Source organism: Coturnix japonica, chromosome 28 (genome assembly GCF_054131305.1).
Source record: "Coturnix japonica strain WE chromosome 28, WE-NBRP24, whole genome shotgun sequence".
In the NCBI taxonomy this organism is placed as follows: Eukaryota; Metazoa; Chordata; class Aves; order Galliformes; family Phasianidae; genus Coturnix; species Coturnix japonica.
Genome location: NC_140690.1, coordinates 6,761,606 through 6,833,489, shown reverse-complemented (window position 1 = coordinate 6,833,489; position 71,884 = coordinate 6,761,606). Strand labels below are relative to the sequence as shown.

Genomic DNA, 71,884 nt, shown 5'->3' with positions numbered 1-71,884 from the left:
AGGCACGAACTGCTGGGCTGAGCTGCTGCGCCCACGTCAAAGCCGGCGTGGCCTATGGGGTCACAATCCGTTGTTGCCTGGTGATGTCTCCAACCATGGCATGGCCAAACTGCTGGGCGTCACCTTCGCTTGACCTTCGCTTGGGTACATCACTGCCCGTCTCACAGCGATGCCGCAGTCCACTGCTGGCTCATCACAGTGAGCCGTCCTCACCCGCAGCACGTGCTCCAGCCCCAGCTCAAGTTTCTGGGCTTTTCCCAGTGCCGCTGCCCTCTCCCTTCCCCACATCTCATGTGCTTGGCATGGGTGTTTCCTACGAGAGTGGGGCCTCAGCCATGTGATCCCATGATCCCCCTCAGGTCTCCCTGGCCATTACACACATGCAAAACACGTATGGCGTGTAGTATTCAATAAAAGTTCATGTTTGTCTCTGATAGATGGACGTGATGATCTTAGTGGCGATTTAACACGTCATGGACTTCGAGTGTCCTCTGTTTTCACGCACGTAATGTTCTTGTGTGATCAGTACTTTCTGTCTTTTGTCGCATCCATTTCATTTGTCAAAAGAGTTATTAATCCCTCTGAGCAATCTAAGTGTTGCATGGATATGCTATTTGAATTTTTTGGGTGCAATCATTATATTCCTTGTAGAAGGACCATGTATTGAAAAATTTAACTTGAAAGCCATTTTTGCAATTACTGTTAATATACACTGTACCAAGTTCTGATTAGATTTAAATGGAACCAATAGTATATGTGGATATTATTTATGAATACTTTAGATATCACATCAATTGACGCTGTGAAGTAGAGCTCATGTATTTGTTGCCCAAGGCATGCATTTGCTGGGTAGTGTTAATATCCATCTTGTACTCCTGAAGAGCTCGCTGTTTACAAATGGCACCTGTTCTACTGCTCTTCTGATGGTCTAGAAATGGAATTCAGCTAACTGTAAAGACTGCAAGTACTGCAGTGTTGCAAGGATCGAGTTGCAATGCTTTAATGTAGTAGGTGCCTTCTCTCTGACAGCCTTAAAGTATTTTCTTGTATGTATGTGTCATCTTCTTTCCTGAGAGTTTAAGCTCTAGGGTACAATGTTTTGGAGGTCTTGATGCTCTTTGATACAGATTTGAGAGGGTTTTTGACATTTATTGTTTCTGAAATGGTTTGATCTTGTCTTAGAGAGTCGAATGCCACAAATAGGTAAATACTATCTCCTGTTGCTGAATCAGTGCAACATTTATGGCATCCTGCTGGTTTTTTATTTGTTTTTTAATTTCCTGATTGATCTATACATTATTGCTGCATATGAGCTCGCAGATGAGTTAACAGGTGATGAGAACTCTAATGCCGGGCAGGGCATGACTGCTCTTCGTCTTGTGTAACAAAACAGGGGCTGCTACTGTGACCTGATTTTTAAAGGATATGTTGAGTGAATAAAAAGATGCCTGAAGTTGAACCCAATAATTGTGAGGAAATAGAATGTATTTTTTTTGTTAATCATCTCTTCCTCTTTTTATGAAGGGTATTGGTTTGCCAGATATTTTCAGATTCATTTCAGATAAATGATTTTGTGCTTCTGTCATTTGGTGGGTTGATCGCACAATTTGTTTTGGGGCAGTGCCTTTGCTGAGGGATGGTGAGAGAAAGCACCTCTGGTACTATGTGTTCGTGCCACCTGGTGGCTTTGCTGGGCAGCCTGGGCTTCAGATACACAGTTAAAAACACAGGTGTAAAGTGTCTGTAAAATCCTCTACATTCCAGTACTGTAGTTTTTTTCTACTAACCCAGTGAGAGTTAAACTTTTAGTATATGCAGATCGACTTAAGCTGGTTCTTATCTTTGTTAGCAGTTTTTAGCTTGTGGTTCTTTTGATCTGATATCAATGACATAAGTCAGAGCATTTGTAAATACAGATTCTGAGTGGAATGCACAGATGGTTTGTCTCCAGAACAAAACAAGCCTTCAGTAAAAGGATTTTGTAGGTATTTATAGATAACTATTATCCTGTTGCTAATTACATACTGTGAATTTAAAGTGGAAAATATTCTTTCTTGTCTCACTTAGAATACAAAGAGGTGCCTAATGTTGTGCTGTTTCCCAGCTTCATTAATTGACTTTTTTTTTTTTTTTCCCCAGGCGTCAGTATAGGGGTAGGTCCTGTTTAATATCTTTATTGATGATCTGGATGGGGGGATTGAGTGTATCCTCAGTGAGTTTGCAGATGACTCCTCGCTGGAAGGAAGTGTTGATTTGCCTGAGAGTAGGAAGGCCTTACAGAGGGATCTGAATTGGCTGGATCAATGGGCTGAAGGCAATTGTATAAGCTTCAACAAAGTCAAGTGCCAGCTACTGCACTTTGATCACAATATCATGCCACTCCATTTTGCAGGCTTGTGGCTAGAATCTAGATTCTGGTGGTGTTCGTTGACAGCCAGATGAATGTGAGCCAGCAGTGTGCCTGGTAGCCTAGAAGGCCTGGCTTGTATCAGAAATAGTGTTGCCAGCAGGACCAGGGAGGTGATAATCTCTCAGTACTTGGCACTGGTGAAGTTGTGACTTGAGTACTGTGTTCATTTTTGGGCCCCCTCACTACAAGAAAGACCCTGGCACATGTTCATAGAATGCTAATGTGGCTGATGTGGGGTCTGGAGCATAAGTCTTGTGAGGAGCAGCTGAGAAAGATGGGGGTATTTAGTCCGGCGAAGAGGAGGCTTGGGGGGAGACCTCATTGCTCTCTACAACTTCCTGAAGGGGGGTTGTGGTGAGGTGAGGTTCAACCTCTTTTTGTGTGTAACTAGTGACAGGACAAGAGGGAGTGGCTTAGAGTTGTGCCAGGAGAGGTTCTACTGGATGTTCGGAGAAACAACTTCTCAAAAATAGTCATTAGGTATTGGAAAGGTTTGCCCAGGGTGATGGTGGAATCACCATCCCTGCAGACGTCCAAGAAACGTGTAGATGTGGCTCTGAGGGACATAGTGGGCATGCTGGGAGTGGGTTGATGGTTGAACTAGATGACCTTCAGTGGTCTTTTCCAACCTTAAGTCACAGAATCATAGAACCATAGAGTCATTCGTTCTTCTAAGAACCAGCTACACTCTGAAATGCTATACAGGTTGGTTGGTCCTTCTGATCCTTCTCATTTATGGCTCTGTATTATCTTATCCTCAGTGATCCTGCCGTCCTTCAAGAAAGGTGCTTTAGATATACTTCTGTTATACTTCAGCTTGATTGCTTTAAGTGTATCTCTCAATACCACAGTCCAAGGAAATGTGTGTGTACATTCTTCCGGCTAGATAAATAAATAAAAACACAAAGCATCTCTGAAGCTCGGACTCACTGTGTTTATTAAATGTTTTATTAACTTCATAATGACTCACAAAGAAACATTTTAATTTTGATTGTGTGTTTCTGTCTATGCTCTGATTTCTGTTAAAATCAGCTTTTGGATATGTAGAGGGAGAATTTTTTCGGTGAATAAGTGTGTGTTTAGGGCAGGAATGGATGATCCTTGATTTCACATGGTAGATGTTCTTTACCTGCTCTGTACTCATTTTACAAATCATTTCATGCTGTAACAGTAAACAAATGGTGAATTCTTCATCAGATACGTCTGCTACTGTAAGGTCTTTGTCTGATTTCAAAGTTAAAGTCAGGAGTCAAACTAAAAGAAGAAAAAACTAGTTTGATAAGGACGTATAGAAATTCTGCCTTTCTGTAACACAGCTTTGTTGGAAGTAACCGCGGGAGCCAAGTCTCATGCTATCATGGTCAACAAGTCTCGTTTATTAGGTGTTACAGCATCTCATTTATACAATCAGTAATAAGTTCATGCATATTGCAAAAGTAAAGCTCAGGATTGGTGGGTTACACATTACTTCATCTGACCTTTGTGGTTAGTCTTATGGATACTTTTTCTTTGCAGCTCTGTCTACACCTTGCTACACATCTTGCTTTTCCCTCAGGCCGTCCTTGCCTCTAGATACATATTTCGTCTTTAGCTACATACCCTGTCTTTTCACATCCTGATTTCTCCATAGCTGCTTAGCCCGTGATCGGCCCTAGGATAGACCGTCTTTGTCTTTAATCGCGTTCATTCTTTTACAATTTAACTAGTGGAATCTCTTCATGTCCTTTCTCATGAAGCCATTCTGCATAAACATTCTCCACATAGATCTGACCCACATCAGACGCACAGCAGCTCCGGCCCCAAAGATCTGACCCACATCAGCCCCAAAGAAGCTCCTGCCCCATAGATCAGACCCACATCAGCCAAACAGCAGCTCCTGCCCCATAGATCGGACCCACATCTGCCCCACAGCAGCTCCTGCCCCATAGATCTGACCCACTTCAGCCCCACAGCAGCTCCTGCCCCATAGATCTGACCCTCAGCAGCAACACAGCAGCACCTGCCCCACAGATATGACCCACATATACCCCACAGCAGCTCCTGCCCCATAGATCTTACCAACATCAGCTCCACAGCAGCACCTACCCCATAGATCTGACCCACATCTGCCCCAAAGCAGCTCCTGCCCATAGATCTGACCCACATCTGCCCCACAGCAGCTCCTGCCCCATAGATCTGACCCGCATCAGCCACACAGCAGCTCCTGCCCCATACATCTGACCCACTTGCGCCCCACAGCAGCTTCTGCCTTATAGATCAGACCATCATCAGCCTCACAACAGCTCCTGCCCCATAGATCTACTCCACAGCAGCTCCTGCCCCATAGATCTGACCCTCATCATCCCCACAGCAGCTCCTGCCCCATTGATCTGACTCACATCTGCCCCACTGCAGCTCCTGCCCCATAGATCTGACCCACATCTGCCATGTAGCAGCTCCTGCCCCATAGATCTGACCCATATCAGATCCACAGCAACGCCTGCCCCATAGATCTCAACCACATGAGCCCCACAGCAGCTCCTGTCCCACAGATCTGACCCACATAGGCCCCATAGCAGCTCCTGCCCCATAGATCTGACCCTCAGCAGCAACACAGCAGCTCCTGCCCCACAGATCTGACCAACAACAGCACCCCAGCAGCTCCTGCCCCATAGATCTGACCAACATCAGCTCCACAGCAGCACCTACCCCATAGATCTGACCCACATCAGCCCCACAGCAGCTCCTGCCACATAGATCTACCGACATGTGCCCCACAACAGCTCCTGCCCAAAGATCTGATACCCATGTGCCCCACAACAGCTCCTGCCCCATAGATCTGACCAACATGTGCCCCACAGCAGCTCCTGTCTCATAGATCTTACCCACATCAGCACCACAGCAGCTCCTGCCCAATAGATCTGACCCTCAACAGCCACAGAACAGCTCCTGCCCCATAGATCTGACACACATCAGCCCCACAGCATATCCTGCCCCATAGATCCGACCCACATCTGCCCCTTAGGAGCACCAACCCCATAGATCTGACCAACAGCTTCTCCTGCCACATAGATCTGACCCACATCTGCCCCAGAACAGCTCCCGCCCCATAGATCTGACCCTCATCAGACCCACAGCAGCTCCAGCCCAGTAGATCTGACCCACAGCGGCTCTTGCCCCATAGATCTGACCCACATGCACCCCACTGCAGCTCCTGCCTTAAAGATCAGTCCCTCATCAGCCTCACAACAGCTCCTGCCCCATAGATCTACCCCACAGCATCTTCTGCCCCATAGATCTGACCCTCAGCAGCAACACAGCAGCACCTGCCCCACAGATATGACCCACATATACCCCACAGCAGCTCCTGCCCCATAGATCTTACCAACATCAGCTCCATAGCAGTACCTACCCCATAGATCTGACCCACATCTGCCCCAAAGCAGCTCCTGCCCCATAGATCTGACCCACATGTGCCCCACAGCAGCTCCTGCCCCATAGATCTGACCCTCATCATCCCCACAGAAGCTCCTGCCCCATTGATCTGACTCACATCTGCCCCACTGCAGCTCCTTCCCCATAGATCTGACCCACATCTGCCCCATAGCAGCTCCTGCCCCATATATCTGACCCATATCAGCACCACAGCAACGCCTGCCCCATAGATCTCAACCACATGAGCCCAACAGCAGCTCCTGTCCCACAGATCTGACCCACATAGGCCCCACAGAAGCTCCTGCCCCATAGATCTGACCCTCAGCAGCAACACAGCAGCTCCCGCCCCACAGATCTTACCAACACCCGCCCCACAGCAGCTCCTGCCCCATACATCTGACCCACAGCAGCTCCTGCCCCATTGATCTGACTCACATCTGCCCCACTGCAGCTCCTGCCCCAAAGATCTGACTCACATATGCCCCACAGCTACTCCAGCCCCATAGATCTGACCAACATCTACCCCACAGCTACTCCTGCCCCATAGATCTGACCAACATCTACCCCACAGCAGCTCCTGCCCCATAGATCTCACTCACATGTGCCCCAGAGCAGCTCCTTCCCCATAGATCTGACCCACAACTACCCCACAGCAGCTCCTGCCTCATAGATGTGACCCAAATCAGCCCCACACCAGCTCCTGCCCCATAGATCTGACACACATCACCCCCACAGCAGCTCCTGCCCCATAGATCTAGCCCCCATCATCCCCACAGCAGCTCCAGTCCCATAGATCTGACCCACATCTACCCCACAGAGGATCCTGCCTCATAGAGCTGACACACAGCACCCCCACAGCAGCTCCTGCTCCATAGATCTGACCCACGTCTTCCCCACAGAAGCTCCTGCCCCATAGATCTCAACCACATGAGCCACACAGGAGCTCCTGTCCCACAGATCTGACCAACATGTTCCCCAGAGCAGGTCCTGCCCCATAGACCTTACCCACATCAGCCGCACAGCAGCTCCTGGTCTATAGATCTGACCCACATGTGCACCACAGCAGCTCCTGTCCCATAGATCTGACCCACAGCAGCTCCTGCCCCATAGATCTGACCAACATGTGCCCCAGAGCAGGTCCTGCCTCATAGACCTTACCCACATCAGCCGCACAGCAGCTTTTGGTCTATTGATCTGACCCACATGTGCACCACAGCACCTCCTGTCCCATAGATCTGCCCCACAGCAGCTCCTGCCCCATAGATCTGACCCACATCTGCACTACAGCAGCTCCTGCCCCATAGATCTCACTCACATGTGCCCCAGAGCAGATCCTGCCCCATAGATCTGACCCACAACTACCCCACAGCAGCTCCTGCCCCATAGATCTGACCCACACCAGCCCCACAGCAGCTCCTGCCCCATAGATATGACACACACCTGCCCCACAGCAGCTCCTTCCCTATAGATCTGACCCACATAAGCCCCACAGCAGCACCTGTTCCGTAGATGTGACACACATCAGCCCCACAGCAGCTCCTGCCCCATAGATATGACCCACCTCAGCCCCTGCCTCAGAGATCTGACCCAGCTGCCTGGTGGTCATGGCGGGCCCCCTCCTCCTTCTCACTCCTAGGGCCCCCAGCTCCATCCTCCCGCCTGAAACAGGGAAAACTTCTACCCTAGCCCTCTTAGCTGCCGACATGGCTGCTAACTGCCACAGCTGTCAGAGGCGAGTGCGTTGCGCGCGGCAGCGGTGACCAAGGTGACGTGGAGAGGGTTCTAAAATGGCGGCCGCACTGCTGGCACTGGTGTTCCACATAGGATGAGGAGGGGGCTGGTAATAGCAGGACAAGGGGAAACTGATTGAAGTTGAAAGAGGGAAGATTTAGGTTGGATGTTAGGGGGAAAGTTGTTTACTAGCAGAGTGGTTAGGCCCTGGAACGGGCTGCCCAGGGAGGTTGTGGATGCCCCGTCCTTGGGGGTGTTCAGGGCCAGGTTGGACAGGGCCCTGGGCAACCTGATCTAGTAAAGGTGTATGTTTGGTGGCCCTGCCAGGCAGGGGGGTTTGTTCTTCATGATCCATGAGGTCCCTTCCAACCTGGGTCATTCTGTGACTCTGTGATACTGGTGTGTGGCTGTTTGTTCCAGCGCGCTGACCTTTTGTCTTCAGGTTCACCAACAAGACTGTAACTGATTTATGGAGGAGGCAAGTGATGGGTGCTACTGTGTGACAATCAACATCACTTTGTGGACATTTGAAAGCACCTTCCTCCAGAGCTGTTCACCTCCAGAAGAGGGTGCTCAGAAGTGTTTACTGGCAGAAGATCTGGCTCCAGCTTGGTATGGGAAAACTGGGGAATGATACCATCGTGTCCGGTGAAGAACAAGAAGCAGGTGGGCGTCCCTGCTCCCTCTTGTCTGCTGGCAAGGTCCAGATGAAATCCCAGAGCCAGAAGCTGCCATTCCAAGGAGAGCTGACTCAACCATTTTGGATTTGAGCTGTCACACCAAGGAGAGCTGACTGAACCACGTTGGACTTATTTGTAAGTTTATACAATCATTGGAAACTGTTGCCGTGGTCACAGTCATCGTCAGCGGAACAACAACTCCTGATGACCCACCACTACTGAAGATCAATGACTGAACTACTAAACACGTCAGATCCATGGTGGTGACTCTCTCTCCCTCTTGCTTCCTATAAAGACTCCTTGATTCTTTTTCCTGTCTTTTCTATTGCCCGCCTTCCCTTCCTAATCACCCTAAGTCGTAATAGCGTCCGTCCTCCAACATTTGAACCATGCTCAGGCATACACGTATGGACCTCCTCTCCTTCCTATAAATTGGAGCAGGACAGAGAACCACAAGGATTGTCAGCTCCCAAGTCATGCAAGTATTGCACACAACACAGATAACTTCATCTGTTGGCCCCGCTGTCTCTGCATACCACCAAGCGAGGACCTGCAGTGCCCAGGCGAGACGATGTGCCTGGCAGTGCAAAGCCAGCCCACGTGTGTGCAGATGGCAAGGAGCGTGTGGCACTGTGCACCGACAGCCCTTGCCTGCCCAGGACTGCGTGTGGAGGGCGTTCTCCACTGCAGCCCTGCCCAACAGTCAGTAGGGGTGTGCGGCCATGATGGCAGTAATGAACAAACTGCTGCTTCACAAAGATCTTGGCCCGATTAGAAATCTTTGAGTAGTGCTGTTACAGCAGACAGAATGTGATAAGCGCAAGTAGTCTCCTACACTTCACATCCTTGCTACTTCATTCTGGGTGTTGTCACTGAGCAGCATCTAACACAAGTTCTGCCCTGGTCAGCTGGCTGCCTTAGCTTGAGCCCTGATGGCAACGCCGTGACGTGATGTTAGTATTGCTGTTTTCTCCTCGTCAGAATACTCTGCCTTTTGAAGGAAGCAGCTTCTTGGTTATTTTGTTTTGTTGTTGAACTTTATTGAATTAATTTACAATATCTATATTCCATATAGTTATAGATGTTTTGAATATGATCATCTGTGGTGCAGAGAATTTTTGTAGAAAAGGTATACTCAGTTCAGAAGGTGTAATAAGGATGTTAAAGAAAGAAGCCCCTGTTGTGTTGACCAGTGATGATGCTCCCACCACCTGACCAATGGTGGAGAGGAGCATGAAGAGAGAGGTGGTGCTGGGGGGATCTTGGGGCTGCTGGGCCTGTCATACTTTTTCCAGGCAGAGGTTTTACAGGTGTTGCCCCCATGCCGACCCTGTGGGGGGGGGCACTCCCACATCCTGAAAGATGGAGGAGAGGAGCGGGAGGGCAGAGTTGGTGCTGTGGGGGGCTGGGAGCTGTGGGGCCTGGTATGCTTTCCCCTGGCTGTAGTTTTCTGGGTGTCGGATGATGCCCTCAAACTGCCACCCTGTGGGGGCTGCTCCAACCTCCTGAAGGATGGTGAAGGAAAGTTGGTGACAGTTCCTGGGGGGGACAGGGGGCTGCTGGGCCAGTTGGCTTCCCCCAGGCAATGGTCGTCCGTCTCTTGGATGATGTCCCCAGGTCTATACTCTGCTGGGGTCGCTTCCATCCCCTGACGGATGGTGGAGGGGAGGGTGAGGGCAGAGATGGTGCTGGAGGCTGACAGGCCTCTCAAGCTTCCCTGAGGCAGTGGCTGCCTGCGGGTGACACTTTGAGGGAGCCACTGCCAACCCCTGAAGAATGGTGGTGGGGGACAGGAGGGTGGTGTTGATGCCAGGGTGCTGCTGTTTGGGTGCCAGCCGATGACTGCAAGCTTCCAAACCAGGTGGGTCCCTCCTGTCCCCTGAAAGAGGTGTTGATGCCCAAGGTGGATAGGGGCCACTGGGCATGATGTACTTCCCAGGGGCCACGGAGCCTGGGCTGGTGGGCTACGGGGGCTGCACTGGGGGCAGCTGAGCCCGACAGCCGTCAGGCCTGGCAGGGGCCGCTCTGGTGGTGCTCTGCGGCTGGTGGGCAGATTGTCACTGCACAGGCACCGGTTGTTTGTGCCACGTCTTTTCTGTGCGGCGCACTGAGGCGAGCAAGCTGTTTGTCCAAGCGTGAGGTTGCTGCGGGCAATATGCTGGACTGCAGCATCTTCAGCAAGGCGCCTGCAGGGAGAGAAACGTGCTGAGGGCACAGGAGAACCCCCTGCTCTCCTTCCTCACAGTGCATGATAGAGCCACCCTCAGCTCCCGGCCTGTCTCAGGCCCAGCAGTAAGAACATGCAGCAGGAATGGCGAGGCCAGTTAAACGTCTGACAGTGTCAATCTCAGACAGTGTTAGGCAACAACTAACTGGCTTCTCTATGCTGCTTTAACTAGAAATGCCTCCTTGCTCACAGGATCCCTATAGTAAAGAGAGGGGGCAGGATGGGGTTGGGGGTGAACAAGAACTCACTGGTTTATCTGCCTCCGTTGTCGGACAAGACGATAGCACGAAAACATTGCCATCAGCATGGTAACGAAGATAGCCACACCAAATCCCAGGCAGTACTTCTCGATAAAATTATTGTCTGCGGCATTTGCGTGTTCCTCACCATCCGCACCTGGAAAAACAATGTGGATCTGTTTCACCAGCTGCTGCTTTGAGGGACGTGGACAAGAACAACCATAGGAAGGATCCCTGCTCTGAGGCAGGGGCTGAGGTGGGTCATATCTATGGGGCAGGAGCTGCTGTGGGGCTGATGTGGGTCAGATCTACGGAACAGGTGCTGCTGTGGGGCTTATGTGGGTCAGATCTATAGGGAAGGAGCTGCTGTGGGGCAGGTGTGTGTCATATCTATGGGGCAGGAGCTGCTGTGGGGCTGGTGTGGGTCAGATCAATGGGGCAGGTGCTGGTGTGGGGCTGATGTGGGTCAGATCTATGGGGCAGGAGCTGGTGTGGGGCTGATTTGGTTCAGATCTATGGGGCAGGAGCTGCTGTGGTATAGTTGTGGGTCTGATCTATGGGGCAGGATCTGCTCTGGGGCACATGTGAGTGAGATCTATGGGGCAGGAGCTGCTTTGGGGTAGATGTTGGTCAGATGTATGGGGCAGGAGCTGCTGTAGTGCAGATGTGGGTCAGATCTATGGGGCAGGAGCTGCTGTGGGGTAGTTGTGGGTCAGATCTATCGGGCAGTATCTGCTCTGGGGCACATGTGAGTGAGATCTATGGGGCAGGAGCTGCTGTAGTGCAGATGTGGGTCAGATCTATGGGGCAGGTGCTGCTGTGTGTCAGATCTATGGGGCAGGAGATGCTATGGCGCTGATGTTGGTAAGATCTATGGGGCAGGAGCTGCTGTGGGGTAGATGTTGGTCAGATCTATTGTGCAGGACCAGCTCTGGGGTATATGTGTGTCAGATCTATGGGGCAGGAGCTGCTGTGGGGCACATGTGGGTCAGATCTATGGGGCCAGAGTTGCTGTGGGGTAGATGTGGGTCAGATCTATGGGGCAGGAAATGCTGTGGGGCTGATTGCGGTAAGATCTATAGGGCAGGAGCTGCTGTGAGGCAGATGTGGGTCAGATCTATTGGGAAGGATCTGCTGTGGGGTAGAGGTGGGACTGATCTATTGGGCAGGAGCTGCTGTGGGGCTGATGAGGGTCAGATCTATGGAGCAGGAGCAGCTGTGGGGCACATGTGGGTCAGGTCTATGGGACAGGTTCTGCTGTGGGGCTAATTGGGGTATGATCTATTGAGGCAGGAGCTGCTGTGGGTCAGATCTACGGGGCAGGAGCTGCTGTGGGGTTGCTGTGGGTCAGATCTATGGGGCAGGAGCTGCTATGGGGCACATGTGTATCAGATCTATGGGTCAGGAGCTGTTGTGGGGCACATGTGGGTCAGATCAATGGGGCAGGAGCTGCTGTGGTGCACATGTGGGTCAGATCTATGGGGCAGGAGTTGCTGTGGGGCAGATGTGGGTCTGATCTATGGGGCAGGAGCTGCTGTGGGTCAGATCTATGGGGCAGGAGTTGCTGTGGGGCACATGTGGGTCAGATCTATGGGGCATAACCTGCTGAGGGGTATATGTGGGTCATATCTATTGGGCTGGAGCAGCTGTGGGTCTGATGAGGGTCATATCAATGGGGAAGGAGATGCTGTGGGTTAGATCTATGGGGCAGAAGCTGCTGTCGGGCATATGTGAGTCAGATCTATGGGGCAGGAGCTGCTGTTGGTCAGATGTGGTTCAGATCTATGGGGCAGGAGCTGCTGTTGGTCAGATGTGGTTCAGATCTATGGGGCAGGAGCTGCTGTGAGGCTGATGAGGGTCACATCTATGGGCCAGGTATTGCTATACATCTGACTCACATATGCCCGAAAGGAGCTTCTGCCCCATAGATCTAACCCACAGCAACAGCTACCCCATTGATATGACCCACATCTGCCCCACAGCAGCTCCTTCCCAATAGATATGAACCACATGTGCCCCACAGCAGCTCCTGCCCCATAGATCTGACCCACAGCTTCTCCTGCCCCATATATCTACCCCACAGCAGCTCCTGCCCCATAGATCTGACCCACATCAGCCCGACAGCAGCTCCTGCCACATAGATCTTACCCACGTCTACCCCACAGCAGCTCCTGCCCTACAGATCTGACCCACATCAGCCCCACAGCAGCTCCTGCCACATAGATCTGACGCTCATCTGCAACACAACAGCTTCTGCCCCATAGATCTGACCCACATCAGCTCCTGACACATAGATCTGACCCAGATCAGCTCCAGCCTTAGATGTCTGACCCTCATCAGTCCCACAAGAGCTCCTGCCCCATAGATCTGACCTACATCTGCCCCACAGCAGCTCCTGCCCCATAGATCTGACCCAAATCAGCCCCACACCAGCTCCTGCCCCATAGATCTGACCCACATCAGCCCCACACCAGCTCCTGCCCCATTGATCTGAACCATATCAGCCACACAGCAGCTCCTGCCCCATAGATCTGACCCACATGAGCCCCACAGCTACACCTACCCATAAATCTGAACCACATGTGTCCCACAGCAGCTCCTGCCCCATAGATCTGACCCACAGCAGCTCGTGACCCATAGATCTGACCCACCTCTGCCTCACAGCAGCTCCTGCCCCATAGTTCTGACCGACAGCAGCTCCTGCTCAATTGATCTAAACACCATCAGTCCCACAGCTGCTCCCTCCCCATAGATCTGACCCACATGTGCCACAGAGAAGCTCCTGACAAATAGATCTGACCCACATCAGTCCCACAGCAGCTCCTGCCCCATAGATCTTACACCAATGAGACCAACAGCACCACCTGCCCCATAGATCTGACCCACATCAGCCCCAAAGCAGCACCTTTCCCAAAAAACTGACCCAAATCAGCCCCAGAGCAGCTTCTGCCCCATAGATCTGACCCACAACATCTCCTGCCCCATAGATCAGACCCACATCTGCCCCACAGCAGCTCCTGCCCCATATATCTGACCCACATCTACCCCACAGCAGCTCCTGCCCCATATATCTGACCCACATCTACCCCACAGCATATCCTTCTCAATAGATCTGACCCACTACTGCCCCACTGCATCTCCTGCCCCATATATCTGACCCACAGCAGCTCCTACCGAAATGATCTAACCCCCATAAGCCCCAAAGCGGCTCCTGCCCCATAGATCTGACCCACATCTACCCCACAGCAGCTCCTGCCCCATAGATGTGACCCACATCAGCCCCAGAGACTCTCCTGTCCCATAGATCTGTCCCACAGCAACTCCTTCCCCATAGATCTGACACACAGCAGCACCTGCCCCATAGATCTGACCCACATCAGCCACACAGCACCTCCTGTCCCATAGATCTGCCCCACAGCAGCTCCTGTCCCATAGAACTGACTCATATTTGCCTGACAGCAGCATCTGCCCAATAGATCTTACCCACATAATCTCCACAGTAGCTCCTGCCCCATTGTTCGGACCCACATCTGCCCCACATCAGCTACTGCCCCATATATCTGACCCACATCATCTCCACAGCATCTCCTGCCCCATAGATTTGAACCACAACATCTCCTGCCCCAAATATCTGACCCACGTCTGCCCCACAGCAGCTCCTGCCCCATAGATCTGACCTACATCAGCCCCCAGCAGCTCCTGGCCCATAGATCTTACCCACATCATCTCCACAGCATCTCGTGCCCCATAGTTCTGACCCACATCTGACCCACAGCAGCTCCTGCCCCATAGATCTGACCCTCATCAGTCACACAGCAGCTCCTGCCCCATAGATCTGACCCACATCATCCCCACAGCAGATCCTTCCCCATTGATCAGACCCACATCTTCCCCACAGCAGCACCTCCCCCATAGACCCGACCCACATGTGCCTCACAGCAGCTCCTGCTCCATAGATGTGACCCACATCAGCCCCACAGCAGCACCTTCCCTATAGATCTGACCCACATCATATCCACAGTAGCTCCTGCCCAATAGATCAGTCCCACCTCTGCCCCACCTCAGCTCCTGCCCCAAAGATGTGACCCACATCTGACCCACAGCAGCTCCTGCCCGATACGTCTGGCTCACATATGCCCGACAGCAGCTTCTGCCCCATAGACCTACACCCACAGCATCTCCTGCCCCATTGATAAGACCAACATCAGCCCCACAGCAGCTCCTGCCCCATAGATCTGACACACATATGCCCCACAACAGCTCCTGCCCCATAGATCCGACCCCCCTCAGCCCCACAGCAGCTCCTTCCCCATAATTCTGACCCTCATCTGCCCCACAGATACTCCTGCCCCATAGATCAGACCCACATCTTTCCCAAAGCAGCTCCTGCCTCATAGATCTGACCCACATGTGCCCCACAGCAGCTCCAACCCCATAGATCTGAACAACATGAGACACAATGCAGTTCCTGCCCCATAGATCTGAACAACATGAGACCCACTGCAGCTCCTGCCCAATAGATCTGCCCCATGGCAGCTCCTGCCCCATAGATCTGACCCATATCAGACACACAGCAGCGCCTGCCCCATAGATCTGATCCACATCTACCCCACTTCATATCCTGCCCCATAGATCTGACCCACCGCAGCTCCTGCCCTGAAGATACGACCCACATCAGCCCCACAGTTGCTCCTGCCGCATAGATGAGACCCCCATCAGCCCGAAACCATCTTCTCCCACATAGAAGTGATGAAAATCTGCCCCACAGCAGATCCTGCCCCATTGTTCTGACCCACATCTGCCCCACAGCAGCTCCTGCCCCATAGATCTGACCCACATCTGCCCCACAGCAGCTCCTGCCCCATAGATCTGACCCACATCTGCCCCACAGCAGCTCCTGCCCCATAGAACTGACCCACATCAGTTCCACAGCAGCTCCTGCCCTATAGATCTGACCCACATGTGCCCCAGAGCAGCTCCTGACCAATAGATCTGACCCACATATGCCCCACAGAAGTTCCTGCCCCATAGATCTGTCCCTCATCAGCCCCACAGCAACTCCTGCCCCATAGATCTGACCCAAATCAGCCCCACAGCAGCTCCTGCCCCATAGATCTGACCCACATATGCCCCAGAGCAGCTCCTGCCTGTCACGGAGTTCTCTCTAGAGCTCACTCCGGGACAGGGGCACAAAACCCGGGGCAGCAGGAACAAAAGCCCCCTCCCCCCCTTTTCTCTAGCGGCAGGGTACGGCAGAGTGCGGCGTGGCCCGGCCCGGCCACGTGCGTTTCAGAAGAGGGGAAGGGAAGGGAGATTGCGATTAGGTCTAACAAAAAATAAGGGAGGAAAAAGGTGATCTGAGAACGAATGGCAGTTTAATAACCTAATAACACTAAACAACAACAAGAGAGTTTCAACAAAGAGAATACCAAGTCCCCAATCTCACCGATGGAGCTGTGGAAGGCAGGAAGGTCTGACCACGTTGTCTCCTCGCAGGGAGCCGGTCCAGCAACGCCGTCCCCTTCCTCACTTCCCTTCCGGTGCCCCACCCCACATGCTCATTAAGGCAGTTCACAGAAAAAAACTTGTCCCCTTTACTCCCATTATGAAGCATGGTGTTCTGATGTGGAATACCAACACCAACCAAATTGCAAAACCATAACACTGCCCCATAGATCTGACCCACATCAGCCCCACAGCAGCTCCTGTCCCATAGATCTGACCCACATCAGCCCCACAGCAGCTCCTGCCCTATACATCGTACCCACATGTGCCCCACAGCAACTCCTGCCCCATAGATCTGACCGACAGCACCACCTGACCCATAGATCTGACCCACATCTGCCCCACAGCAGCTACTGCCCCATAGATCTGACCCACATCTGCCCCACAGCAGCTACTGCCCCATAGATCTGACCCACATCTGCACCACAGCAGCTCCTGGCCCATCAAGATGACTCATATCTACCCCACAGCAGCTCCTGCCCCATTGATCTGACCAACATCAGCCCCACAGCAGCTCCTGCCCCATAGATCTGACCCTCATCAGCCACACAGCAGCTCCTGCCCCATAGAACTGACCCACATCAGCCCCACAGCAACTCCTGCCCCATAGACCAGACCCACATCTGCCCCATAGCAGCTCCTGCCCCATAGATCTGACCCAAATCATCCCCACAGCAGCTCCTGCCCCATATATCTGACCAACATGTGATCCAGAGCAGCTCCTGCCCCATAGATCAGACCCACATCTGCCCCACAGCAGCTACTGCCCATAGATCTGACCCACATCTGCCCCACAGCAGCTCCTGCCACATAGATCTACCGACATGTGCCCCACAACAGCTCCTGCCCCAATCATCTGATACCCATGTGCCCCACAAAAGCTCCTGCCCCATAGATCTGACCAACATGTGCCCCACAGCAGCTCCTGTCTCATAGATCTTACCCACATCAGCACCACAGCAGCTCCTGCCCAATAGATCTGACCCTCATCAGCCACAGAACAGCTCCTGCCCCATAGATCTGACCCACATCAGCCCCACAGCATCTCCTGCCCCATAGATCCGACCAACATCTGCCCCTTAGGAGCACCAACACCATAGATCTGACCAACAGCTTCTCCTGCCACATAGATCTGACCCACATCTGCCCCAGAACAGCTCCTGCCCCATAGATCTGACCCACATCAGCCCCAAAGAAGCTCCTGCCCCATAGATCAGACCCACATCAGCCACACAGCAGCTCCTGACCCATAGATCTGATCCCAATCAGCCCCACAGCAGCTCCTGCCCCATAGATCTGACCCTCATCAGCCCCACAGCAGCTCCTGCCCCATAGATCAGACCCACATCTGCCCCACAGCAGCTCCTGCCCCATAGATCTCAACCACATGAGCCACACAGCAGCTCCTGTCCCACAGATCTGACCCACATCTGCCCCACAGCAGCTCCTGCCCCATAGATCTGACCCACATCTGCCCCACAGCAGCTCCTGCCCCATAGAACTGACCCACATCAGTTCCACAGCAGCTCCTGCCCTATAGATCTGACCCACATGTGCCCCAGAGCAGCTCCTGACCAATAGATCTGACCCACATATGCCCCACAGAAGTTCCTGCCCCATAGATCTGTCCCTCATCAGCCCCACAGCAACTCCTGCCCCATAGATCTGACCCAAATCAGCCCCACAGCAGCTCCTGCCCCATAGATCTGACCCACATATGCCCCAGAGCAGCTCCTGCCACATAGATCTGACCCACATCAGCCCCACAGCAGCTCCTGCCCTATACATCGTACCCACATGTGCCCCACAGCAACTCCTGCCCCATAGATCAGACCCACATCTGCCCCACAGCAGCTACTGCCCCATAGATCTGACCCACATCTGCACCACAGCAGCTCCTGGCCCATCAAGATGACCCATATCTACCCCACAGCAGCTCCTGCCCCATTGATCTGACCAACATCAGCCCCACAGCAGCTACTGCCCCATAGATCTGACCCAAATCATCAGCCACACAGCAGCTCCTGCCCCATAGATCTGACCCTCATCAGCCACACAGCAGCTCCTGCCCCATAGAACTGACCCACATCAGCCCCACAGCAACTCCTGCCCCATAGATCAGACCCACATCTGCCCCATAGCAGCTCCTGCCCCATAGATCTGACCCAAATCATCCCCACAGCAGCTCCTGCCCCATATATCTGACCAACATGTGATCCAGAGCAGCTCCTGCCCAATAGATCAGACCCACATCTGCCCCACAGCAGCTACTGCCCATAGATCTGACCCACATCTGCCCCACAGCAGCTCCTGCCACATAGATCTACCGACATGTGCCCCACAACAGCTCCTGCCCCAATGATCTGATACCCATGTGCCCCACAAAAGCTCCTGCCCCATAGATCTGACCAACATGTGCCCCACAGCAGCTCCTGTCTCATAGATCTTACCCACATCAGCACCACAGCAGCTCCTGCCCAATAGATCTGACCCTCATCAGCCACAGAACAGCTCCTGCCCCATAGATCTGACCCACATCAGACCCACAGCATCTCCTGCCCCATAGATCCGACCAACATCTGCCCCTTAGGAGCACCAACCCCATAGATCTGACCAACAGCTTCTCCTGCCACATAGATCTGACCCACATCTGCCCCAGAACAGCTCCCGCCCCATAGATCTGACCCACATCAGCCCCAAAGAAGCTCCTGCCCCATAGATCAGACCCACATCAGCCACACAGCAGCTCCTGACCCATAGATCTGATCCCAATCAGCCCCACAGCAGCTCCTGCCCCATAGATCTGACCCTCATCAGCCCCACAGCAGCTCCTGCCCCATAGATCAGACCCACATCTGCCCCACAGCAGCTCCTGCCCCATAGATCTGACCCACATCTGCCCCATAGCAGCTCCTGCCCAATTGATCTGACCCACATTATCCCCACAGCAGCTCCTGCCCCATAGATCTGACCCACATCAGCCACACAGCAGCTCCTGCCCCATAGATCTGACCCACATCGGACCCACAACAGCTCCTGCCCCATAGATCAGACCCACATCTACCCCACTGCAGCTCCTGCCCCATATATCTTACCAACATCAGCGCCATAGCATCTCCTGCCCCATAGATCTGACACACATCACCCCCACAGCAGCTCCTGCCCCATAGATCTGACCCACGTCTTCCCCACAGCAGCTCCTGCCCCATAGATCTCAACCACATGAGCCACACAGCAGCTCCTGTCCCACAGATCTGACCCACATCTGCCCCACAGCAGCTCCTGCCCCATAGATCTGACCCACATCTGCCCCACAGCAGCTCCTGCCCCATAGAACTGACCCACATGTGCCCCAGAGCAGCTCCTGACCAATAGATCTGACCCACATATGCCCCACAGAAATTCCTGCCCCATAGATCTGTCCCTCATCAGCCCCACAGCAACTCCTGCCCCATAGATCTGACCCAAATCAGCCCCACAGCAGCTCCTGCCCCATAGATCTGACCCACATAAGCCCCAGAGCAGCTCCTGCCACATAGATCTGACCCACATCAGCCCAACAGCAGATCATGTCCCATAGATCTGACCCACATCAGCCCCACAGCAGCTCCTGCCCTATACATCGTACCCACATGTGCCCCACAGCAACTCCTGCCCCATAGATCTGACCAACAGCATCACCTGCCCCATAGATCTGACCCACATCTGCCCCACAGCAGCTACTGCCCCATAGATCTGACCCACATCTGCACCACAGCAGCTCCTGGCCCATCAAGATGACCCATATCTACCCCACAGCAGCTCCTGCCCCATTGATCTGACCAACATCAGCCCCACAGCAGCTACTGCCCCATAGATCTGACCCAAATCATCAGCCACACAGCAGCTCCTGCCCCATAGATCTGACCCTCATCAGCCACACAGCAGCTCCTGCCCCATAGAACTGACCCACATCAGCCCCACAGCAACTCCTGCCCCATAGATCAGACCCAAATCTGCCCCATAGCAGCTCCTGCCCCATAGATCTGACCCAACTCATCCCCACAGCAGCTCCTGCCCCATATATCTGACCAACATGTGATCCAGAGCAGCTCCTGCCCCTTAGATCTGACCAACATCAGCACCACAGCAGCACCTGCCCCATAGATCTGACCCACATCAGCCCTACAGCAGCTCCTGCCACATAGATCTACCGACATGTGCCCCACAACAGCTCCTGCCCCAAAGATCTGATACCCATGTGCCCCACAAAAGCTCCTGCCCCATAGATCTGACCAACATGTGCCCCACAGCAGCTCCTGTCTCATAGATCTTACCCACATCAGCACCACAGCAGCTCCTGCCCAATAGATCTGACCCTCATCAGCCACAGAACAGCTCCTGCCCCATAGATCTGACCCACATCAGACCCACAGCATCTCCTGCCCCATAGATCCGACCAACATCTGCCCCTTAGGAGCACCAACCCCATAGATCTGACCAACAGCTTCTCCTGCCACATAGATCTGACCCACATCTGCCCCAGAACAGCTCCCGCCCCATAGATCTGACCCACATCAGCCCCAAAGAAGCTCCTGCCCCATAGATCAGACCCACATCAGCCACACAGCAGCTCCTGACCCATAGATCTGATCCCAATCAGCCCCACAGCAGCTCCTGCCCCATAGATCTGACCCTCATCAGCCCCACAGCAGCTCCTGCCCCATAGATCAGACCCACATCTGCCCCACAGCAGCTCCTGCCCCATAGATCTGACCCACATCTGCCCCATAGCAGCTCCTGCCCAATTGATCTGACCCACATTATCCCCACAGCAGCTCCTGCCCCATAGATCTGACCTACATCAGCCCCAAAGAAGCTCCTGCCCCATAGATCAGACCCACATCTACCCCACTGCAGCTCCTGCCCCATATATCTTACCAACATCAGCGCCATAGCATCTCCTGCCCCATAGATCTGACACACATCACCCCCACAGCAGCTCCTTCCCCATAGATCTGACCCACGTCTTCCCCACAGCAGCTCCTGCCCCATAGATCTCAACCACATGAGCCCCACAGCAGCTCCTGTCCCACAGATCTGACCCACATCTGCCCCACAGCAGCTCCTGCCCCATAGATCTGACCCACATCTGCCCCACAGCAGCTCCTGCCCCATAGAACTGACCCACATCAGTTCCACAGCAGCTCCTGCCCTATAGATCTGACACACATGTGCCCCAGAGCAGCTCCTGACCAATAGATCTGACCCACATATGCCCCACAGAAGTTCCTGCCCCATAGATCTGTCCCTCATCAGCACCACAGCAACTCCTGCCCCATAGATCTGACCCAAATCAGCCCCACAGCAGCTCCTGCCCCATAGATCTGACCCACATATGCCCCAGAGCAGCTCCTGCCACATAGATCTGACCCACATCTGCCCCACAGCAGCTCCTGTCCCATAGATCTGACCCACATCAGCCCCACAGCAGCTCCTGCCCTATACATCGTACCCACATGTGCCCCACAGCAACTCCTGCCCCATAGATCTGACCAACAGCATCACCTGCCCCATAGATCTGACCCACATCTGCCCCACAGCAGCTACTGCCCCGTAGATCTGACCCACATCTGCCCCACAGCAGCTACTGCCCCATAGATCTGACCCACATCTGCCCCACAGCAGCTACTGCCCCATAGATCTGACCCATATCTACCCCACAGCAGCTCCTGCACCATTGATCTGACCAACATCAGCCCCACAGCAGCTACTGCCCCATAGATCTGACCAAATCATCAGCCACACAGCAGCTCCTGCCCCATAGATCTGACCCTCATCAGCCACACAGCAACTCCTGCCCCATAGAACTGACCCACATCAGCCCCACAGCAGCTCCTGCCCCATATATCTGACCAACATGTGATCCAGAGCAGCTCCTGCCCCTTAGATCTGACCCACATCTGCCCCACAGCAGCACCTACCCCATAGATCTGACCCACATCAGCCCTACAGCAGCTCCTGCCACATAGATCTACCGACATGTGCCCCACAACAGCTCCTGCCCCAAAGATCTGATACCCATGTGCCCCACAAAAGCTCCTGCCCCATAGATCTGACCAACATGTGCCCCACAGCAGCTCCTGTCTCATAGATCTTACCCACATCAGCACCACAGCAGCTCCTGCCCAATAGATCTGACCCTCATCAGCCACAGAACATCTCCTGCCCCATAGATCTGACCCACATCAGCCCCACAGCATCTCCTGCCCCATAGATCCGACCCACATCTGCCCCTTAGGAGCACCAACCCCATAGATCTGACCAACAGCTTCTCCTGCCACATAGATCTGACCCACATCTGCCCCAGAACAGCTCCCGCCCCATAGATCTGACCCACATCAGCCCCAAAGAAGCTCCTGCCCCATAGATCAGACCCACATCAGCCACACAGCAGCTCCTGACCCATAGATCTGATCCCAATCAGCCCCACAGCAGCTCCTGCCCCATAGATCTCACCCTCATCAGCACCACAGCAGCTCCTGCCCCATAGATCAGACCCACATCTGCCCCACAGCAGCTCCTGCCCCATAGATCTGACCCACATCTGCCCCATAGCAGCTCCTGCCCAATTGATCTGACCCACATTATCCCCACAGCAGCTCCTGCCCCATAGATCTGACCCACATCAGCCCCAAAGAAGCTCCTGCCCCATAGATCAGACCCACATCTACCCCACAGCAGCTCCCGCCCCATAGATCTGACCCACATCTGCCCCACAGCAGCTCCTGCCACATAGATCTACCGACATGTGCCCCACAACAGCTCCTGCCCCAAAGATCTGATACCCATGTGCCCCACAAAAGCTCCTACCCCATAGATCTGACCAACATGTGCCCCACAGCAGCTCCTGTCTCATAGATCTTACCCACATCAGCACCACAGCAGCTCCTGCCCAATAGATCTGACCCTCATCAGCCACAGAACAGCTCCTGCCCCATAGATCTGACCCACATCAGCCCCACAGCATCTCCTGCCCCATAGATCCGACCAACATCTGCCCCTTAGGAGCACCAACCCCATAGATCTGACCAACAGCTTCTCCTGCCACATAGATCTGACCCACATCAGCCCCACAGAAGCTCCTGCCCCATAGGTCTGATCCACATGTGCCCCACAGCAGCTCCTGCCTCATAGATCTGACCCACATCACCCCCACAGCAGCTCCTGCCCCATACATCTGACCCAAATGCGCCCCACAAAAGCTCCTGCCTTATAGATCAGACCATCATCATCCTCACAACAGCTCCTGCCCCAGAGATCTGACCCTCACCATCCCCACAGCAGCTCCTGCCCCATAGATCTGACGCCCATCAACCCCACAGCATCTTCTGCCCCATCGATCTGACCCACATCTGCCCCACAGAGCCTTCTGCCCTAAAAATCTGACCCACATCAGCCACAGAACAGCTCCTGCCCCATAGATCTGATCCCAATCAGCCCCACAGCAGCTCCTGACCCATAGATCAGACCCACATCTGCCCCACAGCAGCTCCTGCCCCATAGATCTGACCCACATCAGCCAAAGAAGCTCCTGCCCCATAGATCAGACCCACGTCAGCCACACAGCAGCTCCCGCCCCATAGATCTGACCCACATCGGACCCACAACAGCTCCTGCCCCATAGATCAGACCCACATCTACCCCACTGCAGCTCCTGCCCCATATATCTTACCAACATCAGCGCCATAGCATCTCCTGCCCCATAGATCTGACACACATCACCCCCACAGCAGCTCCTGCCCCATAGATCTGACCCACGTCTTCCCCACAGCAGCTCCTGCCCCATAGATCTCAACCACATGAGCCACACAGCAGCTCCTGTCCCACAGATCTGACCCACATCTGCCCCACAGCAGCTCCTGCCCCATAGATCTGACCCACATCTGCCCCACAGCAGCTCCTGCCCCATAGAACTGACCCTCATCAGTTCCACAGCAGCTCCTGCCCTATAGATCTGACCCACATGTGCCCCACAGAAGTTCCTGCCCCATAGATCTGTCCCTCATCAGCCCCACAGCAACTCCTGCCCCATAGATCTGACCCAAATCAGCCCCACAGCAGCTCCTGCCCCATAGATCTGACCCACATATGCCCCAGAGCAGCTCCTGCCACATAGATCTGACCCACATATGCCCCACAGCAGCTCCTGCCCCATAGATCTAACCAACAGCATGACCTGCCCCATAGATCTGACCCACATCTGCCCCACAGCAGCTACTGCCCCATAGATCTGACCCACATCTGACCACAGCAGCTCCTGGCCAATCAAGATGACCCATATCTACCCCACAGCAGCTCCTGCCCCATTGATCTGACCAACATCAGCCCCACAGCAGCTACTGCCCCATAGATCTGACCCAAATCATCAGCCACACAGCAGCTCCTGCCCCATAGATCTGACCCTCATCAGCCACACAGCAGCTCCTGCCCCATAGAACTGACCCACATCAGCCCCACAGCAACTCCTGCCCCATAGATCAGACCCACATCTGCCCCATAGCAGCTCCTGCCCCATAGATCTGACCCAAATCATCCCCACAGCAGCTCCTGCCCCATATATCTGACCAACATGTGATCCAGAGCAGCTCCTGCCCCATAGATCAGACCCACATCTGCCCCACAGCAGCTACTGCCCATAGATCTGACCCACATCTGCCCCACAGCAGCTCCAGCCCCATAGATCTGACGCACATGTGACCCACAGCATCTCCTGCCCCATAGAAATGTCCCACATCAGACCCATAGAAGCTCCTGCCCCATAGATCTGACCCACATCTGCACCACAGCAGCTCCTGGCCCATCAAGATGACCCATATCTGCCCCACAGCAGCTCCTGCCCCATAGATCGTACCAACATCAGCCCCACAGCAGCTACTGCCCCATAGATCTGACCCAAATCATCAGCCACACAGCAGCTCCTGCCGCATAGATCTGACCCTCATCAGCCACACAGCAGCTCCTGCCCAATAGAACTGACCCATATCAGCCCCACAGCAACTCTTGGCCCATAGATCAGACCCACATCTGCCCCATAGCAGCTCCTGCCCCATAGAACTGACCCACATCAGCCCCACAGCAACTCCTGCCCCATAGATCAGACCCACATCTGCCCCATAGCAGCTCCTGCCCCATAGATCTGACCCAAATCATCCCCACAGCAGCTCCTGCCCCATAGATCAGACCCACTTCTGCCCCACAGCAGCTACTGCCCATAGATCTGACCCACATCTGCCCCACTTCAGCTCCTGCCCTATTGATCTGACCCACATCTGCCCCACAGCAGCTCCTGCCCCATAGATCTGACGCACATGTGACCCACAGCATCTCCTGCCCCATAGAAATGTCCCACATCAGCCCCATAGAAGCTCCTGCCCCATAGATCTGACCCACATCAGCCCCACAGAAGCTCCTGCCCCATAGGTCTGATCCACATGTGCCCCACAGCAGCTCCTGCCCCATAGATCTGACCCACATCAGCCCCACAGCAGCTCCTGCCCAATAGATCAGATCCACATCTCCCCCACAGCAGCTCCTGCCCCATACATCTGACCCAAATGCGCCCCACAAAAGCTCCTGCCTTATAGATCAGACCATCATCAGCCTCACAACAGCTCCTGCCCCAGAGATCTGACCCTCACCATCCCCACAGCAGCTCCTGCCCCATAGATCTGACGCCCATCAACCCCACAGCATCTTCTGCCCCATCGATCTGACCCACATCAGCCCCACAGAGCCTTCTGCCCTAAAAATCTGACCCACATCAGCCACAGAACAGCTCCTGCCCCATAGATCTGATCCCAATCAGCACCACAGCAGCTCCTGCCCCATAGATCTGACCCACATCAGCCCCACAGCAGCTCCTGCCCCATAGATCAGACCCACATCTGCCCCACAGCAGCTCCTGCCCCAATAGATCTGACCCACTTCAGCCCCACAGCAGCTCCTGCCCCATAGATCTTACCCACATCTGCCCCACAGCATCTCCTGCCCCATAGATCTGACCCACATGCGCCCTACAGCAGCTCCTGCCCAATAAATATGACACACATATGCCCCACTGCAGCTCCTGCCTTACAGATCAGACCCTCATCAGCCTCACAACAGCTCCTGCCCAAAAGATCTACCCTTGAGCATCTCCTGCTACATAGATGTGACCCTCATCAACCCCACAGCATCTTCTGCCCCATAGATCTGACCCTCAGCAGCAACACAGCAGCACCTGCCCCACAGATATGACCCTCATATACCCCACAGCAGCTCCTGCCCCATAGATCTTACCAACATCAGCTCCACAGCAGCACCTACCCCATAGATCTGACCCACATCTGCCCCAAAGCAGCTCCTGCCCCATACATCTGACCCACATCTGCCCCACAGCAGCTCCTGCCCCATAGATCTGACCCGCATCAGCCACACAGCAGCTCCTGCCCCATACATCTGACCCACTTGCGCCCCACAGCAGCTTCTGCCTTATAGATCAGACCATCATCAGCCTCACAACAGCTCCTGCCCCATAGATCTACTCCACAGCAGCTCCTGCCCCATAGATCTGACCCACATAAACCCACAGCAGCACCTGTTCCGTAGATCTGACACACATCATCCCCACAACTGCTCCTGCCCCAAAGATCTGATATACATGTGCCCCACAGGAGCTCCTGCCCCATAGATCTGACCCACATCTGCCTCACAGCAGCTCCTGCCCAGTAGATCTGACCCACAGCAGCTCCTGCCCCATAGATCTGACCAACATGTGCCCCAGAGCAGATACTGCCCGATAGATCTGACCCACAACTACCCCACAGCAGCTCCTGCCCCATAGATCTGACCCACATCTGCACTACAGCAGCTCCTGCCCCATAGATCCCACTCACATGTGCCCCAGAGCAGATACTGCCCGATAGATCTGACCCACAACTACCCCACAGCAGCTCTTGCCCCATAGATCTGACCCACATCTGCACTACAGTAGCTCCTGCCGCATACATCTGACTCACATATGCCCCACAGCTACACCTGCCCCATAGATCTGACCAACATCTACCCCACAGCAGCTCCTGCCCCATAGATCTCACTCACATGTGCCCCAGAGCAGATCCTGCCCCATAGATCTGACACACAACTACCCCACAGCAGCTCCTGCCCCATAGATCTGATCCAAATCAGCCCCACACCAGCTCCTGCCCCATAGATCTGACCCACATCAGCCCCACACCAGTTCCTGGCCCATTGATCTGACCCACACCAGCCCCACAGCAGCTCCTGCCCCATAGATCTGACACACACCTGCCCCACAGCAGCACCTGCCCCATAGATATGACACACACCTGCCCCACAGCAGCTCCTGCCCCATAGATATGACCCACCTCAGCCCCTGCGTCATAGATCTGACCCACATGTGCCCCTTAGCAGCTCCTGCCCCATAGATCTGACCCACAGCAGCTCCTAACTCATAGATCTGACCCTCATATGACCCACAGCAGCTCCTGCCCCATTGATTTGACCCACATAAACCCACAGCAGCAACTGTTCCGTAGATCTGACATACATCATCCCTACAACTGATCCTGCCCCAAAGATTTGAAATACATGTGCCCCACAGGAGCTCCTGCCCCATAGATCTGACCCACATCTGCCCCACAGAAGCTCCTGCCCCATAGATCTGGCCCACAGCAGCTCCTACCCCATAGATCTGACCCACATCTGCCCCACAGCAGCTCCTGCCCATAGATCAGACCCACATCAGCCCCACCGCAGATCCGGCCCTATAGATCTGACCCTCATCAGCCCCACAGCAGCTCCTGACCCATAGATCAGACCCACAGCAGCTCCTGCCTCATAGATCTGTCCCCCCTGAGCCCCACAGCAGCTCCTGTCCCGTAGATTTGAACCTCATCAGCCACACAGCAGCTCCTGCCCCATTGATCTGACCCACATAAACCCACAGCAGCTCCTGCCCCATAGATCTGACGCACACCAACCCCACAGCAGCTCCTGCCTCATAGATCTGACCCACATCGTCCCCAAAGCAGCTCCTGCCCATAGATCTGACCCACATCTGCCCCACAGCAGCTCCTACCCCATACATCTGAACCACATGTGCCCCACAGCAGCTCCTGCCCCATAGATCTGACCCGCATCAGCCACACAGCAGCTCCTGCCCCATAAATCTGACGCACTTGCGCCCCACAGCTGCTCCTGCCTTATAGATCAGACCATCATCAGCCTCACAACAGCTCCTGCCCCATAGATCTACTCCACAGCAGCTCCTGCCCCATAGATCTGACCCACATAGGCCCCACAGCAGCTCCTGCCCCACAGATCTGACCAACATCAGCTCCACAGCAGCACCTACCTCATAGATCTGAACCACATCTGCCCCACATCAGCTCCTGCCACATAGATCTACCGACATGTGCCCCACAACAGCTCCTGCCCCAAAGATCTGATACCAATGTGCCCCACAAAAGCTCCTGCCCCATAGATCTGACCAACATGTGCCCCACAGCAGCTCATGTCTCATAGATCTTAAACACATCAGCACCACAGCAGCGCCTGCCCAATAGATCTGACCCTCATCAGCCACAGAACAGCTCCTGCCCAATAGATCTGACCCTCATCAGCCACACAACAGCTCTTTCCCCATAGATATGACCCACATCAGCACCACAGCATCTCCTGCCCCATAGATCCGACCCACATCTGCCCCTTAGGAGCTCCAACCCCATAGATCTGACCAACAGCTGCTCCTGCCACATAGATCTGACCCACATCTGCCCCAGAACAGCTCCCGCCCCATAGATCTGACCCACATCAGCCCCAAAGAAGCTCCTGCCCCATAGATCAGACCCTCATCAGCCACACAGCAGCTCCTGACCCATCGATCTGATCCTAATCAGCCCCACAGCATCTCCTGCCTTATAGATCTGACCCTCATCAGCCCCACAGCAGCTCCTGCCCCATAGATCAGACCCATATCTGCCCCACAGCAGCTCCTGCCCCATAGATCTGACCCACATCTGCCCCATACCAGATCCTGCCCAATCGATCTGACCCACATTATCCCCACAGCAGCTCCTGCCCCATAGATCTGACCCACATCAGCCCCAAAGAAGCTCCTGCCCCATAGATCAGACCCACGTCAGCCACACAGCAGCTCCCGCCCCATAGATCTGACCCACATCGGACCCACAACAGCTCCTGCCCCATAGATCAGACCCACATCTACCCCACTGCAGCTCCTGCCCCATATATTTTACCAACATCAGCGCCATAGCATCTCCTGCCCCATAGATCTGACACACATCACCCACACAGCAGCTCCTGCCCCATAGATCTAACCCCCATCAGACCCACAGCAGCTCCAGTCCCATAGATCTGACCCACATCTACCCCACAGAAGCTCCTGCACCATATACCTGACCCACGTCTTCCCCACAGCAGCTCCTGCCCCATAGATCTGACCCACGTCTTCCCCACAGCAGCTCCTGCCCCATAGATCTGACCCACGTCTTCCCCACAGCAGCTCCTGCCCCATAGATCTCAACCACATGAGCCACACAGCAGCTCCTGTCCCACAGATCTTACCCACATCTGCCCCACAGCATCTCCGGCCCCATAGATCTGACCCACATGCGCCCTACAGCAGCTCCTTCCCTATAGATCTGACCCACATAAACCCACAGCAGCACCTGTTCCGTAGATCTGACACACATCATCCCCACAACTGCTCCTGCCCCAAAGATCTGATATACATGTGCCCCACAGGAGCTCCTGCCCCATAGATCTGACCCACATCAGCCCCACAGCATCTCCAGCCCAGTAGATCTGACCCACAGCGGCTCCTGCCCCATAGATCTGACCAACATGTGCCCCAGAGCAGATACTGCCCGATAGATCTGACCCACAACTACCCCACAGCAGCTCCTGCCCCATAGATCTGACCCACATCTGCACTACAGCAGCTCCTGCCCCATAGATCCCACTCACATGTGCCCCAGAGCAGATACTGCCCCATAGATCTGACCCACAACTACCCCACAGCAGCTCCTGCCCCATAGATCTGACCCACATCTGCACTACAGGAGCTCCTGCCGCATACATCTGACTCACATATGCCCCACAGCAACACCTGCCCCATAGATCTGACCAACATCTACCCCACAGCAGCTCCTGCCCCATAGATCTCACTCACATGTGCCCCAGAGCATATCCTGCCCCATAGATCTGACCCACAACTACCCCACAGCTGCTCCTGCCCCATAGATCTGATCCAAATCAGCCCCACAGCAGCTCCTGCCCCATAGATATGACCCTCATCATCCCCACAGCAGCTCCTGCCCCATTGATCTGACTCACATCTGCCCCACTGCAGCTCCTGCCCCATAGATCTGACCAACATCTGCCACATAGCAGCTCCTGCCCCATATATCTGACCCATATAAGATCCACAGCAATGCCTGCCCCATAGATCTCAACCACATGAGCCCCACAGCAGCTCCTGTCCCACAGATCTGACCCACATAGGCCCCATAGCAGCTCCTGCCCCATAGATTTGACCCTCAGCAGCAACACAGCAGCTCCTGCCCCACAGATCTGACCAACACCAGCTCCACAGCAGCACCTACCTCATAGATCTGACCCACATCTGCCCCACATCAGCTCCTGCCACATAGATCTACCGACATGTGCCCCACAACAGCTCCTGCCCCAAAGATCTGATACCCATGTGCCCCACAAAAGCTCCTGCCCAATAGATCTGACCAACATGTGCCCCACAGCAGCTCCTGTCTCATAGATCTTAAACACATCAGCACCACAGCAGCTCCTGCCCAATAGATCTGACCCTCATCAGCCACAGAACAGCTCCTGCCCCATAGATCTGACCCACATCAGCACCACAGCATCTCCTGCCCCATAGATCCGACCCACATCTGCCCCTTAGGAGCTCCAACCCCATACATCTGACCAACAGCTGCTCCTGCCACATAGATCTGACCCACATCTGCCCCAGAACAGCTCCCGCCCCATAGATCTGACCCACATCAGCCCCAAAGAAGCTCCTGCCCCATAGATCAGACCCACATCAGCCCCACAGCAGCTCCTGACCCATAGATCTGATCCCAATCAGCCCCACAGCATCTCCTGCCCCATAGATCTGACCCTCATCAGCCCCACAGCAGCTCCTGCCCCATAGATCAGACCCATATCTGCCCCACAGCAGCTCCTGCCCCATAGATCTGACCCACATCTGCCCCATACCAGATCCTGCCCAATCGATCTGACCCACATTATCCCCACAGCAGCTCCTGCCCCATAGATCTGACCCACATCAGCCCCAAAGAAGCTCCTGCCCCATAGATCAGACCAGCGTCAGCCACACAGCAGCTCCCGCCCCATAGATCTGACCCACATCGGACCCACAACAGCTCCTGCCCCATAGATCAGACCCACATCTACCCCACAGCAGCTCCTGCCCCATATATCTTACCAACATCAGCGCCATAGCAGCTCCTGCCCCATAGATCTAACCCCCATCAGACCCACAGCAGCTCCAGTCCCATAGATCTGACCCACATCTACCCCACAGAAGCTCCTGCACCATATATCTGACCCACGTCTTCCCCACAGCAGCTCCTGCCCCATAGATCTGACCCACGTCTTCCCCACAGCAGCTCCTGCCCCATAGATCTGACCCACGTCTTCCCCACAGCAGCTCCTGCCCCATAGATCTCAACCACATGAGCCACACAGCAGCTCCTGTCCCACAGATCTTACCCACATCTGCCCCACAGCATCTCCTGCCCCATAGATCTGACCCACATGCGCCCTACAGCAGCTCCTTCCCTATAGATCTGACCCATATAAGACCCACAGCAGCACCTGTTCCGTAGATCTGACACACATCATCCCCACAACTGCTCCTGCCCCAAAGATCTGATATACATGTGCCCCACAGGAGCTCCTGCCCCATAGATCTGACACACAGCACCCCCACAGCAGCTCCTGCCCCATAGATCTTACCCACGTCTTCCCCACAGCAGCTCCTGCCCCATAGATCTGACCCACGTCTTCCCCACAGCAGCTCCTGCCCCATAGATCTCAACCACATGAGCCACACAGCAGCTCCTGTCCCACAGATCTGACCCACATAGGCCCCACAGCAGCTCTTGCCCCATAGATCTAACCAACATCAGCTCCACAGCAGCTCCTTCCCTATAGATCTGACCCACATAAGACCCACAGCAGCACCTGTTCCGTAGATCTGACACACATCATCCCCACAACTGCTCCTGCCCCAAAGATCTGATATACATGTGCCCCACAGGAGCTCCTGCCCCATAGATCTGACCCACATCTGCCCCACAGAAGCTCCTGCCCCATAGATCTGGCCCACAGCAGCTCCTACGTCATAGATCTGACCCACATCTGCCCCACAGCAGCTCCTGCCCATAGATCAGACCCACATCAGCCCCACCGCAGATCCGGCCCTATAGATCTGACCCTCATCAGCCCCACAGCAGCTCCTGACCCATAGATCAGACCCACAGCAGCTCCTGCCCCATAGATCTGACCCACATCTGCACTACAGCAGCTCCTGCCCCATAGATCCCACTCACATGTGCCCCAGAGCAGATACTGCCCCATAGATCTGTCCCACAACTACCCCACAGCAGCTCCTGCCCCATAGATCTGATCCACATCTGCACTACAGGAGCTCCTGCCGCATACATCTGACTCACATATGCCCCACAGCTACACCTGCCCCATAGATCTGACCAACATCTACCCCACAGCAGCTCCTGCCCCATAGATCTCACTCACATGTGCCCCAGAGCAGATCCTGCCCCATAGATCTGACCCACAACTACCCCACAGCTGCTCCTGCCCCATAGATCTGATCCAAATCAGCCCCACAGCAGCTCCTGCCCCATAGATATGACCCACATCAGCCCCACACCAGCTCCTGCCCCATTGATCTGACCCACACCAGCCCCACAGCAGCTCCTGCCCCACAGATATGACACACACCTGCCCCACAGCAGCTCCTTCCCTATAGATCTGACCCACATAAGCACCACAGCAGCACCTGTTCTGTAGATCTGACACACATCAGCCCCACAGCAGCTCCTGCTCCATAGATATGACCCACCTCAGCCCCTGCCTCAGAGATCTGACCCAGCTGCCTGGTGGTCATGGCGGGCCCCCTCCTCCTTCTCACTCCTAGGGCCCCCAGCTCCATCCTCCCGCCTGAAACAGGGAAAACTTCTACCCTAGCCCTCTTAGCTGCCGACATGGCTGCTAACTGCCACAGCTGTCAGAGGCGAGTGCGTTGTGCGCGGCAGCGGTGACCAAGGTGACGTGGAGAGGGTTCTAAAATGGCGGCCGCACTGCTGGCACTGGTGTTCCACATAGGATGAGGAGGGGGCTGGTAATAGCAGGACAAGGGGAAACTGATTGAAGTTGAAAGAGGGAAGATTTAGGTTGGATGTTAGGGGGAAAGTTGTTTACTGGGAGAGTGGTTAGGCCCTGGAACAGGCTGCCCAGGGAGGTTGTGGATGCCCCGTCCTTGGGGGTGTTCAGGGCCAGGTTGGACAGGGCCCTGGGCAACCTGATCTATTAAAGGTGTATGTTTGGTGGCCCTGCCAGGCAGGGGGGTTTGTTCTTCATGATCCATGAGGTCCCTTCCAACCTGGGTCATTCTGTGACTCTGTGATACTGGTGTGTGGCTGTTTGTCCCAGCGCGCTGACCTTTTGTCTTCAGGTTCACCAACAAGACTGTAACTGATTTATGGAGGAGGCAAGTGATGGGTGCTACTGTGTGACAATCAACATCACTTTGTGGACATTTGAAAGCACCTTCCTCCAGAGCTGTTCACCTCCAGAAGAGGGTGCTCAGAAGTGTTTACTGGCAGAAGATCTGGCTCCAGCTTGGTATGGGAAAACTGGGGAATGATACCATCGTGTCCGGTGAAGAACAAGAAGCAGGTGGGCGTCCCTGCTCCCTCTTGTCTGCTGGCAAGGTCCAGATGAAATCCCAGAGCCAGAAGCTGCCATTCCAAGGAGAGCTGACTCAACCATTTTGGATTTGAGCTGTCACACCAAGGAGAGCTGACTGAACCACGTTGGACTTATTTGTAAGTTTATACTATCATTGGAAACTGTTGCCGTGGTCACAGTCATCGTCAGCGGAACAACAACTCCTGATGACCCACCACTACTGAAGATCAATGACTGAACTACTAAACACGTCAGATCCATGGTGGTGACTCTCTCTCCCTCTTGCTTCCTATAAAGACTCCTCGATTCTTTTTCCTGTCTTTTCTATTGCCCGCCTTCCCTTCCTAATCACCCTAAATCGTAATAGCGTCCGTCCTCCAACATTTGAACCATGCTCAGGCATACACGTATGGACCTCCTCTCCTTCCTATAAATTGGAGCAGGACAGAGAACCACAAGGATTGTCAGCTCCCAAGTCATGCAAGTATTGCACACAACACAGATAACTTCATCTGTTGGCCCCGCTGTCTCTGCATACCACCAAGCGAGGACCTGCAGTGCCCAGGCGAGACGATGTGCCTGGCAGTGCAAAGCCAGCCCACGTGTGTGCAGATGGCAAGGAGCGTGTGGCACTGTGCACCGACAGCCCTTGCCTGCCCAGGACTGCGTGTGGAGGGCGTTCTCCACTGCAGCCCTGCCCAACAGTCAGTAGGGGTGTGCGGCCATGATGGCAGTAATGAACAAACTGCTGCTTCACAAAGATCTTGGCCCGATTAGAAATCTTTGAGTAGTGCTGTTACAGCAGACAGAATGTGATAAGCGCAAGTAGTCTCCTACACTTCACATCCTTGCTACTTCATTCTGGGTGTTGTCACTGAGCAGCATCTAACACAAGTTCTGCCCTGGTCAGCTGGCTGCCTTAGCTTGAGCCCTGATGGCAACGCCGTGACGTGATGTTAGTATTGCTGTTTTCTCCTCGTCAGAATACTCTGCCTTTTGAAGGAAGCAGCTTCTTGGTTATTTTGTTTTGTTGTTGAACTTTATTGAATTAATTTACAATATCTATATTCCATATAGTTATAGATGTTTTGAATATGATCATCTGTGGTGCTGAGAATTTTTGTAGAAAAGGTATACTCAGTTCAGAAGGTGTAATAAGGATGTTAAAGAAAGAACCCCCTGTTGTGTTGACCAGTGATGATGCTCCCACCCCCTGACCAATGGTGGAGAGGAGCATGAAGAGAGAGATGGTGCTGGGGGGATCTTGGGGCTGCTGGGCCTGTCATACTTTTTCCAGGCAGAGGTTTTACAGGTGTTGCCCCCATGCCGACCCTGTGGGGGGGGGCACTCCCACATCCTGAAGGATGGAGGAGAGGAGCGGGAGGGCAGAGTTGGTGCTGTGGGGGGCTGGGAGCTGTGGGGCCTGGTATGCTTTCCCCTGGCTGTGGTTTTCTGGGTGTCAGATGATGCCCTCAAACTGCCACCCTGTGGGGGCTGCTCCAACCTCCTGAAGGATGGTGAAGGAAAGTTGGTGACAGTTCCTGGGGGGGACAGGGGGCTGCTGGGCCAGTTGGCTTCCCCCAGGCAATGGTCGTCCGTCTGTTGGATGATGTCCCCAGGTCTATACTCTGCTGGGGTCGCTTCCATCCCCTGACGGATGGTGGAGGGGAGGGTGAGGGCAGAGATGGTGCTGGAGGCTGACAGGCCTCTCAGGCTTCCCTGAGGCAGTGGCTGCCTGCGGGTGACACTTTGAGGGAGCCACTGCCAACCCCTGAAGGATGGTGGTGGGGGACGGGAGGGTGGTGTTGATGCCAGGGTGCTGCTGTTTGGGTGCTAGCCGATGACTGCAAGCTTCCAAACCAGGTGGGTCCCTCCTGTCCCCTGAAAGAGGTGTTGATGCCCAAGGTGGATAGGGGCCACTGGGCCTGATGTACTTCCCAGGGGCCACGGAGCCTGGGCTGGTGGGCTACGGGGGCTGCACTGGGGGCAGATGAGCCCGACAGCCGTCAGGCCTGGCAGGGGCCGCTCTGGTGGTGCTCTGCGGCTGGTGGGCAGATTGTCACTGCACAGGCACCGGTTGTTTGTGCCACGTCTTTTCTGTGCGGCGCACTGAGGCGAGCAAGCTGTTTGTCCAAGCGTGAGGTTGCTGCGGGCAATATGCTGGACTGCAGCATCTTCAGCAAGGCGCCTGCAGGGAGAGAAACGTGCTGAGGGCACAGGAGAACCCCCTGCTCTCCTTCCTCACAGTGCATGATAGAGTCACTCTCAGCTCCGGGCCTGTCTCAGGCCCAGCAGTAAGAACATGCAGCAGGAATGGCGAGGCCAGTTAAATGTCTGACAGTGTCAATCTCAGACAGTGTTAGGCAACAACTAACTGGCTTCTCTATGCTGCTTTAACTAGAAATGCCTCCTTGCTCACAGGATCCTTATAGTAAAGAGAGGGGGCAGGATGGGGTTGGGGGTGAACAAGAACTCACTGGTTTATCTGCCTCCGTTGTCGGACAAGACGATAGCACGAAAACATTGCCATCAGCATGGTAACGAAGATAGCCACACCAAATCCCAGGCAGTACTTCTTGATAAAATTATTGTCTGCGGCATTTGCGTGTTCCTCACCATCCGCACCTGGAAAAACAATGTGGATCTGTTTCACCAGCTGCTGCTTTGAGTGACGTGGACAAGAACAACCACAGGAAGGATCCCGCTCCGGGCTGCTGTTGTGCCTGGTGGCTCAGGGGAAGCACAGCAAGCTCTGGAATGCAGGGTCTGTGCACAGGAGGTACTATGGAGGGTCCTGTTTCCTCTCCTTATCTGCTGAATGTGGTTCTGGTGGCCTAGTTCCCAAAAGGACAAAGTTCCTAAGTCCCTGGGAACTGGCTGCAGTGGGAGGGGAGCAACCTCTAACCACGGCCACGGAGCTCTATGAGCGGCCCTTACCTGGAGTGACAGTTGTTGTGTGCATGGCCTCTATTACTCTCAGGGGGACAGTCAGTGTGCGAACTCTGCCGTTCCAAAATGCAAGCCAGCGCATAGGTGCTCCACCTGTCTCTTTAGAAAGGAGGTAAGGGAGTGGGACTGTAAGTAACTGCTTCTCATCAGGAAGATGGTGCAGTTTCTCCACATGTATTTCTAGAAATTCAGTTTCACAAGCCTTTCAGGGAACAGACGGAAATACACCTACCACGTGCTTTGTCCTTCATGATTTTCATTAGCAGAGGGGGCAGTGTCTGCAGATATTTTCCTGTTTCCAGGGCCTCTTTCTGTTTCTCAGGACCTAAACAGAAAGCATTAAGATAACTTTCAGACAAACAAGGTATTAAACTGAACGGTCTTTTCAGTGAAGTCAGTAACGACAACAGCCACCCCTGGGATGCCTGTGGGGTTCCAGCACAACTAAGGATTTAGCACGGCCTTCCCTGGAGGCACTTCTGCAACCAAAGAATGAGAACTTTTCACCACACACTGCAGCTTACCTAAACGCATAACGGCATCACTGAATGGGACCAGGGCATTGTGCGAGGGCAGGGCACACACACACAGGTGTGCATTCTCACTCACACCTGCAGACGCGCCTGGCTGACATTAGGACTGTGAGCTGGCATCTCTCAAAGGAAGTAAAATCTCATGACGTACCCATTTGAATCGCTGGGGCTTCTGTCCTGGAGCTCAGCTGGGAAACTGGATGCCATTCAACTCCACTAGGAGCTGTCAGCAAACACAGACAGAGAAGCTCCTGTCAGACACCTGTTTACACTGGAATGACAGCACTGCTCCACAGCACTCTCCTCTCCCTGCCACACAGAAGCATCTGGCAAATAGTTGTTGGGTGCCTGCAGTGGCACCGTGACAGTCCAAAAAGGAACCGTGTGTAGAACTGCCTGGAGAAGGGAAGGGGGTGGAAGAGGAAGGGCAAGATCTAAAGGCCCTTTCCTGTGGGACTGCCCTGAGGCTCACAGGCTGGATTATGCTGAGGCTTTGGCAAAGCGTTGCTTATAGGCACAGCATCGACGAGAAACATCTCCTGGTGTTGATGCCTGGGGGCAGCTGGGCCTGCCACTCATGTGCCAGGGTGCTGCTGTTTGGGTGCCATGGTATGCTGTGATTTCTCTCTTCCTTAGGGACCTGCAGTGACTGGAAGGGGCTCAGGTGATGACATGGCACTCAGACCTGGGTCAAAAGTTGCAAAGCTGCAGAGAAGCCAGGTGGGCAGTTGGCTGGCACTCAGCAGCTTTCCAGATACTCTCTCCAGGCCATGTTAAACAATCTTCAGAGAAGGCATAGAAGAACATTTGGCCCCTCAAGGTTTTTTTAGTGGGGAGATCTCTGATGTATGGAGACAAAGTCAACGGGATGCTGGGAGCATGCAGCACCCAAGAAACAGTGACTACCCAAGCTTCTCATGGAGAAGAAATCACCAGGCAGTGAAAAGATGAACCCCTCCTGAACTTCCACAACCAAATATGAGCAAAGATCATGAGATGAAGACTGGTGACTTACGTCTGGCATCCACCCCAGGCTCAGGGCCGCGACTTTGCTTTCGAAATGCACCAAAGGGGCCTGCAGGCACAAGAGTGATCAGACACAGGTGAGGAGAGCTTCCGCTGTGCACTGGGGTCTGCCTTGTTTTTTTTCCTGCAGTGACCTGTGAGGACTGGCTGCAGGTCAGGGAATGACATGGCCCAAACAGCAAAGGAATAGGAGCAAAGACTGGCAAGGGCCGCCTTCCCACTGAAATGTGACAATTCTCCAAGTAAAGAAATACTAATGACTGATCTGTGTACGACCTTCAAAGCACAAAGAGACTTGAAAGACCTTTGGAGAGCCTTACGTACCCAAATAAGCTATTATAGCACTAATTTTTCGACTTCCAAGGAAACAGACACTCACAACTTACCTCGGAGTTTCCCCTGAGGCACAAAAGCAGTCTCCTTCCAGTCATCTGAGGAAGGAGTACCAATGTCATCATCTAGAAGAAAGAACAGAAGAGGGTTGTTCCCGTTGCATGCTGTGATCTTCCTCTCCCTTAGTGACAGGGAAGGGGCCAGGGAAGGGGACAGGTAACAGGATGGGAGACTCAGGCCTTGATCGCCAAAGCTATAGAGGGGCCAGGGTGACCTGGAGCCTAGCACTCGGCAGCTTTACAAATGCTCCCTCCTGGCCACATGCAGCACCCCTCCGGGACTGCATGGAAGAGCATACAAAGAAAAGGTGCCTGAAACACACTGGGCTACAGCTGGGGGTCTCTGTTGGGAACCAGGATTTTTCTATGGGGAGCATCAGGCAGCTGGAGCAGAAATGCTCATGCTTTTCCCAGCACACACCTTCCACGTTCTCCCCTGGGACACCCCCAGGATGAAGAGCATGCTCCACCCAGCCAGCGGCAGAGCCGTGGGAGCACAGGGCTTCCTCATGCCCTTGCCCAGCTCCTGTGGTGCTGCCTGTCCCCCTTTTCCAATACCCCCCCGCCCCCATCGAAGGCAGCCTTAGGGCTATAAGGCACAGAGCCACTGGAACCAGAACCTGGGCTTCTCACTCTCATTTCCGCTTATTTTTTACCCCATCTCTGCCCACCCACCTGCTCCTGCTGGGAGGGGGGGCAGCTGCCAAATCTTCTGCCAGTAAACACTTCTGAGCACCCTCTTCTGGAGGTGAACAGCTCTGGAGGAAGGTGCTTTCAAATGTCCACAAAGTGATGTTGATTGTCACACAGTAGCACCCATCACTTGCCTCCTCCATAAATCAGTTACAGTCTTGTTTGTGAACCTGAAGACAAAAGGTCAGCGCGCTGGGACAAACAGCCACACACCAGTATCACAGAGTCACAGAATGACCCAGGTTGGAAGGGACCTCATGGATCATGAAGAACAAACCCCCCTGCCTGGCAGGGCCACCAAACATACACCTTTACTAGATCAGGTTGCCCAGGGCCCTGTCCAACCTGGCCCTGAACACCCCCAAGGACGGGGCATCCACAACCTCCCTGGGCAGCCCGTTCCAGGGCCTAACCACTCTCCTAGTAAACAACTTTCCCCCTAACATCCAACCTAAATCTTCCCTCTTTCAACTTAAATCAGTTTCCCCTTGTCCTGCTATTACCAGCCCCCTCCTCATCCTATGTGGAACACCAGTGCCAGCAGTGCGGCCGCCATTTTAGAACCCTCTCCACGTCACCTTGGTCACCGCTGCCGCGCGCAAAGCACTCGCCTCTGACAGCTGTGGCAGTTAGCAGCCATGTCGGCAGCTAAGAGGGCTAGGGTAGAAGTTTTCCCTGTTTCAGGCGGGAGGATGGAGCTGGGGGCCCTAGGAGTGAGAAGGAGGAGGGGGCCCGCCATGACCACCAGGCAGAGGATGGGTAAGAGAGCCATATTCCATCATGCCTGGACCAGCCCCGTGACCACCACCCATGTGGAGCCTATGGAGGTGGATCCACCTCCAGATGAGCGAATGGAGGTGGATCCACCTGCAGAGGAAGGCGGTTCCCAGTTCTGGCAGCCCAACGTGCCCAGCAGGGTGACTTGAGCTCCCAAAGCGAGCCGCCAACCAGTTGTTAGCTGAGAAGGTTCCCTGAGCGTTTCCGAATTGATTCTTGTAGGACCTGGAGAGTTTGGGGACTGAGACTTGGGAGAGAGTGAAGAAAGCTGAGGCAAGGCAAGCGCTGCTCAGCTGAGGAAGAAAGCCGAGAAGGAAAGCAGAAAGCAACGATGATGGCCTGAGCAAGAAGCTACAAAGGACAGCAGAACCACCTGCAGCGCTTCCTCGGAGGTGGCACCAAAACCTGCTGACTGAACAGTCCAGTTTACCGGCACAGCCGTGCTTTCCCTGTCATGGACGGTGGAGATGATGGAAGTGAACTGGACAGGAAGGACTTGTGCTGCGTTAGAAGCAAAGAGGGCTTCACCTGTGCAGGACTTGGTGTACGGCAAGAGCTGGAGACGCTGTGTTCCTTCAGGGTGTGTCTCTTGAGGTCCAGGCCTGGTGTAGGGTTAGGTTGAAATAGGGCTGGCTGGGACTGGAGAGGGAGGAGGTGACGTAGCCCTGGGGTTTGGCTTCTCCTTGGGTCTGACTGGAGGCTGAGTGACTGATTGCTAAGCGGCAATCCTGGGCACTGGGGCTTCATTTTGGGGTGTGGGCGGGGTAATAAATAGAAGCCAAATGTTCTTGTACGCAATAAAATTGAAGCGAACTTTCTAAACCTGGTGCTGCCTCTTTCAGTAGCTGGTCAGAACATGAGCTCTGGATCACATGTTGGTCAGATATATGGGGCAGGAGCTGCTGTGGGGATGATTTGGGTCAGATCTATAGGGCAGGAGCTTCTGTGGGGCAGATGTGGGACAGATCTATGAAGCAGCAGCTGCTGTGGGGCACATGTATGTCAGATCTATGGGGCAGGAGCTGCTGTAGAGATGATTTGGGTGAGATCTCTGGGGCAGGAGCTACAGAGGGGCTTATGTGTGTCAGATCTATGGGGCAGGAGCTGCTGTGAGGCTGATGAGGGTCACATCTATGGGCCAGGAATTGCTGTGGGGTAGATATGGCTCATATCAATGGAGCAGGAGATGCTGTGGGGTAGATCTATGGGGCAGAAGCTGCTGTCGGGTATATTTGAGTCAGATGTATGGGGCAGGAGCTGCTATGGGGAGATGTGAATCTGATCTATGGGGCAGGAGCTGCTGTGGGACAGATCTATGGGACAGGAGCTGATGTGGGGCTGATATGGGTCAGATCTATGGGGAAGGAGCTGCTGTAAGGCAGATGTGGGTGAGATCTATGGGGCAGGAGCGGCTGTGCGTCAGATCTATAGGACAGGAGCTGCTGTGGAGCTGATGTGCATCAGATCTATGGGGCAGGAGCTGCTGTGGGGCAGATCAATGGGACTGGAGCTGCTGTGGGGCACAAGTGAGTCAGATCAATGGGGCAGGAGCTGCTGTGTGGCTGATGTGGGTCAGATCTATGGGGCAGGAGCTACTGTGGGGTAGATGTGGGTCTGATCTATGGGGCAGGAGCTGCTGTGTGGCTGATGTGGGTCAGATCTATGGGGCAGGAGCTGCTGTGGCGCTGATGTGTGTCAGATCTATGGGTCAGGAGCTGCTGTGGGGCAGATGTGGGTCAGATCTATGGGCCAGGAGCTGCTGTGGGGCAGATGTGGTTCAGATCTATGGGGCAGGAGCTGCTGTGGAGATGATTTGGTTCAGAACTATGGGTCAGGAACTGCTATGTGACAGATGTGGGTGAGAGATTTTGAACAGGAGCTGCTGTGGGGCTTCAGTGGGTCAGATCTATAGGGCAGGAGCTCATGTGGGGCAGATGTGGGGCAGATCTATGGAAAGGAGCTACTGTGGTTCTGATGAGGGTCAGATCTATGGGGCAGGAGCTGCTGTGGTGCTGATGTGGTTAAGATCTATGAGACATGAGCTGCTGTGGGGCAGATGTGGGTCAGATCTGTTGGGCAGGAGCTGTTGTGGGGCACATGGGTATCAGATCTTTGGGGCAGGAGCTGTTGTGGGGCACATGTCGGTAGATCTATGTGGCAGGAGCTGCTGTGGGGCAGATGTGGGTCAGATTTTTGGGGTAGGTGCTGCTGTGGAGCTGATGTTGGTCAGATCTATGGGGCAGGAGCTGCTGTGGGTCAGATCTATGGGGCAGGATCTGCTGTGGGTCATATGTGGGTCAGATCTATGAGTTAGGAGCTGCTGTGGGTCAGATCTATGGGGCAGGAGCTGCTAAGGGGCACATGTGGGTCAGATCTCTGAGGCAGGGGCTGAGGTGGGTCATATCTATGGGGCAGGAGCTGCTGTGGGGCTGATGTGGGTCAGATCTACGGAACAGGTGCTGCTGTGGGGCTTATGTGGGTCAGATCTACGGAACAGGTGCTGCTGTGGGGCTTATGTGGGTCGGATCTATAGGGAAGGAGCAGCTGTGGGGCAGGTGTGTGTCATATCTATGGGGCAGGAGCTGCTGTGGGGCTGGTGTGGGTCAGATCAATGGGGCAGGTGCTGGTGTGGGGCTGATGTGGGTCAGATCTATGGGGCAGGAGCTGGTGTGGGGCTGATTTGGGTCAGATCTATGGGGCAGGAACTGCTGTGGGGTAGTTGTGGGTCAGATCTATGGGGCAGGATCTGCTCTGGGGCACATGTGAATGAGATCTATGGGGCAGGAGCTGCTGTGGGGCAGATGTTGGTCAGATCTATGGCGTAGGAGTAGCTGTGGGGCATATGTGAGTCAGATGTATGGGGCAGGAGCTGCTATAGTGCAGATGTGGGTCAGAACTATGGGGCAGGAGCTGCTGTGGGGTAGTTGTGGGTCAGATCTATCGGGCAGTATTTCTACTCGATCTATCAGCCCTTTCCAAGAGTTTACTCCCCTCCTGGCAGTAAGTTCCCTTCAGGTACTGAAAGGCTGCAATGAGGTCACCCCGCAACCTTCTCTTCTCCAGGCTGAACAAACCCAACTCCCTCAGCCTGTCCTCATAGGGGAGGTGCTCCAGCCCCCTGATCATCTTCGTGACCCTCCTCTGGGCCCCTTCCAACAGCTCCATGTCTTTTTTGTACTGAGGGCTCCACACCTGGACACGGTACAACAGATGGGGCCTCACGAGAGCAGAGTAGAGAGGGACGATCACCTCCCTATCCCTGCTGACCACCCCTCTCCTGATGGAGCCCAGGATCCCATTTGCTTTCCGGGCTGCCAGAGCGCACTGCTGGCTCATGTTAAGTTTCTCATCTATCAGGACCCCTAGGTCTTTTTCTGCCGAGCTGCTCTCAAGGACCACTCCTCCCAGCCTGTACAGGTGCCTGGGGTTCTTCCAACCTAAGTGCAAAACCTTGCACTTTGCCGTGTTGAACCTCATTAGGTTCACTCAGGCCCACCTTTCAAGCCTGTCAAGGTCCCTCTGAATGGCATTCCTTCAACTGCACCACTCAGCTTAGTGTCATCATGCACACACACCCATGTGGACAAATTCTGTATAATCATCTCCTCACTCTGGTGATAAAATCTCCCCGAAGAAGGATCCTGCAGCTCCACCATGGCACCTTCTAACTGAGGAAGAGGACCTTTGGTGAAGAAAAGAGCACTTGGGCAGTATGAGTCTCCAAGCACATGTGCTTCGCGTCTCCAGGCTGCTGCTGAGACCCAAAGGTGCTGTAAATCCATGTAACTACCTTCACTTTTGCAGTATGACTGAATTAGGCACAGAAATATGGATAAAAGAGGCATTAAAATCAGAGCAGTTGGCCTTCAAGGCACACAGCTTTCAAAATGGCTTGGAGAGCAGAGCAAACTCTTTGCAAGTAACTATTACCACACAGTTCCATTTGGCTAAGTCAAAACATGTGCATTCTATTCGAGTATGATGATCTTTACATGCAGTTTATAACTGTAAAAAGGTATGTTTCAACTTGGGGAGAGGGGAGCTGTGGTGAGAGCCATGGTTTGGAATCCTTCAGGGCCAGCATGCTTATCTGTGAGTCTGAGGGAGACGCCTCCAGGCCAAAGCAGGTGCTACAGAGAGAAAGGTTTGACACAAATGGTTTTATTTGACTGCTAGAGACAAATGAGTAGGAAGAAGCTATGATTTCTTTGCTGACTGCTGGTAAATCAGAACTGCAGACTGTAGGAGAGCTTAAAGGAGCAGTAGTAGGAGTGTGAATGAATGCTCTCTGTTCTGCACTAGGATGGATGTGTGACCAGCATGACATACCAATCTTCCACTCCCAAATCATGCTTTCCTGGAGGGCCTTCAAAACACTCTCACTGAGCCAAAAAAGACACTTTCTGGGCAGGGAAGGTCCCCAGAATGCCCATAGCCCCACCTGAGCACCTGACACTGGCACTCTGTGCCTGCCTCACTGAGCCTCTTTGTATTTTCACCTCTGCCCAGCATCATGTAGAAGGGCTGCCAAGGGCTGTGTGCCTGCGTGCTCCCCTTGTGACAGCATTGTGTTGTAGGTGCCAACAAAGGGAAAGCACGGACAGTGCAAAGTAGCTGATAATTGCATTAAATGGGACTGTTTTGGCAGCACTTTGATTGTGTGCTGAACATACTTACATGGATCTTCATTAATTTAGGGGCTAAAGAGAGGCTGCAGCTCATTGCACAACATTCAGAGGTTCCCTCCCACATGCAAACGCATCTTTTGAAAAGCCAAGCCTTGATCTCGTTTGAGGTACCTTAGAAAATGTAACTGCAGTGGATCTGCTGAAGCTGAATTACTTGTGGAGAGAACATATTACATGTCTTCCCTTAGATCTAGTCACTACTTATCTCACATGTGCTGTTGTATTAGACAGAAAAAGCACAAAATGGTGTACTTCCTCTTGTTCCAAAGGAAGTGACAGTCGTTATTCTTTCCAGCAAATGTAATTGCATCAATTGTTTCTCACACAATACTCACAATTAAGGTTTCCAAAAGAACAGCTAAACTATAAAGCAGAGGGGAGCTGTTATTCACAGGTGTTGGATTAGATCTAATTTATGAGTGTAGCAGAAGCTACTTAGATGCGGGTGCTTAAAGCACATTCCTTCCTCCTATATTCTGAAAGAATACTTAGACCACTGAAGGATATTTCAATACCCTGAGCTTTTCCTGGAAATGCTTGAATATGGCGTAGGCAAACGAGAGATAAAGGAGAATCTTATAGCACAGGCAGATGACTAATGATGGTGCAAGCCATAAAAAAACACAGGACTGCTAACAAGGGAATGGAGATCAGCTGAGTAACCAAAAGAACAGGGTTTCAAATATTCATTTTTACACAAATGCAATTGTGATAGAGTAGGTGCATTATTCCGAGGGAAGGCAGAAAGTGAGATAGAGTAAAAGCTCTGCACTGTGCTGGTCACAGCACATTCAGCATTTTGCAAGCAGCTCCCAGCTGCATAGAATTGAGCAACACACCCATGAGCAGCCCACAGCACTGGAGGTGCTGCTGCCCTGCTGTCACCTACAGGTTGTGCTTAACAGTACTACTATATGTGAATACTTATGCTGCAGCTCTCTCCAGCTCCTCCAGATCTGAGCAAGACTGGATCAAAGAAGGGTAAGGTGCCCTGTTTTTTGAGGCAGCAAGGTTTTTTATTCATAGGGGAAAAGAGGTGTAGTCCAACATGAACATGTGCCTCTAAAATCTTTGTCAGTCTTCAAGGGAGGGAGCTGGAATTTCATCTGATTAATTTTTCCCCACTCTCAGTTCTCAGGAGGGTCACCGGCTGAGGAACTGGCAAAACTCTTTTCCCATTTTGTTTTCAACCTTTACCTTTTGTCAGCTCACTCTGCATCTTCTAGATCCCAGCCACCCCCAGTTTCCAAACACACCACCTTCTCACCCATCCTCTGCTCATACATGAGGTACCGCCAGCTGACGTTTATTCAGCTCAGAGAACAGCAGCGTATCTAACGGTCTTTAGTTATTAACACAAAAATCTTACCATGTGCTCACACCAAGACAATCTGGTACCATCAGCCTTTCAGGTCATGCAGCAAAGCACTTGTTTGACTGCTTTTGAAAGATTCTTTTTCTTGCACTATCCCCTCAATACTCTTCATGTTATCTAGATGAGAACAAGCCACATCTGCTTACATCTCCTTCCAGATGTAACAGCCCTGGCAATCCTAAGGCATACTTCCTGATTGCACTGCTGCAACCAGCATTACACATACAGTATTGCATAATGTAGCCAAGTGTGGGAACAACCACACAGCCACAGGCAAGCTGTCACCTCAAAAGGAAAGTTCGTTCATGTTTTTCATGGCGCTGGGACTGCAGAGTGCATAAGTGAATTCAACATTCTCTGTATTATTACCAGAATTCAACAGGGATGGAACCTTTACAGCACAAATAATTTTGTTTGAGCACAGGCTTTGAAGACTATAAACTATTTGACCATTGCACGAGTTAGAAAATAAATTCTAAGTCTTGAAATATTCTCTACATACTTAGGAGTAAAATGCCCTACATTTTGAGCAGTTCTGTTGGCAACACTGTGAGGTTGCTACCTCTGGCTTTGCACGTGCTCTTGAACCAGGAGGAGGATCTGTGCTCTTGTCCCCTTAGAGAGCATTTGTGCTTTTTCTCATGAGTTTCCATTCTTTCCATGCTAAAGAGGGAAGGTGATGTGCCTGTAAACATGTTGTAGTTTAAACCTTCTGGTGCTGCACGCAGGTGCTGTGGGAGGGATTACCTTGTTTGTGGCAGTCTGGGCTGGGGGTGTGTTTGTGTGAAGATCTGCAAGGTGATATTTGCTCCTCCCAGACTTCTTATGGGACATGCACGCATGCAAGCAAATATGTAAAAGAAAACCCACTTCAGGTGTGTTGCATTGCTCCAAAGGAGTGTAAGAAAGGAAAACACCAGTTACATAATAGAAGTATTCTCAAGAAGGAATTGTTTAATCACAAACACCTTTCAGTCTTAATAAAACTAAATTAGATCTTCTCTAACAGATCAGCATTTTATCCACAGTTGTTATACACACAAAAAAAGAGAAAAAAGTAGATTATCGTTTTAAAATGTAGCATTGCTATTATAAAAGAAAGGCTGGATGTTCTGCTGGTACAGCTTCTCCCTCACAGTTTAGCATTAAACTGTGTCAGCATCTTCTCTAGCTTCAATGCTAGTGCCATGTTACCTTTAATCCTTAATTTTCCTGACATGAAGGCCATGGTTGGCTTTAGTTTACCTAAAAAGAAGACACAGAATCATCAGGAAAAGGAAAGGAACTGGAGATTGCGATATCATATAGTAGTTACTTTGCTACCAAGTTCTACTGTAAAAGCATCAGAAAAGAGGTTCAACAGATTGACTGGATGCTTTCTGAAGCTACGCTCTGAAAAGTTCAATAGCTACTGAACAAAGCAGTAGATATTTTTATTATAAAATCATGGACTCACAGAGTGACTTACGTTGGAAGGGAATTTAAAGGCCATGCACTTCCAGCTACAGCTCATCCAATTCCAAGACCACAAAGAGAGGTGAGCCTGTCAGCTCATCCATCAGCAAGATGTTTCCTGCCACCAGTAGCTGCCTCAGTTCTGCCAAACCCGTTTGTTACTCACCAGTGAACATCTTCACAAAGTCGCCACTCGACATGCTCATCACAACATCAGCTGCTGCAGGAGGCTTCCCAAACCCAGCACTCCCACTGCTGGTTTTCAGGTCAAGGTACCAAGTGCCTCCTTCATCACCTGAGTGGAACAGGGAGAACCTGTGGCAGCACCACAAGGACTGATGTGCCCTGCCCTTTGCTACCCCCGCCTGCTTTTCTCTCCCATCTTCGTGCTAGACGTGCTGGAGGTGCTGTGCCAGAAGCTGCCCCGCGCTCTCTGTGCAGACAAGGTCAGCCCCAGCAGATGCCCCACAGTGCCACAGTGTCAGGGGACAAGGCAGTGGCTGCTGGTGGAGCTGGAGGCAGCAGGGGTTTGGAACAGAACTACCATGCTGACCCTGTGCAGCACGGCCAGCAGGGTGACACAGCAGAAATGAAACACCAGGAAAACACACCACAGTCCCCAAAAGAGCAGCACATGCTGCTGATGCAGAAAGCATCTCCCTGTGACAACAGCAGCAGGGTAAATCCCACATGTGCTGAAGTTGGCTCTGAAAGGCAGCATCTTATAGAGCACACCCAAAGATGTCCCTGTTCCTAGACCAGTTATAAAAGACAAGTATTTACATGTGAAAATACAGACTGACTCTTGCTAGAAAAGTGAGCATTTGAGAATTTTACAAGTGATGGTCTTACCTGACAATTCAAACTGAAAGACGCCCTGCGTGGATTTCACTATTTCTTTATTGAGTTCTCCCTGAATAACTCTGAATGTTTCTGCAACAGGCCCTGCTGAAGCTGATTCTTTATTAAGCTTGGCTCCACCTGATGCCTGTGAAGCACCTAAAAGAAACAGATGGATTCTCTGTAAAATGCTGGAACGCTCTATCTCACTTATCTTTCTAAGAATATATATGTTTTCAGCAGTTCTTCTGCAAAAGCTTCTAAGGTGTGAATCAATTCACTACTTTAATCAGCAACTTTCTACACTGCAGTGAATGTGCTCATTTAACATTAAGAAAGAGCATTTGCAATTTATAAGGCATGTAATGCTTAGCAGCCCCTAAAAGCCATGCAGAAGGTCAGTGTATCAGGAAATAATTATTCTACTCAGTGAACTGCTACTGTGTTGGAGATCTGGGCAGTTGGCAGTATCAGTTCCTGGCAGAAAAGTCTAAGTGCGCACTCACAAATAGTATTTTCAAGGGAACTGGGCTCTTTTCAAACTTAGCCTCTTTCTTTCCTATATTTGTTTTGGCACTCCTATAAAACATATCCAGTATTCCTATTTGCCCTCCAATAGAAACATCACTATTCTGAAAAAGTGAACCTGATGCTTTTGTAAAAAAACAACTTCTCTATTTCATCTTGTAGACATTCACATCATGTACGACTGTGAGAACTTCATGTAGGAATAGAAGCTTCTCAAGTTCTCACACTGCAAGAAAGATGTAACACTCCTGCAAAATATGCTGATTGCTTGTGATTTTTTTACAGCAATATTTACTCATAATCTTCATACCACTTAACTCTGGTGGTAAAAAGCAAAAAGGTTGTTCAAAACAAGGTGCTGATTATGAACTGTGAAAGTTGCAGACACTAAAGTCACTTCCATAAATCAAACAGCCCAAATACAAGAGATTTTGCCACATAGCTTGAATGTAGTCCAAAAGTAACTTGAAATAGAGGAGGCATTCATTATCATCACAAATAATCGACATGTACATGCAGAGGTTGCCCTTCCACGGCCTTCTGATTATGTGGCTGTCATGTCAGTTTCAGCATCCAAGAAGAAGTCAGGCATCAGGGGGTGACCTAAAGGGGAGTTGAACAATAACAGTAAGCCCAAGTAAGGGTGAACAGCACAAACAGGAATCCATTCTGAAGGCAACAGCACCTCAATTTACCAGTAAATGAACTACAGGTTGAAAAAAGACAAGGTGACATGTTTAGGTTCTGGTACATTTAAAATCAGACCCAGAAGCCTCTTACAAATTCAGTCAGAAACATCTGAAGATGAAGAAACACTATCTCACTATTTGGTAAATAGTAATACATGCGCTTGTGGTGCAGGTCTATTTTCTTTTTGCTAATGGGTTTAAAATATATATATATATATATATATTTATATAGGCATTGATTATTAGAGCCTCAGTGGACTATTATGTGCTTTCCCAGAATCCACATTCTCAAACGTGAGGCAAAGCATCTTTTGACTGAGTCAAAGGAATATATCCATATTCCCCATATGGCCTTCCTTCCTTCGCAAACTTCTCATTTTAAAGATCTCTTTTGCCTGGTGCAATTGCATAGACATCAAAATCCTTAACGCCTTCTTCTCTCAGTAGAACTTCATCAATAATGAAGTTTCCAGTGAAAGTTTTCGGCTTTGTTAAAATGCAATATGCAGCATCTGCAATTATGTCAGTTTTTCTGCACTGCTTCTCTATTCCGGATCCTCCCAGCATATCCATAGCAGCTGTATGTATGGCTGGAAAATTCAGAGGACAGGAAATTACAAGTTTAACACTAATGACATCACATACTCATCTCTTTGGCAAATGCATAAACTTTATTCTCCTCTCACATGAAAGTAAATCATGAGAAGACTAAACTGTGAAATACCATCAACCAGCGAAGAATGGTCAACCAGCAAACAATCCTCAAAGTGTAAAGATTCCCTTACTTGAAAAGTATTAAAGGAACCAAAAGAGGAATAAAGGGAAGAACTCCTTGTAATATTCATATTATTCAATGCTTCTATCAATACTTTCCACACAAAGACTTCCTCTGGCTTTATTTAGGACATGAAAAACTAACAGGACAACTACCTTTCTCAAAGTGAATGTGCATCAGCAATTAACATTTTCTGCAGCCATTACCATACTGAAAATCTCAATTTTAGCCCCACAATAACTTGTGAGATAACAAAGTGACTCTAAGTTAAAGATGAGAAACCCAATAGCACAAACTCAAACTTTTCCTGGCTTATGCTCCTCTACTTTCACATTACAGCCAATTATTATTGTTCTAAATATAGCAAAACTATGGGCAAAGACTGATATGAAAAACCATCTACTGTCCTGCAATCTGCACATCCTTCCATCTATTTCATACAAAGTGCTGCTGGTTTTCCATTAATTCATACATACAGCATCTTCTACTTTGACCCTGCAGTACCTCTACTACTCATTCACACTCTTACATCCTTTTGGCAGGCTACCTCTTTCACTTTTAGTTAAATCGAGAGCTCATAACATCTCACTATCAGCATATTCTCTTGTTTCAAGGAGCTGGATGAACCAATAGAACCATACTAGCACAGTGTTAATCTCCAGCATTGAAGCTGATCACATATATATGATGTTCTTTAAATTAAAAACTTTGTAATTGTAATGTAGATACTACAGAAGTCACCTCTCTCACTCTCTAAAGTAGTTAACTTTTGTTTTGGCAGATAAACCTTTCAAAACAACATTTTTCTTCCTAGACTGAACATTACAAACTTTTATACTTCAGAACATGAACAGTTTTCATCAAGGAAACACCGATACATACAAATTTTGAAAGCTCACTTGCTGCTTCTAATGCTTTCAAGACACTGGTCTCTTTGTTCAGCAGCTACCAAACCTTCAACAGCAGCCCTGGTCCTCACTGACCCATGGACAATAAACTGGAGCTAGTATAAGATGGGCACACCAAGTTATTTTTCTGCTATGCGGCCCTTCAGTGTGCTGTGACTTGCAAGAAGTGTTGGATGGTTGTGTGAAGAAGCAATTGATTTCCCACTCAGCCAAAACTTTTTTTTTTTTTTACATCTACAGAGGTACATATCTTGTCAGCTTCATCTATTTCCTGGCAATCTAACTAGCTGGGGATTCTAAATATTGACATAAATGTCCAATACTACTCAGGGATGGTGTGCAAACCAAAGTTCGAGTCATGTTGAAAGGAGCAGTGACAAGACAGGAGAAAAAGCAGAATGTGCTCAGGCTGAAGGCAAGTTTAAGTGAAAACAGGAAGGCAACAGTGAGAACTAGGAAAGAAAGCCAATACCCACACAACATCTTTGATCACAAAAAAATACACAGAAGTGCTCGGTGTTCTGAATCAGTCCTAAATAAGACCACCTGTATAGGACAAAACACAACAATTCAAAATAATCACCTGTTTTAGGCCATAAAGCATTGACAGCAACTTCTCCTTTAAATTCTTCTGCCATTCCCAAGACACACATGGACATGCCATATTTACAAATTGTGTAGGCTACAAAAAGCACACAAAAATCCCATATTTAGTAGGATACATATTTAGTCTACACATAGAATTTTACTTTTGAAGGATGTAAGTCACGGAAAAATCAACTTTCTGGGGTCAAAGCATCATCTTCCTAGAGTACAGAAACTCTCCCAGCTCCTACCACCCCCTTCAGATACAAACTGACCCTTTTACATGAGTATTGAATTGGGGAGGGAAAAAAAAAAGGAAAAAAGCACGTTGTAAATCCTTTTTGTATACTCTGAGAAGGGGGTGTTGCAGAGAAGGAACATGGACCTGCAAGAGGAGTTTAACCATGTTCCAAGTGTTGAAGTTTAAAAGATAATCCACAGGTTTAAGATGAGCAACATATGTTCTAGCCCAAAGACGCAATTGGGGCCTCCTTCACTCCTCAAAGATAATTTCTATTTAAAAAGACAGCAATGAGCTTTATCGCTACCAAATCAAATGTGGAAGCATAGAGAAAAAAAGATTTTGCCTTCCTATCTCTATTGGGAATAGAAAACATGATGTAGTATTAAGAAATCCTATGAAAAACTCTTAACTCTTACCTGCAGAACCTTCTTGGAAATATAAGCCTTTCACCACCACTGAAGACTTTTTGTACAATAATCCAAGGCTGCCCACAACAGAACTGCTGCATTCTCCAAAAGCAGAAAAGGAGTGACTTCTAAAAACAACAAAACCAACCAAATCTAACGTTTTGATACTCAGTGCAGCTCTCTGTAATTTAATTCTTTTGGCCCTCTGAACACAGAGGACCAGTAGCTCAACACGCTGTAAAGGCAAAGTCCAGGATCACAATCCCAATGCAGGGTGCCAAAGACAAGAGCCAAAAATCAGATTTTCAAAAATGACCATGATTTTCCTTAAGGCTTTCACAGTAAAACTCAGTTTGCAAGTAACTGCATTTAACCCAATAAATCCCCACAAGTCTGTCCAACCAACCAGCAGGCTGACACAGCTGTGCAAACGACTTGTGACTGAGCCCCTGTGTACAAAGGTGTCACACAGAGTGGAAGCACCAGTGAGATAAAAAGGAACTGGGAATATTGCATGAGCATATCAGCACAGTGTGAGGAGAACCAAAGTTCACCTGCAGCTGAGACTTGCAAGGGAAGCCAGTGGCAACTTGTTTATCTGCTATAATGTGGGTAGGAAGAGCATGAACAAGGGAAAGGCGTTGCTGAGTGGCATGGGTGATTCAGTGAGAGCAGACACTGGTAGTGCCTTGCTTAGGAACATGGTTTACCAGGACATGAGAAACTAGCCATAGATGAGAGGTAATCTTAGAACTTGGAAGGTTGGAAAAGACAATATAGTCCAACCTTCAACCCATCCCCACTATGGCCACTAAACCATGTCCTTCAGTGCCACATCTAAACCCTTCCTGAACATCACCAGGGATGGTGACTTCACCACTTCCCTGGGCAGCATGTTCCAATGCATCATCAATCTCAGTAGGTAAAATCAAGCCTGGTGAACCTGATTGACTTCTGTGATAGAATGAAAGGATTTGAGGCCAAAGTGATAACAGCTGACACCATTCACATTAGCAAGGCTTTCATTACCATCTCTCAAAATACTTTTGTATCCAAGTAAATACATAATAGTCTGGATGGTTGAACAGCCTAAGGGGTAAGAGAAATGTTAACTGGACAGGTTCAGGGAGTTAGAATCATGCAGGTGGGCTCCTTTTGCAGCAGGCACGGCCGCAACCAGGGCAGCCCACAGGCTGCACCGTGGGCGCTTTCTGCACTCGTACAGGATCTCATGACTACTGCTTGCAACACACGGGAACGAATAAGGTCAACGTATGTCCCCGTTCATTAGCAGCGCAGAAATAACGCCGCAGCAGTCACTCAATTCAGATTCCACAGCACACCCACAGCCGCACTTTGCCCTCCGGACGTGCACACAGCTCGGCCCGTGAGCAAACAGCACCGAGCGGGACTCCGGGTCCAACCCAGCCGCTCCGGGGCCACCGTGCCCGGCCGCGGCCTCCACCCCGCGTCCCATCGCCCTCAAGGGGCTGCGGAGCACGCGTCTGTCCCTCCGCCCGGCCCCGGCCCCGGCCCCAGCTCTGCCCCGGCAGCTCCTGTGGCTCGGAGCTCACGGCCCCGCCGAAGGAAGGAGGAAAGCCCAGGTCGCCTTACCCAGTGTTGGGCAGCATGGCGGCACGGCCATGGGGCGGCTGTCGGCTCGGCACGGGACGCGCTCCCCGCTCACACCGCCCTCCGCGCAGCCGCGGCCCGGGGAGCCGGGCGGAGCCAGGGCCGAGCAGGGCGGGATGAGGGGCGGGTGATGGAAGTATCGGGATGAGTTCCCTGCGGGAGTACACCTCGTTCAACCAAGCCAAAGCCTTGCACGTTTTCACTGACAAAATTAAAATCGCATCTGAGATCTCGCCCTCAAGGAAAGGACTGAATGACCAAACTGAAGTGACAACTGAAACGATTTATTATTGAAACAACCTGTCCTTATAACTATCGGTCTATCCACTACCACCTCGGGCCACTATGCGGGCGCCGACATGACCCCACTGCAGGGCGCTCACTCGTCATCTTCATCACTGTCATCTTCATCGGTGCGCAGCCAGCAGCCTTCCTCTACCCAGACAGAGCTGGTGAAAGGTGGGCGCTGCGGGTCCTCCCAAGGCTCCCACTCCTCTGGCATCACCGTGACTTCATGCTGTATGTTCACCGTGAGCGATAAGGAGTGGAAAAGCAGGCCGGCCTCAGGAGCACGCTGCTCTTGCTCTCTTGGGCGCCAGGGAAGTTCCTGCAGTGCTGGGTTGCGTGGCAAGCTGTCTCCCATGTAAGATGAAGCGGTGAACGACAAGGAAGTACAAATGTCTCCAGGGCTCCAGCCGCTGTTTGGTGGCAGCAGGGACGGGTCCAGAGGCTGGTTCATTCCCCAAGCTGCTGCAGCACGCATTGGCCGGCTGTGAGAGGCTCGAGCTCGGCGTCGGCTGCGGTTTCTCCTTTGGCGCTTGGGAGGCCGGGGTCCCCTGGCTGCAGCCGCCTGGGTGCCGGCTGCCGGACCCGCTGCCTGCAGGCAGCCCCTGCGGGAGCAGGAGCAGCAGCAGCAGCAGGAGCAGCAGCAGGGGCCCGTCTCGGCTCTCCTTCTCCGGGCAGATCTCGGCCTGCGCTGCTCGAGGAGCCGAGAGCTCTCTCCTCCGAAGTCTGGGTTCCAGTTGACGAGAGGCTGCAAAAGGCAAAGGAGAAGAGTCAGTTGTTATCACCTTGCGCTTGAAAGACAGCAAGGTACAGGAGATTTTCAATTGCTAAAGACGGACATGGGAGTGAGCAGCATCACGAGCCGATCCTTGACCACCTCTTGCAGGGTGGGAGCGTCTTTGCTCAGTCCAATTGAAGTTTGTCCTTGCAGACATTTCTGCAACAAAGCGGTTTTCGCTGTGCCACTCGGCAAGTGAAATCCTTCTGAACACCCTGGGGGTTCTGATGGGGTGTCATTGTGATGGCACGTGTTTGTGATGGGGGCTTCGGCCACTCCCAACATGGAGTCACAATGATCACCCCAAGGTGATGCCCAGCCCTTTTCACCAGAGCTGTGCTCTGTCCTTTCATCCCCATCTTGTCTCAATGCAGTGCTGCTTATAAACCAGATTATAAATCAGATATAATTCCATGGGCTTTTCTGAACTCTCATGATCTGCAAACAAGAAGAGAGCAAGAGTTTCTACTGCTTTGTCCAGTATTTAATGAAATGTTCATCTCTGATCTGTGGTTTCATCTCAGTTGAAAGCTGGTTCTTTTTTTGCCTGTTTAAATGTACAAAGTATTTGTTGAGCGAGGGTCAAATCGCAGCTTTTACAATGTTGAGTTCTGGCCATGTTTTGGATCTGTGATATCCACATTTACTGCCATTCAAATCATTCCTCAGTTCCCTTCAGCAAAACTTTGGAACAGAGCAATTAAACATGAGGCAAAGTGACAAAAAGCAAAACATAAAACACATACATAAAAATGTTATTCAACAAGTAAAGTAACTGTCATGGGTTAGCCCTCAGCTGTACCTTCAGAAATGGCCTGGAAAAGCACATTCTTTTTCAGTCAGTCAGCCTCCTTGATGATGATTCTCTTTCTTCTTATTTAGAGACTTAAAGCCATCCCTGTCTTTCCTCACATGGCTTCCTAACATTGCATCTGTGTTAGGAAAGCTGGGATTTAAATGTGATGCAGTATTTGAAATGAGGCTGGAAAAGGTGCTGCCTTCAAACCTTGGGAGGAAAGCATTACTAACAGAATATTGGCCTCTCATACCACGCATCTACAAAATGCCCGTCCTCATTTTGACTTGACATGGTGTAAGCATGAATAAGATGTGGATCTCTAAGAGAAGACATAACTAAATCCTGCTGCAATGCCCAGCAAGGAGAACATTTTTTCTGTAATGACTGTGTATAATGACTCAAAGAGAAGACATATAACAGTATTTCTTTATGTTTTGTGGATAATACTTCTTTTGGTTTTCACCTTTTCTGCAGATAGCAAACTGCCCTCTGTTACTGTGAGATGTATGCCACCTAACTGAACGTGATTTTGCTGGAGATGCATCCAGAGCAGAACAAAGCTGTCTCTGGCTGCCCCCTGTGTTTTCCCCTCTCCATTAAAGCAGTAGTTCATCCTGTGGGATGAAAGCTTACTGTGCTGCCCTGGGGGATAGTGATTGTGAATGGCAACTGTGTCAGGGCTGTGTCTGGCTGCTTGTGTGGTTGTACACATGTTTAGAGGGGAGAGAGGACAGGACTGTCATATCCATATATAAGCCATTATGGATTCGAGCCCAATGGAACAAGAAATTCAGTAGCAATAGACAAGGAAAAACAGAAAGATGGAATCTTTGTTTTCTGATGATGTGTTTTTGCTATACTGCTTATCCAGGGATGAGCATGTGTCCTAGAGGCAGCATCATGGGAACATAGACAGGTATCCCACCACCTTCCACTCAGGTCCTCAGTGCTGTGCTGTGGGATATTGTGGGAGCTGATGGTGCTGACTATGAGGTGTACTTGATCCTTGCATTACAAACTTTCATGTGGTGCCATTCTTGGACTTTATGCTCTAAACAGACAAGGCTGAACAATGTGCCAGTCTGCTCTGCACTGGAAGGACAAACCCCACAGTGGGTGCTAAAATTCTTCTGGACATTTGCATTCCACAGGATTTTTACATGAGTGTAGAAATGCTCTGCTTATAAATCCGTTCCTCAGGTCACAGCTTTTGTAAAAAAGAAGTGACTAAACAAACTTGTTGCCCTGTTATCAGAAACTGAAGAAAAACTTCAGATTCTTTTACTGGCCGTTCCAGTTAATAAGAAAACCAGCTCTAAGGCCTGTGTAAAATACAGGCGCTATCTGCATGGTGCTGAAGGTAATGAACGACGCTGATCGCTAACTGTACCAAGAAGAAAAGGTAAGCTCAGCCTTCAAGTCCCCACGGGCTCTGTTTCGATGACCTCTTTCATTTCATCAGCTCCACTGGCGCGTTTTTTTCCCAGCCTGAGTAGGGAAAAATCCAGCTATGTGTGTGTGCCAGCAGAGGGAGCGCTCAGCACACGAGATTGAATCACGGAATATCCCGATTTGGAAGGGGCTCTCAAGGATCATAGAACCACAGAATAGTTGGGTTGGAAGGGACCTCAGGGCCCACCCAACCCCTGCCATGGGAGCGCTGCTACCCAGCAGGTCAGGTTAGAACAGGGCCATCCAACCTGGCTGACCCCTTTACTTTAACCCTTTGAGGCTGAGCTGTCAGCCCATGGTTCACCCATATTTTGCCTGGATTTTATTTATTGTGGTGGTGGCCCAAATGTGGTTTGACTCCCCACCCCCAGTTTCTTTTAAGGCTAGGGCCCCTACTTGTTCTTAGGCTTGTGGCTGGATTCTCTGACACACGCTGAGAGAGCTTGACATGCATTTACTACATATTTCCTACATTTAAAGTCAATGATTGACGGGATTAACAGACTACAAGCTGTGAAAGCTGAAAGGAATGAGGGTTTATTTAAAGCAAACAGTAGATAAAGCTTATCTTTGTTATAGGTAACATTCCTTTTCCATCAGTAACTCAGTGGTGCAAATGTAAGCTGAAAAGTAGAGAAACAAAATCTGTCCCTCTCAAAGAACTAGCATATTTTTCTCACAACTTATAAGCCAATATGATAAACTGAAAAGGCTAGATTTTTTATTTCTCTACTCATTGGTGTTTCTGCACATCTCATTATTTAAAGGGACTCTTCATTGCTCAAGTATGATGGTCTTCTGAGTTCCCAACCTGAAGTCATGGCTGTGTGGTACCCTCCTGCACCAGCTCTGCTTTGGGGTCTGGCAGTTCCTTCTGTAACTGCCCCCTGCCATTCCCACCTGGAGATTATGCTAAAGAATGGAGAGGGAACTTTGCAAATGAGTGAGGACAGTAGCACAGCACCTCCTGAGAAAGGCTTACTTCCACAGACTTTTATTGGTGGGCTGCACACATCAGCTTGATGTTACCTTAAGGAAATGAGAAAGTGAAGAGAAGGGACAACTGCACAGTAGACAGCCAAGAAACAAAGCCATGTAGTCCCCAGAGGATTTTCTTCTCCAGTGTCAGCAAGTAGTAAGGATGAGGAAGGTGACAATAACTCTTCTTGTCAGACTTTTCCCTCTGTTAGCAAGGGAAAATGAGGAAGAAAAGTGTATGCATTTCCTCCATAGCAGAATAAAGCTTAAGCAAGGCAACCTCTGTGCAGGAAAACAAAAAAATCTTCTCTTGTATTTCCTTAATGTGAACAGTACCTTCTAGCTTTCCCCCTTACTTTCTCCCACTGATACGAACCACATGGCATGGGCACTAGGTTGTGGGACACACCTTTTTCATCAATGGATGAAGTTTTATCAGGGTGGAGGATAACTGCCACATCATTATTTCCAGTTGTAATCTTTGTCCTAAGGGTGTGTTAGCATGTGTGGGATATGGTACTGGGAGACTACAGAGCACAAAGTTCTGGATCTTTTTTCCCTATAAATATGAACTGTACTCCATAAAAACGCTTTGTCCAGAAGGTTGTTGTCAGCTATTTCTTCATAAGCTGAGAGCTTGCTTTTTTATTATTATTAATTTTTGTTTTTATTTATTTATTTATTTATTGGGAGGGGGGAGGGGGAAAGAAAGCATTAATGTGATATGGGGGAATGCAGAGATTCAGACTTTGGAGTAAAAGGAGAATACTGAAGGCCACATCTATTCACCAAAAACCACATCTCTCAGAACTCCAAGTTTACCAGGCCCAAAATGGAGGGAATAAAAGATTAATGCTGTTGCCTCATTCAAAACTGGGAAGAGACAAGCCCAGATGGCTCGTTTTCTTATTTTCTTTGCCTGAGGAATAAGTGTTACACTGCTGTTGACTGTTAAACACATCCTAACTAAGCAATGTCCTATGTTTGTGTTTATCATTTTGATTGCTGTCATTTTCCTTTCTTTGTAGAAAGGGAGAGACCCAAACAGAGTGAGGTTTTCTCCATAGGAAATGAACCCTGCTCCAAGAATTCTGCAGCCTGAACAGATGTGACGCACAAGACAAGTTTGTCAGCCTATTACAAATGGGCAGTTGCCTGAAGGACTGCAAATGGCCCTGGGATTTCTGTGACAGAACTGAAAATCAGCCCCTCAGCAGCCCAGCTTTGTCACCACAGACTTTCAGCCCTTCCCTCTGCCTTTCTGTGGGTGCAGCAACTGGCTAAGCCTGAGCTCTCTAAAGCATCTTATAGAACAGTACATCTGCGCTCACAGGTCAGCAGTAGGAGGGCAGAAGTGGAAGGACTGTGGGTCTGCCATAGCATCTGTGCATCACTCATTGATAGCTAATCCAATTCTGAACAGAGGATCTCACACTTAGCAACGCAAGAGGGCTAAGAGAATGATCCAGTTCCACATTCTTAGTGTTGTGAAGCACACTAGGGAATAACTTGGGGAGACAGCCTGGAGACCCAAGTGTCAGGGTTTCTTAAACATAGAAAACAGCCTATTGTACTTATCTGACACATAAAAATTACACATTGCACATTCTTACTAACGTCAGCCAAATATCCATTCTATAATTAGCATATATTCACACTGCCAGATCCCCTGCTTTCTTTCAAGTGGTTTTCTTGTTGAGCTGTTATTACACAGTTTTTAATCATATTCATTGTACAGGCTCTCGTTTAATTTACCCTGCATTACCTGTGTATGTCTGCCTTGTGACAGCTGACACATACCTGCTGTGACCACAGATATTTCATGTCCCACCAAAACCCAGGGGTCTCTCCCATCATTATTTACCTTCCCAGCACAAAGAGGGAGCTGCCATCAAACTAAGAAGGGAATGATGAACCATACTCCTGCCCTTGTTACCCATTCCTGTAGGGTAATAAAGAAGATGGTTACCCTAAGGAAACTCTGCCATACTCTTCATGTGCAGCTCATCAGGAACATTTCTGACTCCTATTTCATATTTTCCAGATTAGTATTTTTTCCTGTAAGACATTCATGTTATTCATCTAAAGCAGAAGTCATTTTCAGTCCTGAAAGGGGCTCGTTCTTCACACTTTAGAACATTTTTCTATGAGCTTTGTCTTCCAGACAAATACTGAAGAAATCAGAAATATTTTCTGTATAGCAGCAGTTTATATTCTGACTTATGGTGCACTGTCAATCTCCTTTGTCCTTCCACAAGAGAAAGCAACTGGAACAGGTTACTTTGTGTGGTAAAAGCGTAAGGAGAGCTGAAAATGAGACTTCTTGGACTTTAAGGAGCCACAAGAAGAGCCTAGAAAGTGAATGACACTCATGTCTCTGAACATTTAGGTGGACACCAGGGGAGCAAAATCCTTCCTACTGTAAGAGACGAGCAAGTCCAAGACCTCCTCATAAGACTGGATATGTCCAAGTCCATGGGGCAGGATGACGTGCTTCCCAGAGTCATGAGGGAGCTGGTTGATACGCTCACCCAGCCATTCTCCACCGTATTTGAAAAGTCATGGCTGTCAGAAGAAGGCAGGAGAAGTCCCTGGGGTCTGGAAAAGGGAAACATCACTCCCAGTTTTTAGAAAGGCAGGAAGGAAATCACATGGGAAACTACAGGCCAGTGAGCCTTACCTCTGTGCCTGGGAAGATCATGGAGCTGTTCCTCATGGAAGAAATGTGGAGAACGATTTGGAGGTTCTGGTGGACAAAAAGATGGACATGAACCAGCAGTGTGTGCTTGCAGTCTGGAAGACCAACTGTATCCACAGAGAAGTGGCAGCATGGAGAAGTAGGCTCTTGCTCCCCTCCACTCTGCCTTCATGAGTCCCCATCTGCAGTACTGTGTCCAGATCTGGAGCCCACAGCACAAGAAAGGTGCAGAGCTTCTGGATTAGCTCCAGAGGAAGGTCAGAATGATAATTAGAGGTCTAGAGCACATCTCCTGTGAATAAAGAGAGGAGAATTAGGCTACATGTTAGGTTAGATACTAGGGGGAAACTTTTTCAGACAGAGGGTGGTGAGGCAATGGCACAGGCTGCCCAGAGAGGCTGTAGATGTGAGTTACCAACAGTGGAGTCTGGGAAGGACAAGAATCTTCCATTAATCGGTGACTGCTGGAAGGCGACAAAAATAGTGCTCTGCATTACAGTAGTTGAATTCCTGTTCCTCAAATTGTCCCACACTGCCTTCTATTTAGGAAACAAGCTCAGGGCACTCCTTGCCTCATTGCTCCTTTTAATTCAGACCTGCTGCTTCCTACAGGACCAGAAAGACGTCTGCTTAAACACTTGCGTAAGCCTGCCCTGCCCCAGTCAGGCAGAGTAGTATTTGCAACGCCAAACCATAGCAACCTTAATGCAGATGGCTGCACCCTCAAGCTTCTCTGCCTGAATCTGGCTTCTTGTGGTCTTGTGTCCTCCATTGCTGTTCCAGCAGGGAAGACGCCTCAGACCCTTAGGGATCCCTTATACTTTCTGTGCCTTGGTTTCTGGCCTGTGTAGGAGGGATGTAGGACAGAGTGTTGAGCAGGAGACAACCAGATGCTGCGGCGATCGACTGGCAGAGAAGGACCAAAGTACTTCAAAGGTGGGTAGATGTGGATCAGATCTATGGGGCAGGAGCTGCTGTGGGGCTGAGGGGGGTCAGATCTATGGGGCAGGAGCTGCTGTGGGGCAGATGTGGGTCAGATCTATGGTGCTGGAGCTGCTGTGGGGCTGATGGGGGATAGATCAATTGGGCAGGATCTGCTGTGGGGCAGATGTCGGTCTGATCTATGGGGCAGGATCTGTTGTGGGTCAGATGTATGGGGCAGGAGATGCAGTGGGGCACATGTGGATCAGATCTTTGGGGCAGGAGCTGCTCTGGTGCAAATGTGAGTCAGATCTATGGGGCAGGAGCTTCTGTGGGGCAGATGTGGGTCTGATCTATGGGGCATGAGCAGCTGTGGGGCAGATGTGGGTCAGATCTATGGGGCAGGAGTTGCTGTGGAGCTGCTGTGGGTAAGATATATGGGGTAGGAGCTGCTGTAGGGCTGACTGGGGTCAGATCTATTGTGCAGGACCAGCTCTGGGGTATATGTGTGTCAGATCTATGGAGCAGGAGCAGCTGTGGGGCACATGTGGGTCAGGTCTATGGGACAGGTTCTGCTGTGGGGCTAATTGGGGTATGATCTATTGAGGCAGAAGCTGCTGTGGGTCAGATCTACGGGGCAGGAGCTGCTGTGGGGTTGCTGTGGGTCAGATCTATGGGGCAGGAGCTGCTATGGGGCACATGTGTATCAGATCTATGGGGCAGGAGCTGCTCTGGTGCACATGTGAGTCAGATCTATGGGGCATGAGCAGCTGTGGGGCAGATGTGAGTCAGATCTATGGGGCATGAGCTGCTGTGGGGCACATGTGGATCAGATCTATGGGGCAGGAGTTGCTGTGGAGCTGCTGTGGGTAAGATATATGGGGTAGGAGCTGCTGTAGGGCTGACTGGGGTCAGATCTATTGTGCAGGACCAGCTCTGGGGTATATGTGTGTCAGATCTATGGGGCAGGAGCTGCTGTGGGGCACATGTGGGTCAGATCTATGGGGCAGGAGTTGCTGTGGGGCAGATGTGGGTCTGATCTATGGGGCAGTGTTATGGTTTTGCAATTTGGTTGGTGTTGGTATTCCACATCAGAACACCATGCTTCATAATGGGAGTAAAGGGGACAAGTTTTTTTTCTGTGAACTGCCTTAATGAGCATGTGGGGAGGGGCACCGGAAGGGAAGTGAGGAAGGGGACGGCGTTGCTGGACCGGCTCCCTGCGAGGAGACAACGTGGTCAGAGCTTCCTGCCTTCCACAGCTCCATCGGTGAGATTGGGGACTTGGTATTCTCTTTGTTGAAACTCTCTTGTTGTTGTTTAGTGTTATTAGGTTATTAAACTGCCATTCGTTCTCAGATCACCTTTTTCCTCCCTTATTTTTTGTTAGACCTAATCGCAATCTCCCTTCCCTTCCCCTCTTCTGAAACGCACGTGGCCGGGCCGGGCCACGCCGCACTCTGCCGTACCCTGCCGCTAGAGAAAAGGGGGGGAGGGGGCTTTTGTTCCTGCTGCCCCGGGTTTTGTGCCCCTGTCCCGGAGTGAGCTCTAGAGAGAACCCCGTGACAGGCAGGAGCTGCTGTGGGGCACATGTGGGTCAGATCTATGGGGCCAGAGTTGCTGTGGGGCACATATGGGTCAGATCTATGGGGCAGGAAATGCTGTGGGGCTGATTGCAGTAAGATCTATAGGGCAGGAGCTGCTGTGAGGCAGATGTGGGTCAGATATATTGGGAAGGATCTGCTGTGGGGTAGAGGTGGGACTGATCTATTGGGCAGGAGCTGCTGTGGGGCTGATGAGGGTCAGATCTATGGAGCAGGAGCAGCTGTGGGGCACATGTGGGTCAGGTCTATGGGACAGGTTCTGCTGTGGGGCTAATTGGGGTATGATCTATTGAGGCAGGAGCTGCTGTGGGTCAGATCTACGGGGCAGGAGCTGCTGTGGGGTTGCTGTGGGTCAGATCTATGGGGCAGGAGCTGCTATGGGGCACATGTGTATCAGATCTATGGGGCAGGAGCTGTTGTGGGACACATGTGGGTCAGATCGATGGGGCAGGAGCTGCTGTGGTGCACATGTGGGTCAGATCTATGGGGCAGGAGCTGCTGTGGGGCAGATATGGTTCATATCTATGGGGCGGGAGCTGCTGTGGCTCAGATCTATGTGGCAGGAGCTGCTGTGGGGCTGATGTGGATCAGATCTGTGGGGCAGGAGCTGCTGTGGGGCAGATCTATGGGACAGGAGATGCTCTGGGGCACATGTGGGTCAGATTAATGGGGAGACGCTGCTGTGGGGATGATGTTGCTCAGATCTATGGGGCAGGAGCTGCTCTGGGTCAGATGTGGGTCAGATATATGGGGCAGGAGCTGCTGTGGGGCTCATGTATGGGACAGGAGCTGCTCTGGGGCACATGTGGGTCAGATCTGTAGGGCAGGAGCTGCTGTGAAGCAGATGTGGGTCTGATCTATAGGGCAGGAGCTGCAGTTGGGCAGATGTGGTTCAGATCTATGGGGCAGGAGCTGCTGTAGGGCTGATTGGGGTCAGATCTATTGGGCAGAAGGTGCTCTGGGGATGATGTGGTTCAGATCTATGGGGCAGGATCTGCTATGGGGCAGATGTTGGTCATATATATGGGGCAGGAGATGCTGTGTGTCTGATGAGGGTCATATCAATGGGGCAGGAGATGCTGTGGGTTAGATCTTTGGGTCAGGATCAGCTGTAAGGCTGTGGGGGGTCAGATCTATGGGGCAGTAGCTTCTCTGGGGCTGATGTGGGTCAGATCTAAGAGGCAAATCAGCTGTGGGGCAGGCGTGAGTCAGATCTATGGGGCAGGAGCTTCTTTGGGGCTCTTGTGGGTCAGATCTATGGGGCAGGAGTTGCTGTGGGGCAGATGTGGGTCTGATCTATGGGGCAGGAGCTGCTGTGGGTCAGATCTATGGGGCAGGAGTTGCTGTGGGGCACATGTGGGTCAGATCTATGGGGCATAACCTGCTGAGGGGTATATGTGGGTCATATCTATTGGGCTGGAGCAGCTGTGGGTATGATGAGGGTCATATCAATGGGGAAGGAGATGCTGTGGGTTAGGTCTATGGGGCAGAAGCTGCTGTCGGGCATATGTGAGTCAGATCTATGGGGCAGGAGCTGCTGTTGGTCAGATGTGGTTCAGATCTATGGGGCAGGAGCTGCTGTGGGGCTGATGTTGGTCAGATCTATGGGGCAGGAGCTGCTGTGAGGCTGATGAGGGTCACATCTATGGGCCAGGTATTGCTATACATCTGACTCACATATGCCCGAAAGGAGCTTCTGCCCCATAGATCTAACCCACAGCAACAGCTACCCCATTGATATGACCCACATCTGCCCCACAGCAGCTCCTTCCCAATAGATATGAACCACATGTGCCCGACAGCAGCTCCTGCCCCATAGATCTGACCCACAGCTTCTCCTGCCCCATATATCTGACACACAGCAGCTCCTGCCCCATAGATCAGACCCACATCTGCCCCACAGCAGCTCCTGCCCCATAGATCTGACCCACATCAGCCCGACAGCAGCTCCTGCCCCATAGATCTTACCCACGTCTACCCCACAGCAGGTCCTGCCCCATAGATCTGAGCCATATCTGCAACACAACAGCTTCTGCCCGATAGATCTGACCCACATCAGCTCCTGACACATAGATCTGACCCAGATCAGCTCCAGCCTTTGAGGTCTGACCCTCATCAGTCCCACAAGAGCTCCTGCCCCATAGATCTGACCTACATCTGCCCCACAGCAGCTCCTGCCCCATAGATCTGACCCACATCTACCCCACAGCAGCTGCTGCCCCATAGATCTTACCCAGATGTGCCCCAGAGCAGAGCCTGTCCCATAGATCTGCCCCACAGCAGCTCCTGCCCCATAGATCTGACCCAAATCAGCCCCACACCAGCTCCTGCCCCATAGATCTGACCCACATCAGCCCCACACCAGCTCCTGCCCCATTGATCTGAACCATATCAGCCACACAGCAGCTCCTGCCCCATAGATCTGACCCACATGAGCCCCACAGCAGCTCCTACCCATAAATCTGAACCACATGTGTCCCACAGCAGCTCCTGCCCCATAGATCTGACCCACAGCAGCTCGTGACCCATAGATCTGACCCACCTCTGCCTCACAGCAGCTCCTGCCCCATAGTTCTGACCGACAGCAGCTCCTGCTCAATTGATCTAAACACCATCAGTCCCACAGCTGCTCCCTCCCCATAGATCTGACCCACATGTGCCACAGAGAAGCTCCTGACAAATAGATCTGACCCACATCAGTCCCACAGCAGCTCCTGCCCCATAGATCTTACACCAATGAGACCAACAGCACCACCTGCCCCATAGATCTGACCCACATCTACCCCACAGCAGCTCCTGCCCCATAGATGTGACCCACATCAGCCCCAGAGACTCTCCTGTCCCATAGATCTGTCCCACAGCAACTCCTTCCCCATAGATCTGACACACAGCAGCACCTGCCCCATAGATCTGACCCACATCAGCCACACAGCAGCTCCTGTCCCATAGATCTGCCCCGCAGCAGCTCCTGTCCCATAGATCTGACTCATATTTGCCTGACAGCAGCATCTGCCCCATAGATCTTACCCACATAATCTCCACAGGAGCTCCTGCCCCATTGTTCAGACCCACATCTGCCCCACAGCAGCTACTGCCCCATAGATCTGACCCACATCAGCCCCACAGCAGCTCCTGCCACATAGATCTGAATCACATCTGCCCCACAGCAGCTCCTGCCCAATAGATCTTACCCACATCAGCCCCACAGCAGCTCCTGCCCCATAGATCTGAACCACAGCATCTCCTGCCCCAAATATCTGACCCACATCATCTCCACAGCATCTCCTGCCCCATAGATTTGAACCACAGCAACTCCTGCCCCATAGACCTGAACCACATCAGCCACATAGCAGCTCCTGCTCCATAGATCAGATCCACATGAGCCGCACTGCATCTCTTGCCCCATAGATCTGAGCCACAGCAGCTCCTGCTCCATAGATCTTACCCACATCAACTTCACAGCACCTCCTGACCCATAGATCTGACCCACATGTGCCCCACAACAGCTTCTGCCCCATAGATCTGATACATATGGGCCCCATAGCAGCACATGGCCCATAGATCCGACCCACATCAGCCCCACAGCAGTACCTGCCCCATAGACCCGACCCACATGTGCCTCACAGCAGCTCCTGCTCCATAGATGTGACCCACATCAGCCCCACAGCAGCACCTTCCCTATAGATCTGACCCACATTAGCCCCACAGCAGCTCCTGCCCAATAGATCAGTCCCACCTCTGACCCACCTCAGCTCCTGCCCCAAAGATGTGACCCACATCTGACCCACAGCAGCTCCTGCACGATACATCTGGCTCACATATACCCGACAGCAGCTTCTGCCCCATAGACCTACACACACAGCATCTCCTGCCCCATTGATAAGACCAACATCAGCCCCACAGCAGCTCCTGCCCCATAGATCTGACACACATATGCCCCACAACAGCTCCTGCCCCATAGATCCGACCCCCCTCAGCCCCACAGCAGCTCCTTCCCCATAATTCTGACCCTCATCTGCCCCACAGCTACTCCTGCCCCATAGATCAGACCCACATCTTTCCAAAAGCAGCTCCTGCCTTATAGATCTGACCCACATCAGCCCCACAGCAGCTCAACCCCCATAGATCTGACCCACATGTGCCCCACAGCAGCTCCTGCCCCATAGATCTGAACAACATGAGACCCACTGCAGCTCCTGCCCCATAGATCTGAACAACATGAGACCCACTGCAGCTCCTGCCCCATAGATCTGCCCCATGGCAGCTCCTGCCCCATATATCTGACCCATATCAGACACACAGCAGTGCCTGCCCCATAGATCTGATCCACATCTACCCCACTTCATATCCTGCCCCATAGATCTGACCCACAGCAGCTCCTGCCCTAAAGATACGACCCACATCAGCCCCACAGCAGCTCCTGCCGCATAGTTGAAACCCCCATCAGCCCGAAACCATCTTCTCCCACATAGATGTGACGAAAATCTGCCCCACAGAAGATACTGCCCCATTGTTCTGACCCACATCTGCCCCACAGCAGCTCCTGCCCCATAGATCTGACCCACATATGCCCCAGAGCAGCTCCTGCCACATAGATCTGACCAACATCAGCCCCACAGCAGCTCCTGTCCCATAGATCTGACCCACATCAGCACCACAGCAGCTCCTGCCCTATAGATCTGACCAACATATACCCCACAGCAGCGCCTCCCCCTTGGATCTGACCCACATGTGCCCCACAGCAACTCCTGCCCCATAGATCTGACACAAATGTGCCCCAAATCATCTCCTGCCCCATAGATCTGACCCCAATCAGCCCTACAGCAGCTCCTGCCCCATAGATCTGAGCCACATCATCCCCACAGCAGCTCCTGCCCCATAGATCTGACACACATATACCCCACAGCAGCGCCTCCCCCTTGGATCTGACCCACGTGTGCCCCACAGCAACTCCTGCCCCATAGATCTGAACCCAATCAGCCCTACAGCAGCTCCTGCCCCATAGATCTGACCGACATCAGCTCCACAGCAGCTCCTGCCCCATAGATCTGAACCACATGTGCCCCACAGCAGCTCCTGCCCCATAGATGTGACCCTTAGCAGCCACACAGCAGTTCCTGCCCCATTGATCTGACCCACATTGTCCCACATCATCTCCTACCACATAGTTCTGACCCACATCATCTCCACAGCAGCTCCTGCCCCATAGATCTGACCCACAGCAGCTCCTGCCCCATAGATCTGACCCAAATCAGCCCCACAGCAGCTCCTGCCCCATAGATCTGACCCACATATACCGCAGAGCAGCTCCTGCCCCATAGATCTGACCCACATGTGCACCACAGCAGCTCCTGTCCCATCGATCTGATGCCAATCAGCCCCACAGGAGATCCTGCCCCATAGATCTGACCCAAATCAGCCCCACAGCAGCTCCTGACCCATTGATCTGACCTACATCTTCCCCACAGCAGCTCCAGGCCCATAGATCTGACCCACATGTGCCCCACAACAGCTACTGCCCCATAGATCTGATACACATGTGCCCCATAGCAGCTTCTACCCCATAGATCTGACCCACATCAGCCCCGCAGCAGCTCCTGCCCCATAGATCTGACCCACATCAGCTCCTGCCCCATAGATCTTACCCCAATTAGCCCCACAGCAGCACCTGCCTTATAGACCTGACCCACATGTTCCCCACAGCAGCTCCTGCCCAATAGATAAGAACCCCCTCTGCCCCACATAGGTCCTGCCCCATTGATCTGACCCACCTCTACCCCACAGCAGCTCCTGCCCTATAGATCTTACCGCAATCATTCCCAGATCAGATCCTGCCCCATATATCTCACCCACATCTGCCCCATAGCAGCTCCTGCCCCATATATCTTAGCCACATCATCCCCAAAGCTGCTTCTGTACCATAGATCGGACCCACATCTACCCAACAGCAGCTCCTGACCCATAGATCCGACCCACATGTGCCCCACAGCAACTCCTGCCCCATAGATCTGACCCACAGCAGCTTCTGCCCCATAGATCAGACCCACATCTGCCCACAGCAGCTCCTGCCTCATTGATGTGACCCACCTCTACCCCACAGCAGATCCTTCCCAATAGATCTGACCCACATCTGCCTCACAGCAGCTCCTGCCCTATAGATCTTACCGCAATCATCCCCACTGCAGCTCCTGCCCCATAGATCTGACCCACATCTGCCCCATAGCAGCTCCTGCACCATAGATCTGACCCACATCATCAACACAGCAATTCCTGCCCCATAGATCTGACCCACATCTACCCCACAGCAGCGCGTGCCACATAGATCTGACCCATATCAGCCACACAGCAGCTCCTGCCCCATAGATCTGACCCACATGTGCACCAAAGCAGCTCCTGTCCATAGATCTGACTCCAAGCAGCACCACAGCAGCTCCTGCCCCATAGATCTGACCCACATCAGCTCCACAGCAGTTCCTGACCCATAGATCTGACCTACATCCGCCCCACAGCAGCTCCTGCCCCATAGATCTGATACACATGTGCCCCATAGCAGCTCCTGCCCCGCAGATCTGACCCACATCAGCTCCTGCCCCATAGATCTGACCCACATCTTCCCCACAGCAGCACCTGCCCCACAGACCTGAACCACATGTGCCCCAGAGCAACTCCTGCTCCGTAGATCTGACCCACATCAGCCCCACAGCAGCTCCTGCCCAATAGATCAGACCCACCTCTACCCCACAGCAGCTTCTGCCCAATAGATCAGACCCACCTCTACCCCACAGCAGATCCTTCCCAATAAATCTGACCCACATCTGCCTCACAGCAGCTCCTGCCCTATTGATCTTAGCGCAATCATCCCCGTAGCAGCTCCTGCCCCATATATCTCACCCATATATGCCCCATAGCAGCTCCTGCCCCATAGATCTGAGCCACAACATCCCCACAGCAGCACCTGCCCCATAGATCTGACCCACATCTACCCCACAGCAACTCCTGCCCCGTATATCTGACCCACATGTGCCCCACAGCAGCTCCTGCCCCACAGATCTGACACACATATGCACCAGAGCACCTCCTGCCCAATAGATCTGACCACAATCAGCCCTACAGCAGCTGCTGCCCCATGGATCGGACCCGCATCAGCTCCACAGCAGCTCCTGCCACATAGATCTGACCCACATTGTCTCACATCATCTCCTACCACATAGTTTTGACCCACATCATCTCCACAGTTGCTCCTGCCCCATAGATCTGACCCACAGCAGCTACTGCCCCATAGATCTGACTCTCATCTGCACCAAAGCTGCTCCTGCTCCGTAGATCTGACCCATATCAGCCCCACAGCAGCTCCTGCCCATAGATATGAACCATATCAGCCACACAGCAGCTCCTGCCCCATAGATCTGATGCAAATCTGCCCCACTGCATTTTCTGCCCCATAGATCTGACGCCAATAAGGCCCACAGCAGCTCCTGCCCCATAGATCTGACCTACATCTGCCCCACTGCAGCTCCTGCCCCATAGATCTGACCCACATGTGCACCACAACAGCTCCTGCCCCATAAATCTGACCAACATCAGCCCCAAAGCAGCTCCTCCTCCGTAGATCTGACCCACAAGAG

At 51.9% G+C, this 71,884-nt stretch overlaps 3 protein-coding genes across 6 annotated transcripts; all 3 read right to left on the bottom strand.

The window, feature by feature from the left end:
* Positions 1-9,253: 9,253 nt before the first annotated feature.
* Positions 9,254-10,857, bottom strand: LOC146756219 (uncharacterized). Its single transcript, XM_085524986.1, has 2 exons — positions 10,711-10,857; positions 9,254-10,421 (listed from the first exon to the last, which is right to left on the bottom strand). The coding sequence occupies exons 1-2, from the start codon at positions 10,767-10,769 to the stop codon at positions 9,371-9,373; spliced, it is 1,110 nt and encodes a 369-aa protein (XP_085381112.1). The 5' UTR covers positions 10,770-10,857; the 3' UTR covers positions 9,254-9,370.
* A 24,212-nt stretch (positions 10,858-35,069) lies between these two features.
* Positions 35,070-39,435, bottom strand: LOC146756218 (uncharacterized). Its single transcript, XM_085524831.1, has 8 exons — positions 39,431-39,435; positions 39,143-39,270; positions 38,746-38,805; positions 37,882-37,953; positions 37,430-37,522; positions 37,186-37,296; positions 36,726-36,978; positions 35,070-36,436 (listed from the first exon to the last, which is right to left on the bottom strand). Exons 1-8 carry the CDS (start codon positions 39,433-39,435, stop codon positions 36,082-36,084), a joined length of 1,077 nt encoding a protein of 358 aa, XP_085380957.1. The 3' UTR covers positions 35,070-36,081.
* Positions 39,436-47,615: 8,180 nt separating this feature from the next.
* LOC146756217 (hydroxysteroid dehydrogenase-like protein 2) lies at positions 47,616-54,817 on the bottom strand. 4 transcript variants are annotated; one of them, XR_014937648.1, is made up of 7 exons: positions 54,727-54,817; positions 53,122-53,240; positions 52,460-52,558; positions 50,018-50,783; positions 48,989-49,135; positions 48,303-48,431; positions 47,616-47,926 (listed from the first exon to the last, which is right to left on the bottom strand). XR_014937648.1 is itself a non-coding variant. In XM_085524947.1 (6 exons), exons 1-6 carry the CDS (start codon positions 54,741-54,743, stop codon positions 47,814-47,816), a joined length of 624 nt encoding a protein of 207 aa, XP_085381073.1. In that variant the 5' UTR covers positions 54,744-54,817; the 3' UTR covers positions 47,616-47,813. The 4 variants fall into 4 exon arrangements, 1 of the variants encoding a protein (XP_085381073.1); XR_014937649.1 differs by having other exon boundaries at positions 50,018-50,107; XM_085524947.1 differs by lacking the exon at positions 50,018-50,783.
* Between the last annotated feature and the right edge of the window lie 17,067 nt (positions 54,818-71,884).

What these genes read in the sequence shown, in the direction of transcription:
- LOC146756217 (XM_085524947.1), bottom strand. An exon ending in TTTCCAAGAAGGTTCTGCAG is followed by an intron (nt 52,559 to 53,121) that starts GTAAGAGTTAAG and finishes TGCTTTTTGTAG; the next exon opens with CCTACACAATTTGTAAATAT. An exon ending in CTTTCAGTTTGAATTGTCAG is followed by an intron (nt 48,432 to 48,988) that starts GTAAGACCATCA and finishes TGTTCCACTCAG; the next exon opens with GTGATGAAGGAGGCACTTGG.
- LOC146756218 (XM_085524831.1), bottom strand. An exon ending in GCCTCAGGGGAAACTCCGAG is followed by an intron (nt 38,806 to 39,142) that starts GTAAGTTGTGAG and finishes TTGTGCCTGCAG; the next exon opens with GCCCCTTTGGTGCATTTCGA. An exon ending in CAACGGAGGCAGATAAACCA is followed by an intron (nt 36,437 to 36,725) that starts GTGAGTTCTTGT and finishes CTCTCCCTGCAG; the next exon opens with GCGCCTTGCTGAAGATGCTG.
- LOC146756219 (XM_085524986.1), bottom strand. Translation starts at nt 10,769, where the DNA reads ATGCTGATGGCAATGTTTTCGTGCTATCGTCTTGTCCGACAACGGAGG. An exon ending in CAACGGAGGCAGATAAACCA is followed by an intron (nt 10,422 to 10,710) that starts GTGAGTTCTTGT and finishes CTCTCCCTGCAG; the next exon opens with GCGCCTTGCTGAAGATGCTG.